Below are 72,089 nucleotides of genomic sequence, written 5' to 3' on the forward strand. Positions count from 1 at the left end.
TTCAGAAATTAAAAGCAGAGAATTGAAATTTAGATAGATTAAGATGGTGTAGGGATCTGGAATCCCCTTCGATGATATTATTTTCAACAATTAAATTCTGCGATTCTTGATTAAAGATCAATCAGATAGGATAGTTCTAATCATGGAGTATACAATTTGAAAACATGAATTCAAGATCTAAGTATTTATCGTGCCGATTACGTCTACGACAAATCAAACATCGAAACAATCCATGAATCAAGAAATATAAACCATAAAAGATCTATCTCATAAATGAACATGCAAGAATCAAAAACATATTAATAGATGTAAAGCAAAGAGATCAATGTCCAGAATTTACTTGAAAAAAAATAAGACATCAAAGGTTCCTCCATCACCCTTCACCTAAGAAATCAGCCCTCCATTAACATAAAAGAAAACTCCCCTCTTTTCTTTTCTTTTTTCTATTCTTTTTGGAAACAGAGCATGCTCTGTTTCCCCTTTTTTTTTTCTTTCTTTGAATAGCCGGCTGAGGCCGGCTCCTCTGTTTTTCTTTTATGAGATCTCCCTTCCCAGCCAAGAGAACCCTCCTATAGAATGCGATGAGTCCCTGATCTCCCGGAATACGTGGAGATGCCGAGTATCCCGGACGCGAGAAGCTCGGACGTGGATGGCAGGGCTTGGAATTCGGATGACACGCTGGGAGAAGCTGTGAATGCGGGTGAATCGCCACGGACGCTGTGGGACCTGGGGAAGGCTGATTCGCTTGCTTAATCCGGAAGAGGTGGATGGATCGCGATCTCTTCCACGCTGGAATCACGGACTCGGACGGTGGTTCTTTGCTGGGATGAGGTGTGGACGAGGCGTGCGCTCGAGAAAGCTGGGATGCAGTTGAATCACCACGGACAGCTGCGGATGCTCTCGAACAGAAGGATGACACGCCGGGAGAAGGATCCAGAAACGTGTGAGAGTGGATCTGGGACTCGTGGAAGAAGCTGGTAGAAGGGCCTTGGATGCGGGATCTTCGCGGGATGCACGCGGACGCTGGGAGCTGATCACAAAAGCTGGGATCTCGGGAGAGCTGGAACGAGGACGCTCGGTGGTAGCTTGGGAGATCTGAACCGTGGATGGCTCGCGGAAGAACGCGTGTGACCTTTGGTGGGAGCTGAGATGCAGATCTAGAAGACGCCCGGATGCTAGCTGATCAAAGATGCGGAAATCGCGGGATGCTGGGGCTTGGGAGATTCGCAAACGGATGCGGAATGGACTGGGAGAAGTTGGATCGCACGCGGACGCTTGGAGAAGCTGGATGCGGGAGATTAGATCACGCATGCTGGGACGCGATGCCTGAGATGCGGGTGGACGGCTGGTGATGTGATGTGAACGTAGATGGTGAAGATGGAAAACAACTGATGCTGGCGCTTGAGATGCATCGCGGAATATGGAAAGTTGCTCGGGTGCACGGAAGAAGAATCATGGACTCTGTTCTGCAGTTAGGAAGATGCATTCTTTTAAGATGAATTTATATAAAATAATGATAAAAATTATAATAAGTGCTAAGGATAAAATATTTAATCATGCAAATGTTAACACCCATTATTTATCATTATTTTGCTAGCATTAGGCTAAGTTAATTGGTACTTAGATCGCACTTTTGTGCTCTCATCACACCCCCCAACTAGCTTATTGCTAGTCTCTAGCAATTCAGAGTAAACAATAACATGAGAGTACAAAAAGTGTTGGTTGATCCTTTGATGTTTTATTAGAACTAATTGCATAAAATTAAGATAAGTACTCACTTTCGTAGGAATCATGATTGCACTTAGCACGTGCAACAAGCCGTTAAACCCCTAGGTTACCCTAGTGGACGAGTGTTGTCTCGTGAGGGTTTTCAGGGATGCTACCCACAAACATCATGAATGATATGACATGAGATTTTAATAAAAATATGAAATAAATCTTAAGCTAATACACATGTAATTAATTGATATATATTTTTAAGCATGGCAACTGTCAAGGCAAGAAAATATAAAAGTGTAGTGTGCATCAAATCGCATTACTTTCTCAGAGTACTAATACCTCCACCACAATAGGGCACCGCCTGAGTTTTAGGTGTTGGAATCCCTCGCACGCCGCAGAAAATTTCAGAAAAATTGTGCGCGCAGCGGAATACATGCGCGAGATTCCGTTCATCGCATGAACATATTTTAAAACCGTCGTTCGTAGATAGATTGGGATTAAATACTTTTACATAATATTAGGAAGATCAGATCTTCACCTTGTGCGGGTAGATATTCACCGCAATCTGATGATCGTGGTATTTGTTGAAAGGTTCACTTGAAGCCGCACACGCGTCCGGCCTCTACGGGTATCCACACGAGGCAGAGAACCAATCCAAACTCTCTAATCTCCCCGGGGTGCTAGCTCCCTTGCAGAGATATGTTTTGATGGCTGAAATCCTCTCTTGATTTATCAACTCTTTGATAGATCTCAAGAGGAAGAAGAAGGACTTGAAAGGGAGGAAGAAGATCCCATCTTGCTGCCTCCTTTTTCTTTTATTCTTGTGGATGGAAGAAGGGTGAAGAGAGAAAGCCATACACCACCCTATTTTTCTTTGATGCTCATGGCTGAAAACCCCAAGAGGAAGGAGGCTTGCCCATGGCACAAAAACCAAGAGGGGAGGAGGCACTCTCACGGCACAAAAACCAGAGAGAGGGGAGGAGCTCTCACGGGAAGAAAAATCCATGATTTGGGCCCCCCTTTTGTTTCCCCTTTTCTTCCTTTTTTTTTTTGTTTGTGTGCGGCTGAAAACCATCATGGGAGAGGGGGGCTGCCGTATCCTCTTTCTTTTATGAGAAGAGGGGGCCACATGCTCCCTTTTTTTTTTTTTGTTTGAACCCTAGGCGTGAGCTCCTACAAATTAGGAGCTCACGTCTATCTTTTGGCAAGAGGAGGGGCGTACGCCCCTCCCTCTAATCCTCTCATGTCCCACGCCCAAGCCTCATCTCATGAGGTGCGTGGGCCCCACTTTCAGCCCCTTTTAATCCCCTCACAATTGAGGTCTAATCTAATTAGATCTCAATCAATTTATGAATCAATTAGGACTTATCCATATGAGTCCTAATCCAATTATGACCCAATTGAATCTTGACTCATTTAAATTCTTCAATCCTAATCCAATTAGGAGTCATCTTAATTTATTAGATCAAAAATAATTAGGACTTTAGGAATCCTAATCCAATTAGGATTTATTTAATTTTAGTCCTAATCCAATTAGGACTCTAGGTATCCTACTCCAAGTAGGACTTTAATTAAATTTGAAGTCCTAATCTAATTAGGACTCTTGGAGTCCTACTCCAAGTAGGACTCTTATTTAATAAGATCAAGCCCAATTAATTAAGTCCAATTGATTCAATTGAATTGCAATCCAATTGCAATTACTCCTTCTTCAACTCACTAACTCTTAGTGGGTTAATTAATTATCAATCAAATTGATAATCATGAACTATTGTGATTCCAAATCACAACTCAACCATCGGATCGGTCAATACCTCTATTGTGTGTGACCCCATAGGTTCTATTCTGTCTGGTAGTGAGATATACTGCGATCTCTATCACAATATCATTGAAAACTCCTTTCAATGGGTTGGAACAATTCCAACTCAACTCACCGGGGATCATCAATCATCAAGATAGTCCCTGTGAGTCTCACCATCCACCAGTGACACCTAGCAGCATGTAGTGGCTACCCAGCAGAATGGAATGATGAACCTCTAGGTGCAGTTAGTATATAATATAGTCCTTCTATCGTGGATCCCTACAGGACGGAGGTCATGGATAACTCGTCAAACCCCATCGTCTGTCATATGTCAAGATTTATTCGACTTAAGTTCGAGAATGGAAAACTCCTTTTCCACTGTACATACTACCTCGGCCGAGGATTTACGAACTCAGTCTCATAAATCACATAGGATCTCTCTTAACCTATCAAGATCGATAGATTCCATCTAGATGCACCCCTACTCCTACAATGAACCTACTGCAGCCAATCTGCACCACAAGAACCCAATTGGCTAGGGCTCATGTTTATGTGCTCGTCAAACTACAGCAACCTCACTGTGAATAGCCGAGGCATCGCAGGTCAAAGGACCAGTCATATAACTACAGCATCAAGTAAGTCACTGACGAGTGGATAGACATCCAAGTGACTACTTGCTATGGTCACGCTCAGTACCCTTGTTCTCTAACAAGCACTTGCACAATTGCTCCAGTGTCGCCACACTGTGGACTCAAGACTCGTCCATCAAAGAAAGCGATCTGTGCACTAATCTCAGCGGATCGATCACCGTCCTCGTGATGATCCATCGATCAGGAGCAATTCAGAAATTAATCACCAATGACACATGCCTCAAATTCTCAACTCTTGAGAATATGCGTCATCATCTTATTAATTTCTTGGACGATTCATGGACACATAAGAACATGAATGAAAAGAATGCCCATTCTAATAAATTCATTATTAGGTCAAGTACAAATTTATGTCCCAGAATAAAATAATGCGTCAGCCAAATTGGCTTCTAGGGCATACTTCTAACATTAGGTGCACTACTCAAGTCCACAAGTGTTTTCTACAATTTATTAGAACCTGATCCATCAAATTTTCAGAATATCACATGTTGTCTAAATTTGTCAAGGATGGTTCGCATGTAAAGAAAAAGCTATCAATCCCAACTAAATAACTCGGGTACACAGAGGTCCAACATAATGGAGTCAAACCATTCATTACCACATGTCACTAGGTTCAGTACGACCAACCTTATTCATGCTTATTTTTATTTTTAAACACACATGAAGATTACAATAGTCCAACCCCATTAGGCTCTAGTAAGGTCCATGTAGCGAGCTTTCAGCCAATGACCCCCGATCCAGTTAGCTCAAGATATTAGGTGAAACACCCCTCAGGCTTAATTACTCGAACCAGACTACGCCAAGAGGCCAGACTTGTCATCATAAGTTTTTTTTTTTGAATAATAATTATGCAAGAAAAGAGATGGTAGACTGAACATATAAATATTTTTATTATATATGTGACTGCATCGTGACTATAGGTCAACCAAGGTCGGATCATAAGGTACCTAAGTAATCTAACTGGGATATTCAACCTCTATCTTTATGTGAAAACCAAATCATGAACCTTATGGTACGAACAAGGATACTCATACTTCTTTTACGGATAAGGCTAACAAAAATGCAGTTAACAAATATAAACTCCTGAGGCCTTCCTATTGTCATTACGTACACGTGTGGGGATCTAATAATAGGTCTCTGATCAATCATAGTATGCATGTGTTCCTTGCCTTAATAGTTGCACAAACTCAATATGAAAATACATGTGCATTTGCTCAGAAAAGAAAGTAATAAATCAAATGCAAAAACAAGTTTTTTTTTTTGATCAAAATATTTCCCTCCCCCCAACTTAAACATTGCATTGTCCTCAATGTAAAAAAAATGCAAGAAAACTATATATGAGAGACAATAGAGAAAATAATAGAGAGAAGAAGAATACCTTGAGCTGTTGATTTTCAGAAAAGAAGACCTACAAAATAAGAAGAAAACTAAAAATAAAAGAAAAAAATTTAATTCTAATTAATATACACATACCTTGGCCGTCATGCTCAGTCATAAAAAGGCTCCTCCAAGGAAAAGGAGTCATCTTCATCTGCAAAATTTTCAAAAAAAGGTTTTAATCTGTGTCCATTTACCTTAAAAATTTTGCCATCCTGTGGATTCTCAATTTCAACTGCCCCATGTGGAAAAATAGTTTTTACAATGAAAGGACCTGTCCATCTTGATCTTTGTTGCCCAAGGTGACAAGCCAAGAGGGGGGGTGAATTGGTTTCTCTTAATTTTTACTATCTTACTTATGTCAATTGATGAGTTAGTGAAATATAACAAAGCACAATACAAACACACAAGAAGTATAGTGGTTCGGTGCTCTCCCAAGCACCTACGTCCACTCCCCAAGCGACCCCTTGGAAATTCACTATAATCCTGCGAATTACAGTTGGATTGTTTTCCGGGCTCACAATCCAAAAACCTTTACACTTTGGTTTTTCGGGATCACCAAAAACCTATGTTGGTTTTACGGGCTCACCAATGAACCTATGTTGGTTTTACGGGCTCACCAACGAACCTTTACAATTAGTTTTACGGGTTCACCAATAAACCTACTCCGTTGGTTTTGCGGGCTCACCAACAAACCTTTACAAGGTGATTAATAAAAGAAGGAAGAAAGTTTAAGCTCCTAGATGAGCAAATATAACAATTATAATCTACAAAGAAGAGTTTAGAGAATAGTTATCGCTTGATGAGACTTCTCTCTTCTTTGTCAAGAATGCTTCACTCTTCAAGGGTGGATGGAGCTCTTAATATCTCTTGAAATCTGCTCAACTACTTTCTTTTCACTCTTGAATGAAGCACTTGGATGAAGAAGATTAGGACACTTGTTTTTCTTGTGTAATCTTTGATATTTTGTAAAAGAATATTTTCTCTGATGAATAGTGTCACTTTAAATAGTTTCCTTCATCCATTTGGACAAGTCCCAATGGTTAGAATTCAAAAACTAGCCGTTACTCACTGTTGGAAGGTCAAAAAGTACTTCTGCAGAACTAGCCGTTATGCTTCTGCCCGTGCTTGGGTCGACTCAACTTTTACTGGGGTCGACCCAACTTTCACTTGGGTCGACTCAACCTTTGCTAGGGTCGACCCTCTCAGAACCACAGAACCTTGCATTTCTGCCTTCCTTCACTTGGGTCGACTCAACATCTTTTTGGGTCGACTCAAGGTTCAGTTGGATCGACTCAACTTCCACTTGGGTCGACCCTCTCAGGGTTTCCAGAGAACCTATTTTTGAATGTCATTGCCTTTGAGTCGACTCATGTTAACTTAGGGTCGACTCAAGTTTGGGTCGACTCAAGTTTCATTTGGGTCGACCCTCTCAGTGTTTCCAGAGAACTGTTTTCTTGAGGCTTGAGAGGCTTGAGGTTTGGGTCGACTCATTCTTTGCTTGGGTCGACCCAACTACTGTTCATCCGTGCCATTTTTGCAGAAGTGTGCCAGATGCTTTCTTGATGTGCCGGGATCGACTCAATCAATCTTGCTGCAACTTAAGGTTAGATTCATCCATATAAACAATGAAATGCATCTTTATCTTATTATACTAATGTACTGAGAGTAACAGACTTATAAATGATGTATCGAATTAACTTGTAACATACTCTTGATTATTGTATTAATCATCAAAATACCACTATCATCCTCAATCTCCTCCTTTTTGATGATTACAAAATATAGAGTATGACCCTATTGATACTTATCTTAAAATTAGTTTTAAAAGGGCTCAAGTTGCTGAATTTCAGCTTTTCAAATTTGAGAGTGAAGTCTCCCCCTATTTCATCCAAATGTTTCCAATTTGACCTTTTGAATTACTCCCCCTTTCTTTTATATTTCATTAAAGATGAAACTTCAAAAATTTGAGATAAAGCATGAGTTTCAGATTATGTATCGAGGTGTGAAAGGTATGTGCCAAATTCTGAAATTGTATGTGCCAAATTCTAAAATTCGATTTAAATTTTAGACTTTAACATTTTCATTGTTACAAATTGCTCCCCCTTAAATGTATATGCTTTCCTATTATAATTTTCAACTTGTTTGTCAACTTATTTCTCTTTCCTTGCTCAACTTATTTCTCTTTCCTTACTCAACTTATTTCTCTTTCCTTGCTTCTCCCCCTTTTTGTTATCATCAAATAGGTGCATGGGAATAAACACAATAATTAACAAACATTTCAGTTTCATTGATCAAAATGGAACATTGTAGTACAATAATGCCAAAACAAAACAAATACAATGTTCCTCAATCAAAGTTCAAAGTACATGATCAACACAAAATACATATGAGAACTAGATACATATCCTAGGCTTTAATCAGAATGCTAATATCAGCCTAGGGGGTATCTAATGGCTGTGATCTAGTCCTCATCCTTCTAGCATAAGTGGCGAGGGGAGGTCGAGCCTAATGGGACTGAGTCTGGCGTGGAGCTCGGTGAGCTGGATGACTCTGTGCCGAAATCTCTGACTCAGCTGCCTGTGGCACAGATGGTCCATGAACCTCTCTCTCTCTCTCCATAGAGCTCCTATCTGCTCTCTAAGATCACTGATCTTAGCAGTCATAATATCCAGTCTGCTCGTCAGTCCATCAGTGATAGTCCTCGCCTGAGCTGACATAAGCTCAGTCATCCTACTCCAAAACTCATCTGTGTCTTCCGCAGGAACAGATGACGAAGGTCCAGCCTCTGAAGGTGCTGTAGGATGATCCGTAGGCTCCTCATCCTCAGGGATAGGGTCTCCAATCTCTGGTGCATCACCCTGAATCTCCGCTCCAGCACGTACCCACTGCCCATTCACCTTCTCATAACCCATGCGAATAAGGAATCGTGCAGTGTATGTGTCAGTGAAAAGTAGATGCCTGGAGATCTCTCCCTCTACAGATATATCTTGCTGTCGAAAGATCAGGGTGAGTATCATACCATAAGGCAGGGAGACTCTGGAGTTGCATATAACCTTTCTCATCTGCCTCAGTATCATAGCCGGGAGATTCAGGGGAATGCCCTGAATAATGTGCTCCATAACAACCAGATCTCGCTCAGAAATGAGATCAAATCTTCCGCTCTTCGGAAATAAAATCCGACCTATGAAGTTGTGCAACAACCTCATTTCAGCTGAAAGAGAGCTTGCTATTACATTTTCAGAATAATCGAAGTCTTAATTCTCAAGAATCAACTGCAAGGCTCTCAGTTTGTTTTCGGGCTTTTCTGGAGTTGCTCCTTCGCAGGGGAGATGAAGCAACTCACTCAAACTCTTTTCGAAAACTCTAACCCTAACTCCTCGAACTTCAGATATAAGCCCTCCCATTCCAGTTTTGAGGAAGGCATAGAACTCACGGACTAATCCTGGGTAGATCACCACATCTAGGGAGCAAAGATACTCCCATCCTTGCCTTCGGATCCATTCTCCCAAACGGAACCCTTCTTGATCCAAAAATTCGGAGTGGATCCTTCTCCCCGTGGTAACCGGTCTCCCCGCAAATTTTGCAAGTTGGACTGAAGGGGAGGGAGGAGGAGGAGGCTCTACACATGTCTCACCTTGTGGAGACACTGTAGACGGCTCTGTAGCAGCCCTATCCACACGGGTGATCTATGAAACTCTCCCGGATCGCTTGGCTACGGCTCTCTTGGGTCCCATTTCTTCAAGATCTTGATGTAATCTACTATTTAGAGATGATTGGGGGAGATTTGAGAGTGGAGAATAGGGTTTTCGGAAGAGGACAAAGTGAAAACAGTGCCCTAGATGGCTCACGGGTCCCCCTTTTAACGGTGGGGTCCCGTCGTTGGGTCGACCCTAGATTTTTCTTGGGTCGACTCAACGTTGGGTCGACCCTATTCTGGGTTGGGTCGACCCAAGTTCAGAAATTTTTCTTTCTCTCCCCTTTTCCCTTTTAAAAATTTTCGTTTCTTCTAATCCTTACAAATTCTTACTGGGACAATGATACATGAGTAAGGAATCTATAGATGACAAGTTTGACTAATGTTTCATGGGTTTTTAGAAATGGAAGGAGTGTATCATGAGACTGCTTGCTCCCTTTTATATCTCCTCAATAAAAAGGATCACATATGCCTAATTTCCTCCTAAGCGTGCAAAATCTATCTTCACTCAAAGGTTTTGTGAATATGTCAGCTAATTGTTTCTCAGTACATACATGCTCAATACATATGTTTCCATTTTGCACATGATCTCTAATAAAATGATATCTTATTTCAATGTGTTTGGCTTTAGAGTGCTGAACCGGATTTTTAGTAAGGTTGATGGCACTAGTATTATCACACTTTATAGAAATGTTAGCTAGTTTAACTCCATAGTCCTCTAGTTGTTGCTTAAGCCACAGTACTTGAGCACAACAACTGCCGGCAGCTATATATTCAGCTTCAGCCGTCGACAGTGCTACTGAATTCTGCTTTTTGCTAAACCATGATACTAAGTTATTTCCTAAAAATTGACATGTTTCACTAGTGCTCTTCCTATCTAATTTGCATCCAGCAAAATCAGCATCTGAGTAGGCAAGCAAATCTAGACAGGAGTCTCTTGAGTACCATAATCCTATATTTGTAGTTCCTCTTAAATATCTAAGGATTCTTTTAACAGCACTTAAATGTGACTCCTTAGGATCTGATTGGTATCTAGCACATATTCCTACACTAAACATGATGTCTGGTCTACTAGCAGTAAGGTAGAGCAAGGATCCAATTAATCCTCTATAAAGCTTAATATCAATACTCTTTTCTTTCTCATCTTTGTCTAGCTTACTAGTAGGATTCATTGGAGTGCCTACTCCCTTGTGATTTTCATTTCCAAACTTCTTTAATATTTCCTTTGTATACTTAGTTTGATGAATGAAGATACCTTCTTTAGTTTGTTTGATTTGTAATCCGAGAAAGAAACTTAGTTCTCCCATCAAACTCATCTCGAATTCTCCGTGCATTAAATTAGCAAACTCTTTGCAAAAATTATCATTTGTGGCACCAAAGATTATGTCATCTACATATATTTGTACCACTAGCAGATTTTCGTCTTTTCTTTTGAGAAAAAGTGTTTTATCTACATTTCCTCTACTGAAGTCATTATTTAGTAGAAATTTGCTTAATCGATCATACCAAGCCCTAGGTGCTTGCTTCAATCCATATAATGCCTTATGTAGTCTAAACACATGATTTGGCAATTCATGATTCTCAAAATCAGGAGGTTGCTCTACATATACTTCTTCCTCTATAAAACCGTTTAAGAATGCACTTTTTACATCCATTTGATACAATTTGAAATTCATGAAATATGCAAAAGCTAGAAGTAATCTAATAGCCTCTAATCTAGCTACGGGAGCAAATGTTTCATCAAAATCTATCCCTTCTTCTTGATTGTATCCCTTAGCTACAAGTCTAGCTTTATTTCTTATAACTACCCCATTTTCATCTAATTTATTTCTAAAGATCCATTTTGTTCCAATTACAGAGTTATGCTTTGGTCTCTCAGTTAATGTCCATACATTACTTCTTTTGAATTGATTTAATTCTTCTTGCATAGTATTTATCCAATTGGTATCTTTTTCAGCTTCTTCATAAGTCTTAGGTTCTAACTGTGAAACAAAAACAAGATAATCATTTAAATTTCTAAGAGAGGATCGAGTTCTTACCCCTTGAGATGGATCACCAATGATTAAGTCTTTAGGGTGTCCATATGCATACCTCCATTCCTTTGGCAAGTCTTGAGGTTGTGGTGGCACGCGATCATTTTCCTTATCTTGAATTGGCACGTCATCAAGATTTAATTTTTCAAAGTTAATAATTCCTGCATCATCATCAAGAATATTTTCTTTTCTAGCAGACTCACTATCAGACTCATCAAATATGATATTAACTGACTCTTCGACTACAAGAGTTCTTTTATTGAACACTCTGTATGCCCTGCTAGATGTGGAGTATCCTAAGAAGATACCTTCATCTGACTTGGCATCAAATTTACTTAGATCCTCCTTGCCATTGTTTAAAATGAAACATCTACATCCAAATGCTCTAAGATATTTAGCGGTTGGTTTCTTATTCTTCCAAAATTCATAAGGAGTTTTCTTGGTTATAGGTCGTATTAAAATCCGATTTAGAATATGGCAAGCAGTGCTTATAGCTTCAGCCCAAAAGTACTTTGGAAGATTTGACTCGCATAACATCGTGCGTGCCATTTCTGCCAAGGTCCTATTTTTTCTTTCAACAACCCCATTTTGTTGAGGCATTCTAGGTGCTGAAAATTAATGTGAGATACCGTTTTCATTACAAAATTCTTCAAAGTGTTGATTTTCAAACTCAGTTCCATGATCACTTCGAATTGCTATTAAGGTGAGCTTCTTTTCATTTATGATATAATTATAATATTTCAAGAATGCTGAAAATGCTTCATTCTTATGTGCCAAAAATGAAACTCATGTATATCTTGAAAAATCATCTACTATAACTAGTCCATACTTCTTCCCTCCTAGACTCGCAGTTCTAGTGGGTCCAAATAGATCCATATGTATGAGTTCAAAAGGCCTAGTTGTTGATACTATATTCTTTAATTTGAAGGATGATTTTGTTTGTTTTCCTAATGAGCATGGTCCACAAATTTTGTCCTTTTCAAAGATCAATTTTGGCACATCTTTTATTAATTCCTTCTTGATTAGTTTTGATATTAATTCCATACTAGCATGTCCTAGTCTACGATGCCAAAGCCAACTTGTTTCATTTTTCTTTTCTTCATTAGTAATTAAACATAATCCATTTTTCTTGCCTAATTCATGAAGATCTACCATGTAAATATTTCTTTGCCTTTGTCCTATAAGTACAATGCTATTATCTTTAGAATTTGTGATTATGCATACTGATGCTTCAAATGTGACTTTAAACCCTTTATCACAAAATTGACTTATGCTAAGTAGGTTATGTTTCAAACCGTTAACTAATAAGACATTTTCTATGAAGGTAGATGGAGTAATGAAAATTTTACCCTTTCCAATGATATACCCTTTTCCATTGTCTCCATAGGTTACTACTCCACCCTTCTTAGATTCCAAGATGACAAATTGGTCTACGTCACCGGTCATGTGTCTTGAACAGCCGCTATCTAGATACCATCGTTTATCCACTTTATTAGCTGCAAGACACCCCTGCAATCAAGATCAAGAATGAGCTTTAGATACCCAAACTATGTTGGGTCCTTTAGGGTTAGTACTTGATGTTTCTTTTGGAACCCAAACTTTCTTGAAATTAAGCTTATAATTATTACTTAATTTGTTTTGGCTGGACTTTCTATAGTTACATTCATATGCTTTATGTCCTAATTTATTGCAACAATGACAAGTAATATTTTCGTTTTTAGCTTTTACAAATATGTTCTTTAAGTATTTTTGTTTCCTATTTGTTTTATATCCTAATCCAGCCTTATCATATATAGCTCTTTGACTATCAAGAATCATATTTAATTTGGTTGAGCTAAGAGTAAACTTGTCTACTAAGGATTTATATTTTTCAGCATCTTCTTTTAACTTGACATTTTCAGCAATTAGATTTTTGGTTTCATTTGTGAGTCTCCTACTTAATGTTTCACAGTTATGAGATAGTTTCAGCTTATCTTTGATAAGAGATTGATTTTCTTCTTTTAGAACTTTATTTTTATTGATTAGTTTTTTGTGTTCTTCCATGAGTTCTAAAAATGCATAATGTAATTCATCAACAGTAAAATCACATTCAAGTTCGGAATCTACCTCATCGTCATTGGCCATATGACATATTTGAGCCGTCTCTTGATGATCTTCGTCTTTCGAACTTGACTCCTCACTTTCACTCCATTCAGCCATGAAGTTCTTCTTTTTAAGTTTTCTTGCCATCCACTTTAATTCCGGGCAATCTATCTTATAATGCCCGGGCTTGTTACACTCATAACAAATAGGTGTTTCCTTTTCCTTTTCTTTGTCCTTACCATTTTCTTTGCTTGAGCTACCTTTGAAGAAGGGTTTCTTTTTATGAAATCTCTTCTTACCTCTCATAAATTTTCTGAATTTTCTTCCAAGCATAGCCATTCCTTCTTCATCAAATTCATCATCATCATCAGATTCTTCCGACTCAGTTTCTTGTTTTGGAGTGGTAGACTTTAGGGCAATGGTCTTTCTTCTCTTGACCTCATCTTCTGAATTTTGCCTCATGGTCAACTCATGGGTCATGAGTGATCCTAGAAGTTCCTCCAATTGCAGTGTATTGAGGTCCTTTGCTTCCTGAATTGCTGTTACCTTGGCCTCCCAAACTCTTGGTAGAGATCTGAGAATTTTTCGCACCAATTCAGAGTTAGTATAAGACTTTCCTAAACTCTTTAGCCCATTTATGATTTCAGTAAAACGAGTAAACATATCAATTATGGACTCAGTGGATTCCATTTTAAACAATTCATACTTATGTACTAATATGTTTATTTTTGACTCCTTAACTTGATTAGTTCCTTCATGTGTGACCTCAAATTTATCCCAAATTTCTTTTGCAGAGATACATGTAGATATTCTATTGAATTCACTTACATCTAGTGAACAGTAAAGTACATTAATCGCTTTAGCATTTAATTGTGCTAGTCTTCTATCACTTTCATTCCAAACCATTTCTGGTTTGGGTATGATAGTGCCCTCTATACTAATTGTGGGTGTGTGAGGTCCTCTAGTTATAATATACCACAATTCATAGTCTAGAGCTTGAATGAATATCCTCATCCTAGCTTTTCAGTATGTGTAATTTGTGCCATTAAATAGAGGAGGTCTATTTGTGGATTGCCCCTCACTCATAGAACATCCCACTTGGGTTGTCATGATCTTTGACTCTTGATTGTGAGATCAACAAATACTATAGGAGCACCTTGCTCTGATACCACTTGTTGCCCAAGGTGATAAGCCAAGAGGGGGGGTGAATTGGTTTCTCTTAATTTTTACTATCTTACTTATGTCAATTGATGAGTTAGTGAAATATAACAAAGCACAATACAAACACACAAGAAGTATAGTGGTTCGGTGCTCTCCCAAGCACCTACGTCCACTCCCCAAGCGACCCCTTGGAAATTCACTATAATCCCGCGGATTACAGTTGGATTGTTTTTCGGGCTCACAATCCAAAAACCTTTACACTTTGGTTTTTCGGGATCACCAAAAACCTATGTTGGTTTTACGGGCTCACCAACGAACCTATGTTGGTTTTACGGGCTCACCAACGAACCTTTACAATTGGTTTTACGGGTTCACCAATAAACCTACTCCGTTGGTTTTGTGGGCTCACCAACAAACTTTTACAAGGTGATTAATAAAAGAAGGAAGAAAGTTTAAGCTCCTAGATGAGCAAATATAACAATTATAATCCACAAAGAAGAGTTTAGAGAATAGTTATCGCTTGATGAGACTTCTCTCTTCTTTGTCAAGAATGCTTCACTCTTCAAGGATGGATGGAGCTCTTAATGTCTCTTGGAATCTGCTCAACCACTTTCTTTTCACTCTTGAATGAAGCACTTGGATGAAGAAGATTAGGGCACTTGTCTTTCTTGTGTAATCTTTGATATTTTGCAAAAGGATGTTTTCTCTGATGAATAGTGTCACTTTAAATAGTTTCCTTCATCCATTGGACAAGCCCCAATGGTTAGAATTCAAAAACTAGCCGTTACTCACTATTGGAAGGTCAAAAAGTACTTCTGATGAACTAGCTGTTATGCTTCTGCCCGTGCTTGGGTCGACTCAACTTTTACTGGGGTCGACCCAACTTTCACTTGGGTCGACTCAACCTTTGCTAGGGTCGACCCTCTCAGAACTACAGAACCTTGCATTTCAGCCTTCCTTCACTTGGGTCGACTCAACATCTTTTTGGGTCGACTCAAGGTTCAGTTGGGTCGACTCAACTTCTACTTGGGTCGACCCTCTCAGGGTTTTCAGAGAACCTATTTTTGAATGTCATTGCCTTTGGGTCGACTCATGTTAACTTAGAGTCGACTCAAGTTTGGGTCGACTCAAGTTTCATTTGGGTCGACCCTCTCAGTGTTTCCAGAGAACTGTTTTCTTGAGACTTGAGAGGCTTGAGGTTTGGGTCGACTCATTCTTTGCTTGGGTCGACCCAACTACTGTTCATCCGTGCCATTTTTGCAGAAGTGTGCCAGATGCTTTCTTGATATGCCGGGGTCGACTCAATCAACCTTGCTGCAACTTAAGCTTAGATTCATCCATATAAGCAATGAAATGCATCTTTATCTTATTACACTAATGTACTGAGAGTAACAGACTTATAAATGATGTATCAAATTAACTTGTAACATACTCTTGATTATTGTATTAATCATCAAAATACCACTATCATCCTCAATCTTAACTTTCCAGGAAACAGATGTAAGCGAGAGTCATAACAAAGAACTTTTTGTGCAGGTTCAAAAAATTTTCTTAGAATTGATTTATCATGCCTAATTTTCATTCGTTCTTTACAAAGTCTAGCATTGTCATACGCATCCCTACGAATTTCATTCAATTCACTTAATTGTAATTTTCTAGCGAAACCAGCATCTGACAGTTCAAAGTTTAATTTTCTAATGGCCCAATACAATTTATGCTCTATTTCATCAGCTAGATGACATGCTTTTCCATAGACTAGCCGATACGGGGACATACCAAGAATAGTTTTATAAGCAATACGGTAAGCCCACAATGCGTCAGAAAGTTTTAAAGACCAGTCTTTGCGTGATGGATTCACCGTTTTCTCTAAAATTCCTTTAATCTCCCGATTGAATAACTCGACTTGGCCACTAGTCTGCGGGTGATAAGGAGTTGCAATTCTATGAGTGATACCGTACTTTCGTAATAGGATCTCAAAAAGTTTATTACAGAAATATTTTCCTCCATCACTAATTATAACCTTGGGCATCCCAAACCTAGAAAATATGTTTTCTTTAAGAAATTTTAAAACTGGTTTGTGGTCATTTGTTCGACAAGGCACAGCTTCTACCCATTTGGACACATACTCAACACCAACTAAAATGTACTCATATCCAAAAGATGGTGGGAATGGGCCCATGAAATCGATGCCCCACATGTCAAAAATTTCAATGGCAGTAATGGGCTGAAGAGGCATCATTTGCCTACGAGTTAGACTCCCAACATGTTGACATGGGTCACATGTCCTACAGAACTCGTGGGCATCTTTAAATAGTGTTGGCCAATAAAAACCACATTGTAACACCTTAGCTGCCGTTTTCTTAGATGCAAAGTGTCCTCTGCAAGCACTGGCATGACAAAAAGAGAGTACACTTTGTATCTCATGATCCGGTATGCATCTTCTAAAGATTTGATCATTGCAATACTTGAACAAATAGGAGGCATCATAATAATAACTCCTTACTTCACGCAAGAAATTATTCTTATCATTCGATCCCTAATGCTCCGGCATCCGGTTTGTGACAAGAAAGTTTACAATATCAGCATACCATGGCATAGTAGAAAGTGCAAACAATTGCTCTTCAGGGAATGAATCCTTGATGGGAAACTGTGGCACCGAATCATTAAAAACTAGCCGTGATAAATGGTCAGCAACCACATTCTCTACTCTCTTTTTATCTTTGATAGTGATGTCAAATTCTTGGAGTAGAAGTATCCATCGTATTAAGCGTGGTTTGGCCTCTTTCTTATCTAGCAAATATTTTAGCGCTGCATGATCCGTAAAGATAACAATCGGAGCACCAAGGATATAAGAGCAAAATTTGTCTAATGCAAATACTACTGCAAGCAATTTCCTCTCGGTGGTGGTGTAATTCATTTGAGCATCATTTAAGGTTTTGCTTGCATAGTAGATGACATATGGCTTATTATCCTTGCGTTGTCCCAGGACAGCTCCTATCGCATAGTTACTAGGATCGCACATGATCTCAAAAGGTAATGACCAATCAGGTGGTCGCACGATGGGTGCAGTGCTAAGCATAGACTTCAACTTTTCAAATGCCTCTTGACAGGTTTCAGTTCAATTGAATGGTGTATCAAGGGATAGGAGGTTACTAATGGTCGAGCTATGACACTAAAGTCCTTGATGAACCTCCTATAAAATCCTGCGTGACCCAAAAATGATCTAACATCTCTAACTGTCTTGGGTGCAGGTAGCTTGGCGATTAAATCAATCTTAGCTCTATCAACTTCCATGCCCTTCGATGAAACAATATGTCCTAGGACAATTTCCTTTGGCACCATGAAGTGGCATTTCTCCCAATTTAGTATCAGATTCTTTTCCACGCATCGAGCTAAGACTGCTTGTAAATGTAATAAACAATCATCAAAAGAATCGTCAAAAATAGAGAAATCATCCATAAACACTTCTAAAAATTTCTCGTTTATTTTTCAAAAATGCTGAGCATACACCTTTGGAATGTTGCAGGTGCATTACACAACCCGAATGGCATCCGACGGAAAGCGAATGTGCCAAAAGGACAAGTGAAGGTAGTCTTCTCTTGATCCTCAGGTGAAATTTCGATTTGGTAGTACCCGGAATAGCCATCGAGAAAACAATAGAATTTGTGTCCTACAACTCTTTCCAAAACTTGGTCTAGGAAGGGTAGAGGAAAGTGATCCTTCCTAGTGACCAAATTCAATTTTCGGTAGTCAACACACATGCGCCAACTCGTCGGAACACGAGTTGGAACTAGTTCACCCAGCTCATTTTTGACTACCGTCAGACCCGACTTCTTAGGAACGACTTGAGTAGGACTTACCCACTTGCTGTCGGAAATTGGGTAAATAATACCCATGTCAAGCAACTTGAGGACTTCTGCTTTAACCACATCTCTCATCGTAGGATTTAACCTGCGTTGCATTTGCCTTGTGGTTTTGGTATTGTCCTCCAAATATATTCGGTGCGTGCAAATTAAAGGGCTAATCCCCTTCAAGTCGGCAATAGACTACCCTAAAGCTCCTTTATGATTCTTTAGAACACCAAGTAATTTTTTTCTTGGGCATGATCCAGATCAGATGAGATGATTATAGGAAATGTGTCCTCGGGTCCAAGAAAGGCATACTTGAGTTCCTTCGGTAAAGGTTTCAACTCGAGCTTAGGTGTTTGTTCATGGGATGGTACTATCTTTGCTTTTCGAGATGGCAACTGTTCAAATTCCTCTATTGTCGGTCTCCACCCATTGACCATCATGACATCCGAGTTATCTAAAATTGGTGGGACCATATCATCAGCAGTACCTTCAGAACCACAATCTATCAAACCATTGTCGGCCGATTCAGTAAATGTTTCTTTTAACAAATATTCTTCCGCAATGATTTCAACCCATTCAACTTCTTTACTTTCTTCATGATCACTGGGTTGTTTACCTATACTAAAAACGTTCAATTCCAAGGTTATATTGCCAAAAGAAAGCTTCATGACACCATTCTTACAATTGATCAATGCATTAGAAGTTGCAAGGAATGGATGTCCTAAGATGACCGAAATCTGAGATGGTGAATTGGAAGCCGGATGTGTGTCCAGTACGATAAAGTCGACAGAAAAATAGAACTTGTCTACTTGGACCAACACATCTTCGATAATTCCTCTAGGAACCTTTACTGACATGTCAGCTAATTGTAAGGTGATAGTTGTTGGCTTCAACTCACCCAAACCGAGTTGCTCATATACCGTATATGGCAACAAGTTCACACTCGCTCCTAAATCTAGCAATGCTCGCTCAATCCTAAAATTGCAAATGATGCACGAGATAGTTGGGCAACCTGGATTCTTATATTTAGGAAGAATATTATGTTGTAAAATTGCACTCATATTTTCAGCCAAAAATGCCTTCTTCTTGACATTTAATCGACGCTTGACAGTGCATAAATCTTTCAAAAATTTTGCATATGAAGGCACTTGTTTGAGTGCATCAAGAAGAGGTACATTGATTTTTACTTGCTTAAAAAGCTCAAGAATTTCAGAGTTTGGTTTAAGCTTTTGCAAGGGCTTTAATCTTTGTGGAAATGGTGCAGGAAAAGGACATTTAATTTCTTCAGTTGATGTTGGTGCTTCAGTTTCTTCGTTATCCTTTTCTTTTGTCTTTAAAGGGTCAGAATCAGGTATGACTTGTATTTGTTCTGGGACTGGTCGGTCAATAACCTTTCCACTTCGCAAAGTTATTATACTCTTCGCTTGTTCTTTATGCGAAGTTGAAGATGATGCATTGCTACTGCCGTAGACTTGAGGGTTAGGTTGTGGTTGAGCTGGTAGCTTATCCTTCTCTTGAGCACTTAAAGCAGTGGTCAGCGTTGTCAGTTGATTTCTTAATTCATCATTGATTTTAGCTTGACCTTGCATGAAAGATTGCAAAGTTCCTTCGAGACTGGGTTTTTGAGGGGGTGCGTGTGCATAATGAGGTTGCGGAGGTGGAGGAGTTGGGTTATATACTTGTTGAGGTTGGTCATTCCTCCACCTGAAATTTGGATGGTTCTTCCATCCAGGGTTGTAAGTACCCAAAAAAGAATTATTGAAAGATTTTTGATAGGTATTTATAACATTGGCCTGATCGTGCAAGACTTCCTTGAATGCGGGTATTGTGGGGCAATCAGTGGTGAGATGGCCAGGCATCTCACAAATCCTACAACACTCGCTATTATGTTCTACGGTCTTAACGGGTTCAATCCTTCTAAGTTCAATTTCCTCTACCTTCCTAGTAAGGGCTGCCATTTTAGCCTGAATATCATCCTGAGTACTAAGGTTGTAAAGGCCCCCGTGTCCAACGCTAGTAGGCTTAGGTAAGGGTTTATTCACTCTATCCCCTGTATCCCATAATTGTGCAGTCTCTGCAAGAGAATCTAAATAGTCCCATGCCTCATCAGGTTGCTTTTCCAAAAATAGACCATTGCACATAGTCTCTATAAATTGTTTTAACTGTGGAGACAACCCTTCGTAAAAGAAACTAATGGTTCTCCATGTTTCAAACCCGTAATGAGGGCAAGAGAGAAGCAAATCTTTAAATCTCTTCCAGCATTCATAAAATGTTTCATGGTCTTTTTGTTGGAAGTTACTAATGTGCCTTTTCAAAAAGTTAGTCCTTTGTGCGGGAAACAATTTTTTCAGAAATTCTCTTTGCATATCATGCCATGTTCCTAACGATCTAGGTCTCAAGGAGTTCAGCCTTGTTTTGGCTTTATCCTTTAAGGAAAAAGAAAACAAAGTCAATTTAAGGACGTCTTCCGATACATTTGGCACTTTAAATGTGATGCTAATTTCCTCAAAATCCTTAAGATGAAGATAAGGGTTCTCAGATTCCATCCCATGATACTTGGGCAGCAATTGAATTACTCCTGGTTTGATTTCAAAGTGTCCTACGTTTTCAGGAATAATCATGCATGAAGGTTGACTAGTCCTAGTAGGGTGTAAGTATTGTCGAAGTGTCATAACTGGGGGTCTACCTTCATCACCATGGTGACTTCCTACATTATCATCAGCCATCTCACCAGATCTGAGATTTTGCGAAAGAGTTTCAATATTTTGATTTAAGGAACTGTCAAAAATTTGTCGATTCAGACGCCCAGTGTTGTCCCTATTCCAACCTAGCATACAAAATTTAATTAATTTTTTTTAATGTTTTTTTTAAAAAATAAATATAAATATAAGTACCAATTAAAGATACCCTAAAATGACATTCTAAAACAAAAATCTATTCACAATCAAACATGCAACAGAACATTACACCTCAATTTCTAATGTTTTTCTTAAATTTCTAGACAGCTCCTAACTGGTTTGAAGAGGGCACCTAAGCCTTCAATTCAGTCTAATGAACCGAGTTGACCAGGTAAGCTCCCAGGTAAGTGGAGGGGTCACGATGCATTCGCAAAGGTCCCACTTAAAACCCACTTGCCTCGAACAGATGAACTGTCTCCCTTATAAGGACAAAGCTTGCCTAGACATCAACTAAGCCACAGAGCGAAATTGGTGCAACTTTCGGTGGTCTTCGTCCTATTGAGCTCGAATGTCCTTAGGGGCCAACGTCTAGTTGATTTTAGTTAAGCTTAGGATATTTATGCAATGGGGTGATTTTTGGGCTAAGGACGAGTGATGAAATTCCGACCTTATCTTTTAAATGGGTTCAGCCCTTACAATATTTTATGCTGATGCCTTATACTATATGCAACAATAAAGAGATTTTTTTTTTAATGTTTCATGACATGACATTAAATTTCATTGAATAGGTGATCAAGCAAATTATTTATTTTTTTTTAAATTTTATGAGTTAAAGTTTGAAATTTGAATTCTGAAATTTGAAATTTTAGGTTTTTCCTCTCTTTTTTTCTTTTTTTTTATTTTTGAATAATCACCCTTGATATTTTCTTAAAGTTTTTTTCTTAAATTTTTACTTAGCAACAAGGGTTAATGAGATATGATAACAATAAAATTCTGATTCTAAAACAATTATATGCAGAAAATTCAAAACGGAAAGCAGCAAGGTTTCGTATTAATCTAATAGTCTTCAAAGTTTCAGAATGTCAATCCGACCGTTCAGATGAAAGAAACACAGGTCCTGCACCTGAAGACCAAATTTGAGTTCAATCAGACGGTTAATTACTTTGATATCAGAGTTTGATGCAGACTATGCAGGGAATAAAAAACAGCAGTAAAGAATTTTTTTTTTCGAAAGAAAAAGACTAACTACTAAAGTACTAATTAAATCTAAAATTATACTAATAAATCAGCCGTTCTCCGGCAATGGCGCCAAAAACTTGACGCATTCACAAAAATGTTTTCGTGAAACTAATCTCCCAAGTGTAGGAGAATCGCACAAATAGTATAACTCGAAAGTCCGAGGTCGAATCCTCAGGAAATGAAATATATATAAGATTATTTAGTATAATTTCAGATTAATTAATTCAATAAATTTGTGGATTAAGATGATATTTTGATTTTCAGAAATTAAAAGTAGAGAATTGAAATTTAGATAGATTAAGATGGTGTAGGGATCTGGAATCCCCTTCGATGATATTATTTTCAACAATTAAATTCTGCGATTCTTGATTAAAGATCAATCAGATAGGATAGTTCTAATCATGGAGTATACAATTTGAAAACATGAATTCAAGATCTAAGTATTTATTGTGCCGATTACGTCTACAACAAATCAAACATCGAAACAATCCATGAATCAAGAAATATAAACCATAAAAGATCTATCTCATAAATGAACATGCAAGAATCAAAAACATATTAATAGACGTAAAGCAAAGAGATCAATGTTCAGAATTTACTTTAAAAAAAATAAGACATCAAAGGTTCCTCCATCACCCTTCACTTAAGAAATCAGCCCTCCATTAACATAAAAGAAAACTCCCCTCTTTTCTTTTCTTTTTTCTATTCTTTTTGGAAACAGAGCATGCTCTATTTCCCCTTTTTTTTTCTTTCTTTGAATAGCCGGCTGAGGCTGGCTCCTCTATTTTCCTTTTATGAGATCTCCCTTCCCAGCCGAGAGAACCCTCCTATAAAATGCGATGAGTCCCTGATCTCCCGGAATACGTGGAGATGCCGAGTATCCCGGATGCGAGAAGCTCGGACGTGGATGGCAGGGCTTGGAATTCGGATGACACGCTGGGAGAAGCTGTGAATGCGGGTGAATCGCCACGGACGCTGTGGAATTTGGGGAAGGCTGATTCGCTTACTTAATCCGGAAGAGGTTGATGGATCACGATCTCTTCCACGCTGGAATCACGGACTCGGACGGTGGTTCTTTGCTGGGATGAGGTGCGGACGAGGCGTGCGCTCGAGAAAGCTGGGATGCGGTTGAATCACCACGGACAGCTGCGGATGCTCTCGAACAGAAGGATGACACGCCGGGAGAAGGATCCAGAAATGCGTGAGAGTGGATCTGGGACTCGTGGAAGAAGCTGGTAGAAGGGCCTTGGATGCAGGATCTTCGCGGGATGCACGCGGACGCTGGGAGCTGATCACAGAAGCTGGGATCTCGGGAGAGCTGGAACGAGGACGCTCGGTGGTAGCTTAGGAGATCTGAACCGTGGATGGCTCGTGGAAGAACGCGTGTGACCTTTGGTGGGAGCTAAGATGCAGATCTGGAAGACGCCCAAATGCTAGCTGATCAAAGATGCGGAAATCACGGGATGCTGGGGCCTGGGAGATTCGCAAACGGATGCAGAATGGACTGGGAGAAGTTGGATCGCACGCGGACGCTTGGAGAAGCTAGATGCGGGAGATTAGATCACGCACGCTGGGACGCGGTGCCTGAGATGCGGGTGGACGGCTGGTGATGTGATGTGAACGTAGACGGTGAAGATGGAAAACAACTGATGCTGGCGCTTGAGATGCATCGCGGAATATGGAAAGTTGCTCGGGTGCACGGAAGAAGAATCATGGACTCTGTTCTGCAGTTAGGAAGATGCATTCTTTTAAGATGAATTTATATAAAATAATGATAAAAATTATAATAAGTGCTAAGGATAAAATATTTAATCATGCAAATGTTAACACCCATTATTTATCATTATTTTGCTAGCATTAGGCTAAGTTAATTGGTACTTAGATCGCACTTTTGTGCTCTCATCACAGTGGACCAGATCCTTCATCTAAAGAGCGATCCAATGGTCCAGAAGTGAAGGCCCTATCAAACCCAATCCAATTGGGTTTAACCAACTTAAAGGAAACATTAAACCTAATCAAATCAGGTCTAATTAAAGTTAAATGGGTTCCAACTCTTGGCTAACCTATATTAGGTCATGATTTCATATTAGATCAACCTAATCTAAGAATCAGATTCAAATTTAATTTGAATCAGGAGTTAGGGTTTGCAACACGTGCTAGCATGTTCATCTTGCAAACATGATCTAATTCAATTAGACCCTTGATCAATTTCCTTGTGTGTGACCCATTGGGTTCCTTATCTTAGCCAGTGGTAGGTGCAGATGCAAATTGACCTAACCTGATTAGAACACCTCTAATCCAATTTAGGTTCAATTTAGTGTTAAACCTGACTTAGCAATCAGAACCTTTCTGATGCTTTGATCTAATCAAACCCTTTGATCCGATCAACCCACAAGATAAGATTGACGTCTAGCAACGTATCATGTCTACCCAGAAGATGAGGAATGTATTGGACAAATCCAAACATACCCTTCAGTGGCAAGTTACCGTGCAATTCAATCCCTCAGTCATACTACATCCTGAATAAGTGCATGAGTATGGATCAATATCAAACTCAATCACTTATTCATGTCTCTCTCAATCTTTTATATGATAATTCAAACAATGAAACATTAGAAACTCCTTCTAATATTCATTTTGCTTTGATCAAAGGCTTCTTGAATCATCATAAGATTAGAGTAAGTAGGATGTTACCTTCTCTTACTAGATGTGACTGATTCCTTGTTGACCTACTCACAACCATCGTACAAAATCCACCATATCCAGAATACCCCGTACACAATGCAATGTCGTGAATGAGGGTAAACCAAAATATAGGTTCAAGTGCACAAGGTACCATGGTGATCTCAGGTCTAAGGATCACTTGCACAACTACCACTATGAAAACCATCTTTTGACAATTAAGTAAGAATCGATAAGTTGTTCTCATGGCTGGTCATTTCAGTGAACTCATTCCTCTAATGTGCACCCACATCTTTGTATTAGTGTCTCACACAAGTGATTGTGAGATTAATCACCCTCTACATTGAGCATTCATAAGATGTGCCAGTCTTTCCAGTAATATTGATCTCCGACTCAATATACCAATTTGACTGGAAATATTCTAAATTAGGATTTTAGGATTTTAGGTCTCACTAGTATGATCTCATCATAACCCTAAAACCAATGTCCTAATTTATGGGGTTCATCATCCAATAATAAAATAGATAAGCAGCCAATGATGAAACATAATGCCTTTATTGATATATATTGAGTGTCAAAGTACATGATTTGGAGGATTACAAAGAGAAACCCATCAAATGATTGGCTTATAGGGCATCTACTCTTTCAATGTACTAGACCAGACGTGGCACACTCACTAGGAGTAATGAGCAGATACCAGTCTGATCCAGATAGCAACTACTGGAAGGTTGTAAAAATCATTCTTAAGTATTTGAGAAATACTAAAGACCAGTGGCTTGTCTATGGTGATTCTGACTTAAAACTTAAAGGATATACCGATTCAAGTTTTCAGTCAGATTAAGATGATAGCAAGAGCTTTTCGGGATATATCTTTACTCCTAAGGGTGGGGCCATCTGTTAGAAGAGTTCTAAGCAGCATATAGTGGCAGATTCTACATGTGAAGCAGAATACATCACAGCATCTGATGCAGCCAAGAAAGTCGTATGGTTGCGCAAGTTCATCACCGAGCTGGGAGTGGCACCTTCCATTGATGGTCCAGTTACTATATTTTGTGATAATACTGGAGCCATAGCTCAGGCAAAGGAACCTAAAGCACATCAGCGGACCAAGCATATTCTGCGACGCTATCACCTGGTTTGAGAGATTATAGAACGAGGTGTTATTGATCTTCAGAAGATTGATACAAAAAAAAAATCTAGCTGACCCATTTACCAAAGTCCTCGGCATTAAAGAGTTCAACGAACACAAGTCGAAGATGGGTATTAGATACTGTGCCTATTAGCTTTAGGCTAAGTGGGAGTTGTTGAGAATTGTATCCTAAATGTCAATTGTCAGCATATTGATGATTGAATTTTGTAAATGAATTGATAAATTAATAAAGTGTTATTTGGCATTATTCATCATTTCATCTTCAAATGAATTCTTATATGATGAAGTCCTTAGGACTTATGTTATGATAAAGGAGGATTTATCTTTGAGTCCTTAAACTTGTTCGCGACCAAATGATATGTTGTTGCTAGGACGACAACATTATCGAAATTAGGTCGTTGTGTGACATATACGTTGGTTGTCCTCTTAACCAAGGAGTGTGGAGACACTGGTATGCCACACAGGTGAAGTGTAGGAGTACATTTCACGGAACGTGACTAATTTCGGAACGCTCTACTGTCAAGAGATATTTCGAGTAGATATGGATATAAGTTTGGCCCTCTGATCTGAGACCGCAACCTATGACTAGCAAGCAACTCACTGTACTTTGGTACCAGACTACCTGAATTTCTAATTCAGTGACGGAAGGTCACTGATACAGTCAAGTACTTGCATAGTCAGTTGTGAGTCAAGATGGAATTGACCCCTCCTGGAAACAGGAGATAATGTCTTGTGTTCAATTTAGCAAAATCTTGGCCAGGGTAATCCTTGTGAGGAGTCACAGGATTTCTAAAGTTGAATCACATCATGGATGCACTTATTACAGAGTTGACAGAACTCTGAAGTCATCCTGGCATTTAGGAGTCATAGGAATTAATTATACGGTAACCATAGTTCAAGGGTTCTTGAATGTTGCTTTGCAATCATTCGGCCTATTCGGATATCGGGTACCATTGCTAGATGGTCATTTCGATTAGTACAAGAAGTTGTTCTTGTGCTACCGGCTTAGGTTCGAACCTATGGGGTTACACTAATAGAAATTTCTAGGTTGATCAAATGGCTGATTGATGATTAAGAATCATTCAGGGATAATTTGGTCAATTCGATTAACAAATTATCCTAAGCAAAAGTTTCATTAAAATAATTATTGAATTATTGGAGGATTAATTAGTAATTGGATTACTAATAAATTTAATTTGATTGAATTATTGGACTTTAATTAAGCCAATTGAATTAGATTCAATTTGGGCTAAATTCGATCAAGTTCGACCCGAGCCGATTGGGCATAACCTAATTGATCGGACTTGACCCAATTAGATTGAGATTGACTCAAGTCAATTAAGAGTCCTTATTTGATGAGGATTAAGAGTCCAAATTATCAGAATTTATTATGAAAAAGAATTCCTAAAATTTAGGACCCTAGCTTTCTTTCTTGGAGAAGAAAGACACCTCATCCTTATCCCTAAAAGCAGTGGTTCCTATCCTCTTTATTTTTGGCCAATTTTTGGCATGAGAAAAGAGGAGGCGTGGGGCAATTTTTTAGAAAAATATGGCACCTCAAAATTCATAAAAAGATAGGAAATCAAATCCCTAATTTGTAGAGACTGCATGACGCATCAAGCAGGGTGGCATGCAGCTGAAGTTTGGGGCGCAATAACCTCTAATTTTTAGGGATTATTGGCACAATATTAAAAGAGAATTTGTTCATCTCTTAGCTGCCGATTCATCAGAATTTTTTGAGAATTTTATCAGCCAAATTCGTTGGCCAAAAGAGGTGTGAGGTGTGGGGGGTCTTTTGGCTATAAAAGGACCCCCACACTTAGAGTTTGTTGAGATGGTCTTTAGAAAGGGTTCTAAATTCTAGAAAAATTTTGAGAGCCAGCCATCTTCTCTCCTCCTTCTTCTCCTTCATCTTCATTCTTCATCCTCTCAAAGAAGAATCAAAGTTGAGTGCTTCGATGGAGAAAATTTTAGCCACTGCAGCACCTCTAAACGAGCTAGCACTCCTGCAGTTGTGGAACTTCCTAGAGCATCGCGTGGACTATATCCAGAGAGGCCGAACACGTGTGAGGCTATACAAGGTGATCAAGGCATCATCAAAGTTCTCAAAACAAAAAGGTATGAGATCTAATCTCATTAAAAATTAAAATTAGAAATCAATTAGGTTGCTGAAATTCTGCATGACTATATGTTAGATATAGAATCATGCCTACTTGTTTAGGATAAATGTTTAAAGTTCTGGATCTATTGTTGTTGTAGAGATACGAATCTCTAGCATGCATAAGAATTAAATAGTTTAATTCATGCTTCCGCTGTAAAATTTTTAAAAATATATGCATGCGACCACCAGGGTTTCCAACACTTTTTAGTCTGACTTTGCTCAGCACAAGGCACTTTTTTCTTTTGATTTTTGTTTTTCTTCTTCCCTTTCTTAAAGGGACCACGACCCTTGGACGAACCTCCTACTAAATTCACCGACCCTTTTAGGAGTTGGTGATCCTTCTCAAAAGTTTATAGTAAACCCAACAATTAGTGATAATTTACTACTGGTTTCGTCATACGAAAGTTGGTGAGAAATTGGCGGTACGAACCAGAAAGAGAGTTCAGTATAGCATCTTTCCCCAATTGATAATGAAGGAAAAAACCGAGAGTGCTCAGGCGCTCGATCAATTCAATCATGTACAATACATGATCAGTCACCGATGCCCCATTTTTCATCCATGCGTTGAAAATAGCACAATTAGTCTTGTGCCTTTCAACTTTGTCGGGAGTGCCAAAAGATTCGTTCAACACTTGAACGATTTTTTCGGGCTAGGCGTTCTCAATCCGACGACTGAACTCATTGCTCATTGCAGCAAGCATAATGCATCGGACAGTGATATGGTTACTGAGCCACTTCTGATAAGTTTATCTGACTGCACCTCGTGCATTAGCAGCAAGCTGCTCAGGTGCTGGATCGGTTATCACATAAAGGATCCGTTCATACTCTAGCACAATCTTAAGTTTCCTAAGCCAGTTATTGAAATTGGGTCCAGTCAACTTGTTATTATCCAACAATGAATGAAGTGACAAACTAGTGGCCATTTCTACATAAAAAGAAAATCGGCTATCAGTATATAAATTGACAATACCCTAAAGACTTGGACTTTAGTCTAAAGGTCCTTCCACTATTTTATACAAATTTGTATCCTCTACCTCAAATTCGAAGAATTACACTTAACTCTTTAATGGACACTAGAACCCAATAGATCGCATATAGGCCCGAGTGTGGCTCGGCCAACCCATATGTACCTATTGGTAGGTTCTGAACCAATTAATTCACCAAATAATTTCTAGTGATAATTTTTGCCCCAGTCTTTTTGGTAGGCATGTGGCGCCTCCACCAAAAATTCTGGTTAGGTCCAACCATTAAATGATAGGGTTCTATGTAATCTACTAATAGATGACCAAATCCGAGTGTGGATCGGCCCACCTGATCACCTATTGAAGGTACACTCGACTTATCATATATTGAATGATAATTCTAATGCCTTATAAGCACCAAGCGTGTGGCGCCTCCAATGATTATTGAAACATTGGACTCATTATCACCCAACTTAATGGGAGGCTATGACCTAGTTATCCCCATAACTATTTCATTTTAGGAACCTAATAATTTTAGAGGTTTTGATTTAATTGAGAATAGATGAGAAGAACCGGTTAATCTAGATCCTCCCACTGATTTCATCAAGTCAAATTAATAAGAACTAGATTCAATCCGGTTAAGGAGACACCTAAATCAGTCATACTGATTTTTCTTAAGGCATGGGTCAACTCGAATCATTAAGTGATCCAATCAAAATGTGATTGACCATATCATCCAGATAAGTGAGATCGGTGGAAGGGATATGTCATTAACTCGACAAAGACGAATCAGTGCGAGTAGCTCCCAATTAAAAACCACCGATCAAAACTGCCAAACTTACCTTAAACACCGACTGGTTAGTCAATTTTGATTTGATTACTCAAATGACTCGGGCTCTATCTTTGAGCCTCAATCAAGTTCCATCTTGGTCTAATTAAAGACATGGAATTGATCAATCTACAACTATTGTATTTGACCTATAGTTTTCTTGACCTAATCTAGTTACTACTTAATTAGATTTGATCAATTAACTCTAATTGGACCATGTTTGATTCTGACCCTAGGTCTAACCCAATCTTAAGAACTTGATTTGAGCTAACCCAAATGCCCCATGAATTATGCAATGTTATTGAATTGAGTTACAATTCTAGATCTAGGTTTTCATATCACTTAATTCTCAATTAAGTGTAAGCTTATAAAAATTCAGATCATTGCATTATTCTTAATGACATATTAATTACAAAGTTTCATTTCTTAAAACTTATTTTTCAGATCTGAGATTTGTAATTAATCATGTTTAAAATTTAGATTTAATTTATGTTTAAATCTTAGATGATTTATGTTCATATATCACATATACAAACTAATATGAATTAACTTAAACAACATATATCATATGCATTTGTTTTCAGATTTGATTTATCATACAAAATTAGAAAATAAATGAATCATAAATTTTATTTAGATCTAATCTCAACAAGTTTATAATTTCAGATTTATTCATGTTCTTTATATCATATATACATCAATATGAATTTACCTAGATCTCATGCATCACATGCAACTAATTTTCATATCTGATTAATCATGTAAAAATAGCAATTAAATCAATCATAAATCTCTTTTAAATCTGATCTAAACATATCTATGATTTTAGATTTAATTATAAAGATTAAACTACTTTTAATCTTCTTTTTGTGGTTCATCTTCAAGGATTGAATCACAGTGGCACTCCTACACGCCATAAGAGATCCCATTGAATGGCAAAAGAGGGTTATGAACTCTTTTTTCTCCTATGATCGGATGGTCTAGTGATTATTCCAATCGGATTACTTGACTACTAGGATTAGAAAACTTGTTTTAGGCATAAATGTTTAAACAACTTTGAACCTATGGCTCTGATACCACTGTTGAAAATTCTGGTGGTCGCATGCATATATTTTTAAAATTTTTACAGCGAAAGCATGAATTAAACTATTTAATTTCTATGCATGCTAGAGATCATATCTCTACAACAAAAATAGATCCATAACTTTAAACATTTATCCTAAACAAGTAGGCATGATTCTATGTCTAACATGTAGTCATGCAGAATTTCAGCAACCTAATTGATTTGTAATCTTAATTTTTAATAAGATCAGATCTCATACCTTTTTACTTTGAAAACTTTGATGATGCCTTGATCACCTTGTATAGCCGCACACGCATCCGGCTTCTACAGATAGTCCATGCAAAGTTTTAGGAAGTTCTACAACTGCAGGAGTGCTAGCTCGTGCAGAGATGCTGCAGTGGCTGAACTTTTCTCTCTCGAAGCACTCAACTTTTGTTTCTTCTTCGAAAGCATGAAGAATGGAGATGAAGAAGAATAAGGAGGAGAGAAGGTGGCGATCTCTCAGAATTTTTTTAGAATTTAAAACCCTTTGTAAAGACCATCATTTGCAAACCCTAGGCGTGGGGGTCTTTTTATAGCCAAAAGACCCCCCACGCCTCACTCCTCTTTTGGCCAACGAATTTGGCTGATAAAATTCTCAAAAAATTATGGTGAATCGGAAGCTAAGAGATGAAAAAATTTACTTTCAATATTGTACCAAGAATCCCTAAATTAGGGGGTTATTGCACCCCAAACTTCAGCTGCATGCTACCCTGCTTGATGCACCATGCAGTCCCTACAAATTAAGGATTTGATTCCTATCTTAGGAAGATCTGAGGTGTAATATTTTTTTGAAAAATAGCCTCACGCCTCCTCTTTCCTCATACCAAAAATTGGCCAAAAATAAAGAGGATTGGCACCACTACTTTTAGGGACAAGAATAAGGTGTCTTTCTTCTCCAAGAAAGAAAGCTAGGATCCTAAATTTTAGAAATTCTTCTTCATAATAAATTCTAATTATTTGAACTCTTAATCCTCATCAAATAAGGACTCTTAGTTGACTTGAGTCAATCTCAATCGAATTGGGTCAAGTCTAATCAATTAGATTATGCCCAATCAGCTCGGGTCGAACCCGATCAAATTAGGTCAAACCCTAATTTAACCCAAATTGAATCTAATTCAATTTGACTTAATTAAAGTCCAATAATTCAATCAAATTGAATTTATTAGTAATCCAATTACTAATTAACCCTCCAATAATTCAATAATTATTTTAATGCAACTTTTGCTTAGGATAATTTGTCAATCGAATTGACCAAATTACCCCTGAATGATTCTTAATCATCAATCAACCATTTGATCAATCTAGAAACTTCTATGTGTGTGACCTCATAGGTTTGAACCTAAGCCGGTAGCACAAAAATAACTTCTTGTACTAATCGAAATGACCATCTAGCAATGGTACCTGACATCCGAATAGGCCGAATATATGCGAAGCAAATATTCTGGAACCCTAGACTATAGTTACTGTATAATTCATCCCTTTGATTCCTAATGCCAGGATGACTTCAGAGTTCTGTCAACTCTATAATAAGTACATCCTCTATGTGATCAACTTTAGAAATTTTGTGACTCCTCACAAGGATTACCCTGGCCAAGGTTTTGCTAAATTGAACATAAAGCATTATCTCCTATTTTCAGGAGGGGTCAATTCCATCTTGACTCACGTACTGATTTCGCAAGTACTTGAGTGCACCCAGTAACCTTCCATTCCAGAATTAGAAATTCTGCTAGTCTGGTATCAAAGTACAGTAAGTTGCTTGCTAGTCACTATAGTGATATCAGGTCTGAGGGATACTTATACCCATATCCACTCGAAACATCTCTCGATAGTAGAGTATTCCAGAATTAGTCATGTTCAATAAAATGTACTCCTACACTTCACCTGTACGACATATCAGTATCTTCACACTCCTTAATTAAGAGGACAACTAACGTATATGTCTCACAACGACCTAATTTTGACAATGCTATCGTCCTATTAACAGCAAATCATTTGGTCGTGAGCAGGTTTAAGAACTTGAAGATAATCCTTACTTATCATAAAATAAATCCTAAGGACTTCATCATATAAAAGTTCATTTGAAGATGTACAATGAAATGATGAATAATGCCAAATAACACTTTATTAATTTGTCAATTTATTTACAAAATTCAATCACCAGCACACTGACGATTGACTCTTAGGATACAATTCCCAACACAGTGAGCTCAGTCCGGATTTGATCCTGCAATCACTACCTAAATCATTCTCTCAATTTGTTGTGAATTTTCACATGAACAAGCTGAATATCTCTCTGCCTGAGCTGTTAAATATGTTAAAGACAGCTAAGACCCATATCAAGAAGAAAAAGGGTCCGATCCTTCTTGTTGATAGGAGCTCAAGGAAGAAATCAGAAAATAAGGGTTCTAAGAAAAAGTTGAACCCTAAGAGTAGCATCAAGAAGAAGAAAGAAAAAAAAATCTCCAGAACAAGTATCTGTTTCCACTGCGGCAAGGAAGGCCACTGGAAGAGAAATTATAAGAGTTTTTTTTGCAACTGTAAAGTCTGATGCAAGAGTTGCATCAAAAGGTATGTTTATGTTACATGCCAATTTGTCATTAAGTTCTTCAAATTTAAATTCATGGGTATTGGATACCAGCTGTGGTTCTCATATTTGCAAATCTTTGCATAGACTGCAGAAAATTTGAAGTTTAAGGAAAGGTGACTTCGAGCTTTATGGCGCTGAAGGAGAGTCTATCCAGGCTGAAGCTGTTGGAATCTACTACTTGGAATTGCCTTCGGGAGAGTTCCTGAAATTAGAAGATTGATATTATATGCCTAAGATTATTAGAAATGTAATTTCTATTCCTTTGTTGTTAAAGAAAAGATTTGAAATTAATGTAAAGAGCAATGGTTGCTCAATTTCTTTTTCTAATAAAGTCTATTGCAATGGTATTATGGAAAATGGTCTTCTTGTTCTATCTCTTAATGACAATGTATTTCATATTAATGAAAATAATAAAAGAAAAAGAGAAGAGGTGAATAATACCCTCCTTTGGCATTGCCAATTAGGTCATATTAGTGAGTCAAGAATACACAACTTATACAAAGGAGAGTTCTTTGATCCTTATGATTTTCAATCATTAGGAACTTATGAATCTTGTCTTATGCATAAAATGACCAAATCTCCATTCACTAGACATAGAGAAACGGCAAGTGAGTTGTTAGAACTTGTGCATACAGATGTATGCGGTCCTATGACAACTCCAGCTAGAGGTGGATACTCTTCATCACATTCACTGATGATTTATCAAGGTTCGGATATGTGTATCTTATGAAACATAAATCCAAAGCTTTTGATTAGTTTAAAGAGTATCAAAGAATGGTTGAAAAACAAACCAAAAAGTGTATTAAAATCCTTCGATCAAATCGAGGAGGTGAATACCTTTCTAGTGAGTTTTTTAATCATCTTAAGGAAAAGGATATTCTCTTTGAATGGACACCTCCGTATACGCCACAATTAAATGGTGTAGCCGAACGGAGGAATCGTACTCTATTAGATATGATACGGTCCATGATGTGCTTTACAGATCTTTCTATTTCATTTTGGGATTTTGCCCTAGAAACTGCTACACTTGTATTAGACAGGGTATCTTCTAAGTTTGTACCTAACACTCCATATGAGATATAGAGAGGAAAGAAGCCTAATCTTAAGTATCTTAAGATATGGGGCTGTCAAGTTTATGTCAAAAGAAATTTTGGACACAAGCTAAGTGCTAGATTAGATAAATATATTTTTGTAGGTTATCCTAAAGATAGTATAGGATACATCTTCTATCATCCTACCGAACAAAAGGTCTTTGTAGGTAGGCATGTCACTTTCATGGAGAAAGAGTTTTTCTTTGAAAAGTGCAAGGATAGAAGAATTGAACTTGAAGAAGTTCAAGATCTACAAATGGAAGCACAAGATATTCCTCAACCAAATGTACCCATGGATGAGGTACAACCACAACACACATCTTCTCTCCGAAGGTCAGATAGAGTGCGAAATGCACCTAAGAGGTATGGGTTTATCATTGAGAATGATGAAGTCCACATCGTTGAAAATGATGATCCTCTGACCTATTCAGAAGCTGTCATGAGTAGTGACTCTGATAAATGGCTAAGGGCCATGAAATTCGAAATAGACTCTATGTATACCAACCAAGTATGGATTTTGGTTGATGCACCAGAGGGTGTAAACCCTATATGTTGCCCAGAGGTGCAGCCCAAGAGGGGGGGGGGGGGGGGGGGGTGAATTGGGTCTCTTTAAAAATAATTAAAGTTAAAACGTATGAAGAGTATGAGTTACTATTATCTTATAGATTCAACGGCAAAAATGAGATTGCACAAATACAATAGTAAATAAAGTTAGGAAAGCAGTCAGGAATATGCAGAGGAAAGGAAAAGAAGAACCACAATCACAAACACCAAGGTTTATAGTGGTTTGGTGCACTCCCAACACCTACGTCCACTCCTCAAGCCTAGCTTGAGATTTCACTATAACCCAACAGATTACAGCCTGATTATTTTTTGGGCTCACAATCAAAACCCAGTTGGTTTTCCCAGGCAACCAACCGAAAACCTTTTGTTTTCCGGGATCACAAACAACCAAGTTGGTTTTTAGATAAACCAACCAAAAACTTTACACCGTTTGTTTTCTCAGGTTCACAAACAACCCAGTTGGTTTTTAGATAAACCAACCAGAAACTTTTCCCTTGCTAAATATTTCTGATTCAGTAACTTCCAATCGAGGCTTGGAAGAGCCGTTATAAGTTTCAAATTAATGAAACTGTTACCACAACAATTAATCCAACTAAAAGAATGCTGTAACTAGAAGATTTAAAGCTTCAGAGCATGTAAAAAATAAATCAATGAAAGTAAAAGCTTAAGCCGATGAAGAAGTTGGCTGTGGAAGGATGATCCAATGTCCGAACAGCAGCTCTTCACGATGCAGTGAGAAACTTTGACTGATCTCCTCACAAGAGAAAGTTTCATATTACAATGCTGGTGAGGATGATGAACTGTTAAGCTTTTTTTCCATCTTTTGCCGTTTCCATTATCACCAAAGGTAACCATTCCTCCATCTTTCTTTTTGAGGGACATGAATTGGGATTCATCCCCTGTCATGTGTCTAGAGCACCCACTATCCAAGTACCATTTTCTGTTTGATGCTTGGGATGCTAGACACACCTGCAAAACAGAAATTCAATTCTTTATCTTTGGTACCCAAGCTTTCTTAGGTCCTTGAATGTTAGCAATGATGGTTCCTTTCGGAACCCATATCTTTTTAATTGAAACATTATTCATAAAATTCTGACTTATAGGATTGTAAGTGGCATATTTCTGTTTCAGTTTGTCTAATTTGAATGGTACAGATTTCGGTGGAACATAAGCGGGTTTCACAAAAATATTTTTCAATGATTTCTATTTCTTCCAAGGATATTGTTCCGATCAAGTAATCCGTCGATGTGTCTCCGAATGCGAATTTCAAAGTATTCTTTCATTCTGCCATTCACAAGCTTGTGGGGGACATTTTGGGGGTACAAAAACTGCAGCAAAAGTTTTATAGAGTGGATTTTATTGGCCCACACTTTTCAAAGATGCCCATAACTTTTGCCAAACTTGTGAACGGTGCCAACGGATGGGTACCATCTCTCGTAGAGATATGATGCCTCTCAATCCTATTTTAATTGTAGAAATATTTGATGTCTGGGGTATTGACTTTATGGGCCCTTTTCCACCATCTTTTGGTTTCGAATACATTCTGGTAGGGGTTGATTATGTTTCAAAATGGGTATTTTTGGTATTTCCACCAAATTTCATATTTTTTAGGTAGACATGACACGGTGCTAGACGTCAATCTTGTCTTATAGGTTTGATCGAATTAAAGAGTTTAATTCGATCACCAATTAGAAAGGATTCTAATTGTTAAGTTCGAGTTCGCGCAGTTTGGACTTAAATCGATTAGAAGAGTTCTAATCAAGTTGGGTCAACTCGCACTCACACCTATTTTTGGCTAAGTATGGAACCCAATGGGTCACACACAAGAAAACTTATCAAGGGTCTAATTGGATTAGATCATGTTTGCAAGATAAACATCCTAGCAGGTGTTGCAAACCCTAGCTCCTGATTCAAATTAAATTTGAATCTGATTCTTAGACTAGGTTGATCTAATATGATTAAATCATGACCTAATATGGGTTAGCTAAGAGTTGGAACCCACTTGGCTTTAATTAGACCTGATTTGATTAGGTTTAATGTTTCCTTTAAGTTGGTTAAACCCAATTGGATTGGGTTTGATAGGTCCTTCACTTCTGGACCATTGGATCGCTCCCTATATGAAGGATCTGGTCCACTGGTTGGCGCCTTCATATGGACCATTGGATGGCTTCCTGGATGAAGGATCTGGTCCACTGGTTGGCGCCTTATTCTGGACTATTGGATGGCCCCCTGGATGAATAATCTGGACCATTGGTCAGCGCCTGAATCTGGATCACTGGATGGCTCCCTGGATGAAAGATCTGGACCATTGCTCAGCGCCTGAATGTGGACCGCTGGATGGCTCCCTGGATGAAAGATCTGGACCATTGCTCAGCGCCTGAATCTGGACCATTGGTGATGGCATCTTGCTTCTGGACCATTGGATGGCACCCTGAATGATGATGCCTTGATTTGGACCATTAGATGGCGCCTAGATTTGAACCATTGGCTTTGGTTCCATGCATTTGGGCCCTTGAATCATCAGGATTTAAGAGGAAGACGTGAGAAAGAAGCGTATCATTAGATACGGCTTTTTCTAAAGCTTGATACGCCTCCCTCTCTCTCTTGTTGGCACCCTCTTATCACACCCTTTGATGCATGAAGGGATGGCTAGGATGCATCCCTTCACATCTATAAATAGGGAGCCATTCCACCGTATTTTTCATTCCAACTCCACCGCATTCTCTCTCCCTTATCCCTTCTTTCTTACAAGCCTTTGTCTCTTTCTAGCATTGCTTCTAGAGTATCTTAAGCCAAGACAAAGAGGTCTTCTTTAGGACAAAAAGATTAGAAGTGATTTAGAAAGGTGAAAGAAAAATAAGAGAGGAGAGAAAGCAAGCCAATTTAAATCCTTTGAAAGGATTCAGCATTAAGGATCAAAAAATCTTTGGAGCTAAAGTCTTGATCGAGTTTCCGTGTGGATCACCATTGGAGTGCGGACACTTGAACGCCTCATGAAGATTCCACAAACTTGGATTTAGCGTTACAGGTATTTTTCTATTTCAGCATTTATATTTATATTGTTTGATTGTTACCATTAAAGTGATCTAGGCTTATAAGGGTTTCATGTTAAGGGACTTCATTAAGAAATTTTTAAAATTCCTACCTTCCGCTGCGCATTATGACATGATCGGAATCCTACAGTGGTATCAGAGCCGTCCTTAATTGGTTCAATCAAATGATTATGCATGATGTATGATTGTTAAATTACTATGAGATAGTAATATCATATGTTTAGAAGAATGTTGAATTATATGATTCATATATGATATGATATATAATAAAAGGTCATGATATGAATTTTTCATATGAAGATATATTGAAACATGTTAATTAATCCAATCAATTGGTAATAATTTATACATACTATGAGATAGCCATGATGTATATGTGCTATGAGATAGTATTATGACTATATGGAAATGAAGGGTTTGACTTAACTAAAACATTATAGTTTTTGTGCAACCATAAGGCTAGAAATATTTTAAGAGGACAGGATAAAGTTGAGAATTGCATGCGAAGCAATTGGAAAGAGTTTCCTGCCTCTGAACTCATAAGGGTTTGTTGTGTAACCACAAGGCTTTTATGAAGAATTAGGATCTCAATCAACCCTTCTAAGAAAAGTTAGGTTTTCTCATTTATCGTAGGAGAAGGCTATGATATTCGATAAAATAGTGGAAGTAATAATTAGATAAAGTCCTAGTCTAATTGTATATATGTCATCATGATTGGTCTGTTTATGTTAGTTTTGTTCTTTATATATGTAGAATAAAATTCTACATTAATGGCATCTTCACTATCACTAAGAGGCATCTTAGATGCCAACAAGTTGACCGGTCCGAACCATGTGGACTGGTTGAGGAATCTTAAAATTGTTCTCACTCAGGAGAAACTTTCTTACATCCTCAAAACCCCTGATCTTGGATCAATAGGGGATGATGCTACTAAAAGTAGTCAGATAAAGAGGAAGAAAGGAAAGAAAATCTTCGGATCAAGTGCCTGTTTCCATTGCGGCAAGGAAGGCCACTGAAAAAGGAATTACAAGAGTTTTCTTACAACTGCAAAGCCTGATGCAAGAGTTGCATCAGAAGGTATGTTTATGTTACATGCCAGTTTGTCATTAAGTTCTTCAAATTCAAATTCATGGGTATTGGATACCGGCTGTGGTTTTCATATATACAAGAGATTGCATGGACTACAGAGAATTAGAAGTTTGAAGAAAGGTGACTTCGAGCTTTATGGTGTTGGAGGAGAGTCCATCCAGGTTGAAGCTGTTGGAACCTACTTATTGAAGTTGCCGTCGGGCAAGCTACTGGAGTTAGAAGATTGTTATTACATGTCCAAAATTATTAGAAATATAATTTCCATTCCTTTGTTGTTAAAGAAAGAATTTGAGATTAATGAAAAGGGCAATGGTTGCTCTATTTCTTTTTCTAATAAGCATCTTTGCAATGGCATTATGGAAAATGGTCTTCTAGTTCTATCCCTTAATGACAATATTTATCATATTGATAAAAGTAATAAAAGAAAGGGAGAAGAGGTAAATAACACCCTCCTTTGGCATTGCCGTCTAGGACATATTAGTGAGTTAAGAATACACAAGTTATACAAAGGAGAGTTCTTTGATCCTTATGATTTTGAATCATTAGGAACTTGTGAATCTTGTCTTATGGGTAAAATGACCAAGTCTCCATTCACTGGACATGGAGAAAGGGCAAGTGAGTTATTAGGACTTGTGCATACAGATGTATGTGATCCTATGACAACTCCAGCTAGAGGTGGATACTCTTACTTCATCACATTCAATAATGATTTATCAAGGTTTGGATATGTGTATCTTATAAAACATAAATCTGAAGCCTTTGATAAGTTTAAAGAGTATCAAAATATGGTTGAAAAACAAACTGGAAAGTATATTATAATCCTTCGATCTGATCGAGGAGGTGAATACTTTTCTAGTGAGTTTTTAAATCATCTTAAAGAAAAGGACATTCTCTCTGAATGGACACCTCCGTATACGCCACAATTAAATGGTGTAGCCGAACGGAGAAAACGTACTTTATTAGATATGGTACGGTCCATGATGTGCTTTACAGATCTTCCTATTTTCTTCTGAGGTTTTGCCCAAGAAACTGCTGCACTTGTATTAAACAGAGTACCATCAAAATCTGTATCTAGTACTTCATATGAGATATGGAGAGGAAAAAAGCCTAATCTTAAGTATCTAAAAATATGGGGCTGTAAGGCTTATGTCAAAAGAAATTTTGGACACAAGCTAAGTGTTAGATCAGATAAATATATTTTTGTAGGTTATCCTAAGGATAGTATAGGATACATCTTCTATCATCCTACCAAACAAAAGGTCTTTGTAGGTAGGCATGCCATTTTCCTAGAGAAAGAGTTTATCTTAGAAAAAGGCAAGAATAGGAAAATTGAACTTGAAGAAGTTCAAGACCTACAAATGGAGACACAAGATATTCTTCAACCAAATGTACCCATTGATGAGGTACAACCACAATACACATCTCCACTCCGAAGGTCAGATAGAGTGCGAAATGCACCTAAGAGGTATGGTTTTGTCATTGAGAATGATGAAGCTCACATCATTCAGAACGATGATCCTCTGACCTATTCAGAAGCTGTCATGAGTAGTGACTCTGACAAATGGCTAGAGGCCATGAAATCCAAAATAGACTCTATGTATACCAACCAAGTATGGACTTTGGTTGATGCACCAGAGGGTGTAAACCCTATAGGTTGCAAATGGGTCTATAAGAAAAAGATTGGAGCAAATGGCCAAGTAGAAACCTACAAGGCTAGACTAGTGGCAAAAGGTTTCAGGCAAAAGCAAGAAATTGATTATGATGAAACTTTTTCACCAGTTGCCATGCTTAAATCTATTCGGATTTTGCTTGCAATAGCTGCATACTATGATTATGAAATCTGGCAGATGGATGTCAAAACTATCTTCCTTAATGGTTATCTTGAGAAAGAGGTTTACATGACACAGCCAAAAGGATTTGTCTCAAGTGGGAGAGCAAATCAAGTATGCAAGCTTAAGAGATCCATTTATGGATTAAAGCAAGCATCGAAGAGTTGGAACATCCGTTTTGATACAACAGTCAAAGAGTTTGGTTTTATCAAAAATGTGGATGAACCATGTGTGTACAAGAAGACTAGTGGGAGTGCCATTGTCTTCTTAATATTGTATGTAGATGACATACTAATCATTGGAAATGATATTCCAATGTTACAATCGGTCAAGACTTGGATATCAAAAAGCTTTTCCATGAAAGACTTGGAAGAAGCATCCTATATACTTGGTATAAAGATCTATAGGGATAGATCTAAAAGGATGCTAGGCTTGTCCCAGTCTAGATACATAGATCATGTGCTGAAAAGATTCAGCATGAAAGAAAGTAAAAGAGGTTACTTGCCTATGAGTCATGGCATACGCCTCTCTAAGAAGATGTCTCCTAAGACATCTAAAGAAAGGAATAGAATGAATTCTATTCCCTATGCTTCAGGAGTAGGATCAATTATGTATGCTATGCTATGTACCAGGCCTGATGTTGCTTATGCCTTAGGCATAACAAGCAGATTCCAGGCTGATCCAGGAGAGGATCATTGGATAGCTGTGAAAAATATTCTTAAGTACTTGAGAAGGACTAAAGATATTTTTCTAGTTTATGGAGGATCTGAGTTGAAACTAGAAGGATTTTCTGATTTTAGTTTTCAGTCAGACCCAGATGATAGCAAGTCCACTTCAAGGTATGTCTTTACCCTAAATGGTGGTGAAGTGAGCTAGAAGAGTTCTAAGCAGCAAACTGTAGCTGACTCAACTACTGAGGCAGAATACATTGCTATAAGTGAAGCCGCTAAGGAAGCTGTCTGGATGAAGAAATTTATTTCTGAGTTAGGAGTAGTTCCTGAGATTACTGGACCAGTCCCAGTTTATTGTGATAACACTGGAGCTGTTGCTCAAGCGAAGGAACCAAGGTCTCATCACAAATCCAAGCACATTCTAAGATGCTTCCACCTCGTTCGAGAGATCGTCGAGAGACAAGATATAGTGATTAAACGAGTAGATACAAAGAACAACCTAGCAGACCCGTTTACTAAAACTCTACCACAACAGCAATTCGATCGCCACCTCGATTGTATGGGGATAAAATATAAGGGCGATTGGCTTTAGTGCAAGTGAGAGATTGAAAGAATAGATGCCCTACAAGCCAATCGCAATATGTATTGCGAAGGATTTTCTTCTGGTTTTTCAAATCATGTACATGACATTTAAATATGAATAAAGGCATTGTGTTTTATTATATGCTGTTGATTATATTTGTGATAAACCCCTTAGATTAGGGCAATGGTTTTGAGGCTTTGATGAGATCATACTAGTGAGACCTAAAATTCTAAAATCCTAATCATAAATATTCGCAGTCATTGGTACATTGAGTCGGGGATCAATATTTACCGGAAAGACTGGCACATCTTATGTATGCTCGATACAGAGGGTGATTGATCTCACAATCACTTGTGTGGAGATACTAATACAAAGATGTGGGTGCTCATTAGAGGAATGAGTTCACTGAATTGACCTACAAAGAGAAATCTTATGAAGTCTTACTTACATGTCAAAAGATAATTCTCTTAGTGGGAGTTGTGCAACTGATCCTTTGACCTGAGATCACCAAAGTATCTTGTGCACATAAATTCATATTTTGGTTTTCACTCGTTCATGACAATAAGTTGTGTACGAGGTCTTTTGGATATGGTGGATTGTGTACGAAGGTTATGAGAAGGTCAACAAGGAATTAATCGCTTCTAGTAAGAGAAGATTGCATCCTATTTATTCTAATCATATGATAATTCAGGGAGCCTTTGATCAAAGCACAATAAAAATTAGAAAGAATTTCTAATGTTTTATTATTCAAATTATCATTAGAAGATTGAGAAATATATGAATATGAAATTGAGTTTGACATATATTCATACTCAAATACATATTCGGGGTGCAGTTTGATTAAATGATTGAATTGCACGATAACTTGCCACTGAAGGATATTTTTGGTATTTTCACCAAATTTCATATTTTCCAGATAGACATGACACGTTGCTAGGTGTCAATCTTGTCTTATAGGTTTGATCGAATTAAAGAGTTTAATTCGATCACCAATTAGAAAGGATTCTAATTGTTAAGTTCGAGTTTGCGCAGTTTGGACTTAAATCGATTAGAAAAGTTCTAATCAAGTTGGATCAACTCGAACTCACACCTATTGCTGGCTAAGTATGGAACCCAATGGGTCACACACAAGAAAACTTATCAAGGGTCTAATTGTATTAGATCATGTTTGCAAGATAAACATTCTAGGAGGTGTTGCAAACCCTAGCTCCTGATTCAAATTAAATTTGAATCTGATTCTTAGATTAGGTTGATCTAATATGATTAGATCATGACCTAATATGGGTTAGCCAAGAGTTCGAACCCATTTGGCTTTAATTAGACCTGATTTGATTAGGTTTAATGTTTTCTTTAAGTTGGTTAAACCCAATTGGATTGGGTTTGATAGGGCCTTCACTTCTGGACCATTGGATCGCTCCCTGTATGAAGGATCTGGTCCACTGGTTGGCGCCTTCATCTGAACTATTGGATGGCTTTCTGGATGAAGGATCTGGTCCACTGGTTGGCGCCTTATTCTGGACCATTGGATGGCTCCCTGGATGAATAATCTGGACCATTGGTCAGCGCCTGAATCTGGATCACTGGATGGCTCCCTGGATGAAAGATTTGGACCATTGCTCAGCGCCTGAATGTGGACCGCTGGATGGCTCCCTGGATGAAAGATCTGGACCATTGCTCAGCGCCTGAATCTGGACCATTGGTGATGGCATCTTGCTTCTTGACTATTGGATGGCACCCTGGATGATGAAGCCTTGATCTGGACCATTAGATGGCGCCTAGATCTGGACCATTGGCTTTGGTTTCCTGCATTTGGGCCCTTGGATCATCAGAATTTAAGAGGGAGACGTGAGAAAGAAGCCTATCATTAGATACGGCTTTTTCTAAAGCTTGATACGCCTCACTCTCTCTCTTGTTGGCACCCTCTTATCACACCCTTTGATGCATGAAGGGATGGCTAGGATGCATCCCTTCACATCTATAAATAGGGAGCCATTCCTCCGTATTTTTCATTCCAACTCCACCGCATTCTCTCTCCCTTATCCCTTCTTCCTTACAAGCCTTTGTCTATTTCTAGCATTGCTTCTAAAGTATCTTAAGCCAAGACAAGGAGGTCTTCTTTAGGACAAAAAGATTAGAAGTGAATTAGAAAGGTGAAAGAAAAATAAGAGAGGAGAGAAAGCAAGCCAATTTAAATCCTTTGGAAGGATTCAGCATTAAGGATAAAAAAATCTTTGGAGCTAAAGTCTTGATCGAGTTTCCGTGTGGATCTGTTAGATGTATGCCCTAGAAGCCAATCTGGCTGACACATTGTTAATTCTAGAGACATAATTTTGTACTTGACTATTTATTATTGAATAAATAAAAGGCATCTTTTTCATTCATATTATTTATGTGTCTATGAATCGTCCAAGAATTAATAAGTTGATGATGCGTATTCTTAAGAGTTAAAAATTTGAGCCATGCATCATTGGTGATTAATTTCTGAATGCTCCTGATCAATGGATCATCACGAGGACGGTGATCGATCCGATCAGTGCACACATTGCTTTTCTTATGGATGGACGAGACTCGAGTCCACAGTGTGGCGATACTTAAGTAATAGTGCAGGTGCTTGTTAAGAATAAGGGTACTGAGCGTGACCAAGATCCGGAAACACCCAGCCTCGACCTCCCGATTTGGACGCTTCACATCGATGGGTCGTCGAATCCCGAAGGTGGAGGGGCCGGGCTGGTCCTCACCAGCCCTGATGGAGTGATAGCCGAGTATGCCTTGAGGTTCGGATTTCCAGTGACCAACAACGAGGCGGAGTACGAGGCCCTAGTCACGGGACTCAAACTCACCAAGGAGCTCGGCATCCGGCGCCTGAAGGTCTTCACCGACTCCCAGCTGGTGGTCGGGCAGGTCCGTGGGGAGTTCGAAGCCCGGAACCCGACCATGCAGAATTACGTCCGGAAGGTGCAAGCACTCATTCCCGACCTCGGCAGTGTCGACATCCAGCAGGTCCCAAGAAGTGAAAATGCCAGGGCCGACAGGTTGTCCCGCTTAGTGAGCGCAAACGCGCACAACTTGTCGAGGGCGATCTACCTGGAGACCCTGGATGCCCCGAGCATCGGCGAGGCTGGAGCGGTGATGGCGATTGATCCGGAGCCGTCTTGGATGGACCCGCTTGTCGCCTACCTCGCCGAAGGGATCCTCCCTGAAGACGAAGATCAAGCTCGGCGACTTGTTATGAAGTCCGCCCACTACGTACTCTATGAAGGGAGGCTGTATCGGACCTCGTTCACCGCCCCCCTCTTAAAGTGCCTCCGCCCCTCGGAAGCGGCCTACGTCCTCGGCGAAGTCCACGAGGGCGTTTGCGGATCACACTTGGGGGCTAGGTCCTTGGCGCACAAGATCATGAGGCAAGGCTATTATTGGCCTACCTTGTTGGAGGACTCAAAGGATCATGTACGGAAATGCGACGCCTGCCAGCGCCACGCCAACGTCCAGAGAGTCCCTTCTGTCCCCTTGGCACCAATCACTGCACCCTGACCCTTCGCCCAGTGGGGAATGGATATCCTCGGACCATTCCCCGTCGCTTCAGCTCAGCGGAAATTTTTGATTGTTGCAATCGACTACTTCACCAAGTGGGTGGAGGCAGAGCCGCTGGCCACTATCACGGAGGCGCAAGTCCGAAAGTTCGTGAAGAAGAACATCATTGTCCGATTTGGGGTACCTCGGGTCCTCATCTCGGATAATGGCCGACAGTTCGACAACAAGCATTTCCGTGACTTCTGCGAGGAGTTCGGGATCGAGCATCGGTTCACATCTGTGTCGCATCCCCAAACCAACGGCGAGGCCGAGGTCACAAATCGGACAATCCTCCAAGGAATCAAAGCGCGAATCGGTCGGACGGGGCAAGCTTGGGTCGAAGAACTCGAGAATGTCCTTTGGGCGTATCGGACCACGCATCGGACCCCTACCGGGGAGACGCCTTTCAGCCTAACCTATGGCACAGAAGCCGTTGTCCCCGTGGAGCTCGGACTCCCCTCACCTCGGGTGGCCGCGCACCGACCCGAGGCCAATTCGGAGCAACTCCGAGGGAACCTGGATCTCTTGGAAGAAGCGAGGGAAATGGCGCAGGTTCGGATGGCGATGTATCAGCGGAGGGTGGCCCGATATTACAACTCCAAGGTCCGACCGAAGCTTTTCAGAATCGGAGATCTGGTGCTAAGGCGAGCTAAAGCGTCTCAACCTGCGGAAGGTGGGAAGCTAGCGCCAAATTGGGAAGGCCCGTATAGGGTTCGCTGGGTAAACCGACCTGGCTCCTACCAGTTGGAGGCCCTAGATGGTCGAGAAATTCCAAGGAGCTGGAATTCCGCTAACCTGCGGATGTATTACCAGTAGAACGACGATGCCAGAAAGATAGTTCAAAAATGTATAACACTTTTCATTTCAATAATTTCTGGTTACAACGGCGTGCTCGTGTGATTACAAGGAATTCCCAAAGGGGAATTAGGGTGTAAAGAAAGTAAAGAAGAGGTGGAGACTCCGAGGAGCTGGAGATCTGGGATCCCGAAACCTCCATCCGAAGCGGCTGCAATCCCACCGGAAGTGGGTGCCTCCAACCGGAGGCGCCATCGATGTCTCACGAAAAAGACGAAGAGCCAGCGCGGATGAAGAAGAAGCGGACGAAGGAGAAGTCCACACTGCTCCTACCCAGAGGCGCCATCCACGCCTCACGAAAAAGACGAGGAGCCGCCGCAGACGAAGCTCCCGCTGCCTCCAGGGGAACGCCACCTCCAAGGGATATTCCGGTCCTCCCCAGTGTTAGGGGAGAGAAGGAATACAAGGGAGAAGAGCATATGGAGGCGCGGTCCCGGATCAAGCGCCTGGTGCGGAGCTCAATCGGGAGGCCGAACTTCAAGGAGGGGAGACGTGATCCCGGATGAAACGCCTAGAGCGGAGTTCCGCCGGGGAGAACCTCCTTGGTGATCCCAGATGAAACGGCTAGTTGGCGGAAGTCGCGAAGGGCGCGCCTCCCGTTCCTTCGGTAGGGGTCTCTCAACCATGCGCCGGAGAGGAGGCCCACGATCCATGGCAACCTGAACAGCTCCGGCTTGGCAGGCTCCATCGCACCTGCACCTATATTTATAGCCAAACTGCGGCCCCCCGGTCGTTCCGATGCAGGTGGCTCCAATAAATGCGGGCGCATTGAATCCGGAGCCGATCCGGCTCTCGAGGCGTATCTTCCCGCGATTTCCTAAGCGTTATTCTCCTTAATCGCATTCTTTGTGCAGGACACTCCGGGTGGCCTGTACCCCTAGGTCCACATATCTCCGCTCGCGCCCAAGCCGCATCCGCCTCGAAGAACGCGCGTATCGCGGCCGCTTAACTGACACTCCTCGCAAGCAGCAACTGGCGATCCGATTTCCCAGGTAACCCCTCAATTAGCATTTAATGCCCATCTGGTGTTCCCCAGGCGACGCTTGGAGAGGAGGAGAAACACGATCGCAGCTGGCCACGGAGAAATCCCGTCGGGCGGCAAGCGACAGGCGCACGACCAGCGAGCGGAATTTCCCGAGGCTCGGCCCTCGGATGCCAGGCTACCCGATGATCATCCCGGGAGCAGACTAGCCTGAAGCCCCGACCGGTCGCCTCGGCTTGTGCCAGCCTTGGCCGACCAACGAGCGGAATTTTCCGAGGCTCGGTCCTCGGATGCCAGGCTAACCCGATGATCATCCCGGGAGCAGACTAGCCTGAAGCCCCGACCGGTCGCCTCGGCTTGCGCCAGCCTTGGCCGACCAACGAGCGGAATTTCCCGAGGCTCGGCCCTCGGATGCCAGGCTAACCCGATGATCATCCCGGGAGCAGACTAGCCTGAAGCCCCGACCGGTCGCCTCGGCTTGCGCCAGCCTTGGCCGACCAACGAGCGGAATTTCCCGAGGCTCGGCCCTCGGATGCCAGGCTAACCCGATGATCATCCCGGGAGCAGACTAGCCTGAAGCCCCGACCGGTCGCCTCGGCTTGCGCCAGCCTTGGCCGACCAACGAGCGAAATTTCCTGAGGCCTGACAACCCTCGGATGCCAGGCTAACCCGATGATCATCCCGGGAGCAGACTAGCCTGAAGCCCCGACCGGTCGCCTCGGCTTGCGCCAGCCTTGGCCGACCAACGAGCGGAATCTTCCGAGGCTCGGCCCTCGGATGCCAGGCTAACCCGATGGTCATCCCGGGAGCAGACTAGCCTGAAGCCCCGACCGGTCGCCTCGGCTTGCGCCAGCCTTGGCCGACCAACGAGCGAAATCTTCCGAGACTCAGCCCTCGGATGCCAGGCTAACCCGATGATCATCCCGGGAGCAGACTAGCCTGAAGCCCCGACCGGTCGCCTCGGCTTGCGCCAGCCTTGGCCGACCAACGAGCGGAATTTCCTGAGACCTAACCCTCGGATGCCTGGCTTAGCGCCGGAAGAAGTTTCTGAGGCCTAACCCTCGGATGCCTGGCCTAGCGCCGGAAGAGTTTCCTGAGGCCTAACCCTCGGATGCCTGGCTTAGCGCCGGAAGAAGTTCCTGAGGCCTAACCCTCGGATGCCTGGCTTAGCGCCGGAAGAAGTTCCTGAGGCCTAACCCTCGGATGCCTGGCTTAGCGCCGGAAGAAGTTCCTGAGGCCTAACCCTCGGATGCCTGGCTTAGCGCCGGAAGAAGTTCCTGAGGCCTAACCCTCGGATGCCTGGCTTAGCGCCGGAAGAAGTTCCTGAGGCCTAACCCTCGGATGCCTGGCTTAGCGCCGGAAGAAGTTCCTGAGGCCTAACCCTCGGATGACTGGCTTAGCGCCGGAAGAAGTTCTTGAGGCCTAACCCTCGGATGACTGGCGTAGCGCCGGAAGAAGTTCCTGAGGCCTAACCCTCGGATGCCTGGCCTAGCGCCGGAAGAAGTTCCTGAGGCCTAACCCTCGGATGCCTGGCTTAGCGCCGGAAGAAGTTCCTGAGGCCTAACCCTCGGATGCCTGGCTTAGCACCGGAAGAATTTCCTGAGGCCTAACCCTCAGATACCTGGCCTAGCGCCAGAAGAATTTCAAGAGTCGGGAGTCAGCGAGACGCTACCAAGAGTTAAAAAGAAGAAGGACGAAAGTGAAATGAAGAAACTCTATTTGCATTAACTTTCATTGTTTCAGGGCCGAGACCCATACAACTTGGCAAAACGCCAACATAAAGAAAAGAACAAAAATACAGAAGGTCAGCTTGGAGGAACCCCCGGGTCAGGAACGCCGGGCACGTCCGCAGGGGGTAGGGAGACGGTTGGAGAAGCAGCAGGCAATGGCGCCGGAGGGGAGTCGAGAAGGGAGATCCCACTCAGGTCAATTTCGGGGTACTTAGCCGACACCCTTGCCAGGCCTTCCTCGAAGCCTAAGACAAAGGAGTCGGACCCCGCGTCCGACATGTCACGGACGAACTCGTCAGACTGACGATAGGCCTGTACCGCCTCCGACATATCACGGGTGAACTCGGCGGACTGACGATAAGCCTGTACCGCCTGACGCCCGATCTCCGCACTCTTCTCGGCCAGCGCCGCCTCTGCCCGCTCCATAATCTGAGCCTTCGCCTCCAAGACCTTCGCCACAATCCGGTCATCCGCCTCGGAGGAGACCCTCAGCAGATCAGCCTGGGCCTCCTTGTGCTTCGCCTCGGCAGCAATGCGAGCAGCCTCAGCCTCCTCCAGGCGCGAATGAAGCTCCTGGTCGCTCGCGCGGGACTTCTCCAAGGCCGACTCCAATTCGCCCAGCTTGGCTTCAAGAGACCGGGTTCGGTTGCGGGCGTTGTCGGCTGACCGCTGGGCCTTCTCCCACCTCTCCCGGTAGTCGGCAGCCTTCCGGGACTGCTTCTCGGCCCGCTCCTCCGCCTTCTTGATCTCGCCCTCGAGACCCGAGGCAACCTTGAGTTGCTCCTGAGCCTCCAACAGTTGCTTCTTGAGGGTGACGAAGCCGAGTGCCCGCTCTTCGGCCACCTGGAGCCTCGTCTCGAGGTCCCTGGTCGTCCTCCCCGCCGCAGCCTGACCTCCCTCCTCTACTGCCTTCAGTTGGCTCTCGGCCCTCGCCAGAAGCCTCGCCTGTTCCTCGTAGCACTCCTCCAGGCGGATCATGTACTGGGCGAGCTAAGAGATAAGAAAAACGAGGGCGTCAGGCGGGGATCAACAGAGCCTATAAATGATGAAAGCGACCAAAAGAACACTCACCGACATGAGACAGACGCAGCTGGCAGCCCCAACGTCAGGGACCCTCATCTCCCGGACCTGCCTGCGGTCCTTCTCCAGCAGTACCGTCTCGATGAGGTTTCGGGCGCCGGCGAAAGTGAAGGCCGACCCCGACTTCTCCCCGGAGTCGGACGGTGGTTCTGCAGCCTTACCCTTACCCATCGCTTGGGGAAGAGTTATGCTGACCATGCTCGGGGCGGGGACCGCCCCTGGAATTGACAGGGTCCCGCTCGGCCGGGGCCTCGGCGCGTCCCTCCTCGTATCATCCGGAGCCAACCGAGTCGAAGGCTGGGTTGGGGACCGATCACGTCCGACCCGTCCATCTCGGGCGCGCCCGGGTGATGCCTCCGGAGAAACGGTAGTCTCGGCATCGGAGGGCTGATACAGCGTCAACTCCCGGTCCGCGCCCGCGGCGTCCCCCTGATCGGTGGGTCCGGACCCGTCTGTCGGCGTCGGAGTCGCCTGCCGGCGGGACTTCTTCGCCGGTGGGGCCCCGCTCGGAGGAGCTCGTTTCTTCCTCCGGACTGCTTCCAGTAGGGACGTCCTACCAACAGCCGTTGCCTTGTCCGACCGCATGACGTCGTCGATCTCTGCAAAAAGGACGAGGTGGTCGGAGGTTGAGAAACTGAAGGAAAGAACGAGACGAAAGAGGAGAAAAGAGCTAAAAAAGAAATGGTGGCGGGCTCACGGTCAGTGGGGACCGAGCTCAGACCAACGTTCACCAAGGTATCCTCGAAAATAAGGCAAGCCACCGGGGGGAGCCGGCCCTCGGCAACCAACCCCTTCAAGACGGCGACGCCATCGGATTCCTCCCTCGACAACCTCGATAGGCCAATCGGGGACTTCATCGGCGTCTCCTAGGTTGCCCTGATTCCCCAAGAGGGATCTACGTCAATGAAAAAGAAACGCTCCTTCCAGCCGTGAATGGAGGAAGGAGCCTCCTTGACGAGGCCGCACCCTCGCCGCGCCGCAAAGCACCACCACCCTTTGTCCTGGGGGTGGCCGCTCAGGCCGTAGCATTCCCAAAAGACATTCAGGGTGGCGGGAACCTCGTGCATGCGGCAGAGAACCTGGAAGGCCGTCAGGGCGCGCCATGAGTTCGGCACCAGTTGCGTCGGCGCCAGTCTTAAACCCCGAAGCACCTGCACAACTAAGTCCGAGGGGGGAAAGCGAAACCCGGCCTGAAGAATGCCCTCATTGATGGCGACCTTCCCTGGAGGAGGATGGGACATCCTCTCCTCAGGCCCCGGGAGCGTAACATTGCAGGCCTCGGGAAGGTGGTATCGAGCCACGAACCTATCTAGGTCTTCAGCGACCAGCTCCGACTTAATGCGGTCTGCTCTCACTTCGCCCATCCCTAATGGCCAATGAATCTACGGTCAGGACGGGGTCAAGAAGGGGGAAAGGACCGGAACGACTGGAGTACCCTAATACAAAAGGAGAAAGTATGGAGAGCCTTAAATTGAAGAATGGGGCAACTCACCGGAAGAAAAGGAAGAACGGCTCCGAGAGCGTCAAAGGAGGAGCAAGCGAGCAGTCCGACGGCAATGACGGCAGCGCAAAGGAGAAACTCGGAGATGTCTGTAAAGAGAGAGGCGGACGGAGGAGGGCCCCCGGTTAAATAGGTGGAAAGGTGGGTGACGCCACGGTGAGGACGCCTGGCTGCCGAAGGGTCGCTCGCGCCCCAAAGGCGAATCGAGGCCATTAAGGAGGGATGTCCGCCGAAATCCTCAGACTGCCAGGTCAGCAACAACCGCCATACGCCATAAAGAAGGCGGGGAGCTCGAAGCGCGCGCGCCTCTCCGAGGGATGGCGGCAATCACGAAGCATCACTCCCTTCACCCGTTCCCCTTCTGGTTCCAGGCTCGGAAGTGGAGGGCTACTGTTACGGGGGAACTTAGCCACCATGCCCCACGTGACCGGCACGCGCGCCCAGGAAAACTACGGCAGCCCCTTGATCCAGCAATCCGACCCCGAGTCGGACATCTTCGGCTCCGCAGCCCGACCCCGAGTCGACTGCCCCTTGATCCAGCAATCCGACCCCGAGTCGGACATCTTCGCCTCCGCAGCCCGACCCCGAGTCGGCAGCCCCTTGATCCAGCAATCCGACCCCGAGTCGGACATCTTCGTCTCCGCAGCCCGACCCCGAGTCGGACATCTCTCGACAACGACAGGCTATTCCCCAGAGGCACGCCGCAGCCTCCTGCTCCACTACTCCCTGCAACGGTTGTATCTGGCGCTGCTCCACGATCCCCTGTAACAGCCGTACAAGGCGGAGCTCCACTACGCCCTGTCACGGCCGTACCCAGCGCTGCCCCACGACGCCCTATAACGGCCGTGTCAGTGGCAGCTCCATCGTGCCCCACGATGACGAACCCCCCTGAAAGACCCCCCAGCCTGGTATATATGCGGCTGGGGGGAGAAGGGGGGGTAAGCAAGAACTTCCAGAGCATTCTCCTACTTGCTACTATTATCTTTCCTTCTCCTCCGATCTCCTCTGACTTGATCGTCGGAGGGCCCCCACTACCCCAGTGGTGGTGCGAGGCTTGCTTGCAGGTTTCCCGGTGGAAAGTGGAGCGCAATCAACACCAACCAAGGCAACCCAAACGGAACCCCGTTCACACCGCTGTGCCAATCGTTCTCGGTTTGGACCACCAGCAACAATATGCATATCCATACCGTGAGTAATCATCGGTAAATGAAGTAAAAATTACAACCCCTAGCCTGCACATCGAATGGGCCACACACATCAGTGTGTACTAGGGTAAGTATTTCAGTGGACCTCTCCTATGTCCTACAAAGGGTAATTTGGCTACCTTTCCTTGAAGGCAGGATTCACAAATCGGATATGACTCGGAAGTCAATGAGTCTAGAAGCCCATGTTTCTCCAATTTGTTTATTCTGTCTTCTCCTATATGACCAAGCCTGAGGTGCCACAAATACTTTAGATTTATCTCATCTCTAGATCTTTTGGATCTTATGGTACTCACTGTTTGCTCAGATACATTCACAGATACATCCAATGTATGTGATAGAAACCATCAATCATAAAACCACGTGCAACCAATTTATTTCTTAAATAAATGGAACAGTAGTCTTATAAAAATCTTCCTGTGCTAAACAAGATACAGAAATCAAATTTCTGCTAGCAATAAGTAACGGTCCCTAAGTATCCTTTTAATAATGAGCATATCTGACATACCTTCTGAAGGTCTGTCACCCTTCTTGCTCTTTATGCTTCCCATGTATGTAGGACAATTCCTCTTCAAATGGCCGTCTATGATGCAATGGAAATACTTTCCCTTGCAATCGGCCCTTTTCTTGGAACTTTCTTACTTGGCCTTTTTTTCGATCTTCTGCTTTTTCGTAGGCTTCTTCTTATTCCAGGTAGACTCTCTCTTGGAAGTAGAAACCAACTCGACAGCGAGAATGATGCTCCTTGAACTCTTCAAGGTCCCTACGGCAGTTACCAATTTATTTAACAATTTTGTTTTGGTGCATACAATCTTGTTCATATGGTAGTTTACTATAAACTATTCATATGAAGCTAGAAGGAATTGCGGGATCAAATCCATTTGCAATTCCTTGTGCATGGTCATGCCGAGCTTCTCAAGCTCCTCTAAGTCCTTTATCATGGTCAAACCATGATCATGGACAGACTGCCCATCATGCATCTTGGCCTTGAAGAGCCTCTTGGACACTTCAAAACATGCTGCGTGACTCTGTTCACCATACAACTCTTGTAAGTGATATAATATGTCCCTGGCAATCTTCATGTTCTCATGCTGGCATTAAAATTCATTGGACATGGATGCCTTTGTGCAGCACCTAACTTCATTGTCATTGTTCGTCCACTTAGCATGCGTCTTACGCTGATCAGTGATCGGACGGATTGGTAACACGGGAATTCCATGGTCTAGCACATACCCTAATTTCTCACAATTCAAAACTATTTTAAAAATTTGCTGAGCCAGTCTTTATAATTGGGTTTGGTCAAACGGTTGTTCTATAGGATATGAGTTAAGAGTCTAGAAGCTGAATTTCTAATCCTCAGAGAGTAAAGATTCTAATTAGAATTTTGTACTTGATCTCTATTTATTTTAGGGCATTTTAAAACAAATATACCTTCCACTATTTTCTCGAATCTCTCACACTCCTCTAGTAGAGAAACGGAAACCTTGCGACTCTAGGTTTCAAGTGGGGTGCTACGGTCCCACCAATTTACATACCACCTCACCTAACAGTTATTGGTGACAAATAAACGATGAGTGTACAACTCTTGTACAATGCTTCTCAAGCAAGTTGTAGCGCTATCCGGTCTCTAAGTAATGAAGACCTCACCTAACAGTTATTAGCCCCATTCCTTAGTTAAGTCGGACCCACCGTATAACCGCAGAAGCAAAGCCGTCATTGGGTCCCTCACCTAACAGTTATTGGGCCCAACCCCATCTTTACCCCTACAACATCTTATGCCTAATAGAGAGGTCCAGTCCCCCGATGCAACTTGCCCACTGTATCCAGCCGAGACAAATCAACGCCGGAAAGACCTTAGCAGCTCTACTACGGTGGAAGACCGCTAGACTTAATATTTTCGAGGAGATTTAATTTAGGTCTCTTTCATTTAATTATCTACATCTCATGCAAATAATTATCTACCCGCTATGCATAAACATAAACATCCAGTTATAATAACAAAAATTAAACTGGTGATGATCATGGATCCAGGATGGGGTCATAGTACAAGCACATGCACGTCAATTGGTTAGATCGTCTTCAACTCTTGATTCGATCTTGAGTACCCTAGGTCCAATTTCGATCAACTCCTTGATCCATCTTCAATCAACCCTTGATCTCGATCCGCGCAAATCGTGCTTGTAGAGGCATGCACCGATCAACCATTGACATGCAAACACATCACAGCTTACATCCCAGATAACTTTAAAAATAAATAAAATTAAATAATAGTTACAACCCTTTTTCATGAGACACGCAGGTCTCTAATACATCAATATAAGATGCACGCAGGCATCTGAAAATCTGATTTACATGCATCACATAACATCACAGAACATTGCAGAACATTTCAGCACATATATAAGGGTACATCCATGATCATCACCATACGCATCTCATGCATTAAATATAATTTACGGATCTGAATATTTAATAGATTATGTCATCTCATGAGTTGCTGATCATGCAAGATATGATTCTAAATACTTGTAATCACATTAACAAAGCAATAGAATTATTAATCTAATCACATAAAAATCAGCATGCAGAAAAATCAGCAAGCTGAAAATTCTGCATGCAGAAAAAATTCAGCAAGCATAATCTTTAAATTTTCAGATCTATTATGTCTTAATCATTTAATCCTAATCTTAATCTACGCAACCATGGCTCTGATACCACTGTTGGAATTCCTCGCACGCTGCAGAAAATTTCAGAAAAATTCTGCGCGCAGCGGAAGACATGCGCGAGATTCCGTTCATCGCATGAACATATTTAAAATCGTCATTCGTAGATAGATTAGGATTAAATACTTTTTATATGATTAAGAAGATCAGATCTTCACCTTGTGCGGGTAGATGATCACCGCAATCTGATGATCGTGGTATTTGTTGAAGGTTCGCTTAAAGCCGCACACGCGTCCGGCCTCTACAGGTATCCACACGAGGAGAGGACCGATCAAAGCTCTCGAATCTCCCCGGGGTGCTAGCTCCCTTGCAGAGATGTCTTTTGATGGTTGAAAACCTCCCTTTGAATCAACTCTTGATTGCCTTGGGGAGGAGGAAGAAGAATGATGGATCCAAGGAAGAAAAACAAAAGCCTTGCAGCCTTTTCTTTTCCCTTTGTCTTGGAACCAAAAATGGATGAAGGAAAGGATGCACGTCTCCCTATATTTTTCATTGTCTCACGGCTGAAAAAATAGATTGGAGAGGTGCTGTTCATGGCTCTTAAGGAGAGGAGAAATCCCCACGTACTTCCAAGGAGGGAGGTCCAGGGGGGGCCCGCATGCCCTCCTTTTTTTTTTTGTTGGCGGCTGAAAACCTGAGGAGAAGGGGGCTTCATCACGGCACAAAGGGAGGAGGAAATTGACCTAGTACGGCTGCCCCCTTGCCTTCATTTAATTTGGCATGTGGAGCTCCTAAAAAATAGGAGCTCCAAACCTATCCATAAGAAGAGAGGAGGGGCGTACGCCCCTCCTTCTTTTCCTCACGTAAAACCCAAGGAGAGGGGCGTACGCCCCTCCCTCTTATCCTCTCATGCCCCACGCCCAAGCCTCATCTCATGAGGTGCGTGGGCTCCACTTTCAGCCTCCTTAATTTTCTCATGTTTATCCATAAGATTAAATCAATTATGACTCTTAGAGTCCTAATCTAATTAGGACCCAATTGAATCATGACTCAATTGAACTCTTCAATCCTAATTCAATTAGGAGTCATCTTAATTTATTAGATCAAAATTAATTAGGACTTTAGGAATCCTAAACTAATTAGGACTCATATAATTTTAGTCCTAATCCAATTAGGACTTTAGGAACCTACTCCAAGTAGGACTCTAATTTAATTTGAAGTCCTAATCTAATTAGGACTCTAGGAGTCCTACTGCAAATAGGACTCTTATTAAATAAGATCAAGCCCAATTAATTAAGTCCAATTGATTTAATTAAATTGCAATCCAATTGCAATTATTCCTTCTTCTACTCACTAACTTTTAGTGAGTTAAAACAATTATCAATCAAATTGATAATTATAAATTATTTGTGATTGCAAATCACAATTCAACCATCAGATCGGTCAATACCTCTAATGTGTGTGATCCCATAGGTTCTATTCTGTCTGGTAGTGAGATATACTGCGATCTCTATCACAATATCATTAAAAACTCCTTTCAATGGGTTGGAACAATTCCAACTCAACTCACCAGGGATCATCAATCATCAAGATAGTCCCTATGAGTCTCACCATCCACCAGTGACACCTAGCAGCATGTAGTGGCTACCCAGCAGAATGGAATGATGAACCTCTAGGTGCAGTTAGTATATAATACAGTCCTTCTATCGTGGATCCCTACAGGACGGAGGTCATGGATAACTCGTCAAACTCCATCGTCTGTCATATGTCAAGATTTATTCGACTTAAGTTCGAGAATGGAAAACTCCTTTTCCACTGTACATACTACCCCGGCCAAGGATTTACGAACTCAGTCTCATAAATCACATAGGATCTCTCTTAACCTATCAAGATCGATAGATTCCATCTAGATGCACCCCTACTCCTACAATGAACCTACTGCAGCCAATCTGCACCACAAGAACCCAATTGGCTAGGGCTCATGTTTATGTGCTCGTCAAACTACAGCAACCTCACTGTGAATAGCCGAGGCATCGCAGGTCAAAGGACCAGTCATACAACTACAGCATCAAGTAAGTCACTGACGAGTGGATAGACATCCAAGTGACTACTTGCTATGGTCACGCTCAGTACCCTTGTTCTCTAACAAGCACTTGCACAATTGCTCCAGTGTCGCCACACTGTGGACTCAAGACTCGTCCATCAAAGAAAGCGATCTGTGCACTAATCTCAGCGGATCGATCACCGTCCTCGTGATGATCCATCGATCAGGAGCAATTCAGAAATTAATCACCAATGACACATGCCTCAAATTCTCAACTCTTGAGAATATGCGTCATCATCTTATTAATTTCTTGGACGATTCATGGACACATAAGAACATGAATGAAAAGAATGCCCATTCTAATAAATTCATTATTAGGTCAAGTACAAATTTATGTCCCAGAATAAAATAATGCGTCAGCCAAATTGGCTTCTAGGGCATACTTCTAACAGGTTCACTGTAGGAGTAGGGTATGCACCTGTAAGGAATCTATCAATCTTGATAGATAAGGAGAGATCCTATGTGATTTATAAGATTGAGTTCGTAAGACCTCGACCGGGGCAGATTGTATAGTGGAGAAAGAGTTTTCCACTCTCGAGCTTAAGTCGAATAAATCTTGACATATGACAGACGATGGGGTTTGACGAGTTGTCCATGACCTCTGTTCTGTAGGGATCCACGATAGTAGGACTGTATCATACGATAATTGCACCTAGAGGTTCATCATTCCATTCTGCTGGGTGGCCACTACATGCTGCTAGGTGTCACTGGTGGATGGTGAGACTCACAGGGAATATCTCGATGATTGATAAACCCTAATGAGTTGAGTTGGAATCGTTTTAACCCATTGAAAGGAATTTTCAATGATATTGGGATAGAGATCACAATATATCTCACTACCAGTCAGAATAGAACCTATGGGGTCACACACACTAGAAGTATTGACCGATCCGATGATTGAAAAGTGATTATGAATCACGAGTAATCAATTTGATTGATAGTCAATAGAAGAAGGAACAAAGGGGATTAATTAATTGGACTTAAATACAAATCCTACTTAGAGTAGGATTCCTGCAGTCCTAATTGGATTAGAACTGGGAGTCCTACTTGGAGTAGGACTGGGATTCCTACTTGGAGTAGGATTTCTACAATCCTAATTGAATTAGGATTTTGAATTCAATTTGGATTTCTACTTAGAATAGGATTCCTAGAAGTGCTAATCGGATTAGGACTTCGGATTCAAATTAGAGTCCTAATTGGATTAGGACTAAAATTAAATAAGTCCTAATTGGATTAGGATTTCTTAAGTCCTAATTAATTATTAATCTAATAAATTAACAAGACTCCTAATTGGATTAGGATTGAAGAGTTCAATTGAGTCAAAATTGATTTAAGTTCTAATTGGATTAGAACTTACCTAGATTAAATCCAAAATTGGTTTACCCTTGGACTAAGCCTAATTAGATTAGAGCTTAGCCACATTAGGGCATCCCAATCCTCCTTAGAGGAGGATTAGGGCTAACCAAAAGGGAGGGGCGCTTTTTCCTCCTTGGTGCGGCAACACAAGAGGGGCCGGCGCCCCTCTTGGAAAGTGATCAAGGGCTCCTAATTTGTAGGAGCCCTTCATGCTTTAAAAGGGGGTGTGGGCGGCACCCTAGGGCTTTAAGTGAAGCCCTCTCCCCTCCAAGCTGTGGCCTCCCTCTCCTCTTCCTTGGTTCAGCCGCAAGCAAGGGAAAAGAAAAGAAAGGTGTTGGCTGCATCCCTCTTCTCCCTCTCTTGGTTTCCAACGCAAGCAAGGGAAAGGGCTGCAAGCAAGCATTGGATCTTCATCCATCTTCATCCTTCTTCTTCCTCCCCCCAAGCACAATCAAGAGTTGATTAAAAGGGAAGAAATCAGCCATCAAAGAAGTCTCTGCAAGGGAGCTAGCACCCCGGGGAGACAAGGAAGCCTTGATCGGTCCTCTACTTCGTGTGGATACCCGTAGAGGCCGGACGCTTGTGCGGCTTCAAGCGAACCTTCATCCTAAATCACGAACTTCAGTTTGCGGTGATCATCTACCCGCACAAGATGAAGATCTGATCTTCCTAATATTTCAAAAGTATTTAATCCTTATCTAACTACGAACGGTTTTTGAACAACGTTCATGCGATGAACGGTTGATCCCGCACATGCCTCTTCCCCTGCGTCTGAATTTTTTAAAAAATTTTTCTGCGGCATGGGCGGGTTCTAACAGGATCACCGTTGGAGTACGGACACTTGAACACCTCGTGGAGATTCTACAAACTTGGATTGAGCGTTACAAGTATTTTTCTATTTCAGCATTTATATTTATATTGTTTGATTGTTACCATTAAGGTGATCTAGGCTTATAAGGGTTTCATGTTAAGAAACTTTATTAAGAAATTTTTAAAATTCCTACCTTCCGCTGCGCATTATGACATGATCGGAATCCTACAGTGGTATCAGAGTCGTCCTTAATTGGTTCAATCAACTGATTATGCATGATGTATGATTGTTAAATTACTATGAGATAGTAATATCATATGTTTAGAAGAATGCTGAATTATATGATTCATATATGATATGATATATAATAAAAGGTCATGATATGAATTTTTCATATGAAGATATGTTGAAACATGTTAATTAATCCAATCAATTGGTAATAATTTGTACATACTATGAGATAGCCATGATGTATATGTGCTATGAGATAGTATTATGTTATAAATATCATATTAATTGATAATAATTTATACATGCAATGAGATAGCCATGATGCATGATAGTTGGTTATGATTTATATATGCTATGAGATAGATATATAATTTGTTACAGTATATACAAAGACATGTTCAATATGTTACAACTAAAGAATGTGTTAGAGACCAGTTAGCCCTCAATAAAAATTATATTAAGTCATAGTATTGAAAAATTTTAAGCTAACCCATTCTAGAACAATTAATCTAATTGGTGTCTAAGAAAAGCACTAAAGGCGGTTCTCTAATTAGGACCTTACTCTCTGAGTAAGGAGAGCCTCCCACCTGCTTACCTGGCCAATTGCTTGATTGCCTATTATGGATAAGTTTAATATTGATATAACACTATTAATAGCCTTCCTTCATGCCTCGATATTATTATATCAAGATCCATGCTAGTTTGTTGTGCAACCACAAGACTTGCAATAGGGACTGATGTTATACTGTCTTGGTGCATAGAGATGCTTATGGCATATTTTAATATGTTGCTTTGTTGTGCAACCACAAGAGTAATATTATTTGAATATGACTGTATGGAAATGAAGGGTTTGACTTAACTAAAACATTATAATTTGTTGTGCAACCACAAGGCTATAAATATTTTAAGAGGACAGGATAAAGTTGAGAATTGCATGAGATGCAATTGGAAAGAGTTTCCTACCTTTGAACTCATAAGGGTTTGTTGTGTAACCACAAGGCTTTTATGAAGAATTAGGATCTCAACCCTACTAAGAAAAGTTAGGTTTTCTCATTTATCGTAGGAGAGGGCTATGATATTCGATAAAATAGTGGGAGTAATAATTAGATAAAGTTTTGGTCTAATTGTATATATGTCATCATGATTGGTCTGTTTATGTTAGTTTTGTTCTTTATATATGTAGAATAAAATTCTGCATCAATGGCATCTTCACTATCACTAAGAGGCATCTTAGATGCCAACAAGTTGACCGGTCCGAACTATGTGGACTGGTTGAGGAATCTTAAAATTGTTCTCACTCAGGAGAAACTTTCTTACATCCTCAAAATCCCTGATCTTGGATCAATAGGGGATGATGCTACTAAAAGTAGTCAGATAAAGAGGAAGAAAAGAAAGAAAATCTCCGGATCAAGTGCCTGTTTTCATTGCGGCAAGGAAGGCCACTGGAAAAGAAATTGCAAGAGTTTTCTTACAATTGTAAAGCCTGATGCAAGAGTTGCATCAGAAGGTATGTTTATGTTACATGCCAGTTTGTCATTAAGTTCTTCAAATTCAAATTCATAAGGTATCGGATACCGGCTGTGGTTTTCATATATGCAAGAGATTGCATGGACTACAGAGAATTAGAAGTTTGAAGAAAGGTGACTTCGAGCTTTATGGCGCTGGAGGAGAGTCCATCCAGGTTGAAGCTGTTGGAACCTACTTATTGGAGTTGCCGTCGGGCAAGCTCCTGGAGTTAGAAGATTGTTATTACATGTCCAAAATTATTAGAAATGTAATTTCCATTCCTTTGTTGTTAAAGAAAGGATTTAAAATTAATGGAAAGGGCAATAGTTGCTCTATTTCTTTTTCTAATAAACATCTTTGCAATGGCATTATAGAAAATGATCTTCTAGTTCTATCCCTTAATGACAATATTTTTCATATTGATAAAAATAATAAAAGAAAGAGAGAAGAGGTAAATAACACCCTCCTTTGGCATTGCCGTCTAGGTCATATTAGTGAGTTAAGAATACACAAGTTATACAAAGGAGAGTTCTTTAATCCTTATGATTTTGAATCATTAGGAACTTGTGAATCTTATCTTATGGGTAAAATTGTTGGGTTGTGGAGCCTGATCCATTCCCTTTTTCAAGACCCCTATGTGCACTATGGTGGTGGAGGATCAAGGGAAGACAAGCCGGAAAGAGTTCGAAAAGATTCAGAGTTGAATCAGCAAAGAAAAAAAAATTTCAGCAAGGTCCGGAGTCGACTCCAGCAGACTTGGAGTCGACTCTGGCACGCAGGCAGACTTGGCACAGTCTTGGAGTCGACTCCAGATCCATAGGAGTCGACTCCCTAGTGTTGGAGTCGACTCGAGAACTCCAGGAGTCGACTCTCACAGGCAGACAGAGAGGCTTTTTCTGTGGACTGTGGCCGAGTCGACTCGCAGAATTGCGGGAGTCGACTCGAGCACGATTTTCACGCGAGGCTGAGTTATGAACCGGGTTCAAGCCAAGGTTTTTTGAAGCCCTAATCAAAGTAAGAGATTGGGAGGTATATATAGACTTCTTGTGGGACACGAGAGGGGTGTGGCAACCTTGAGAAACCCTAGAACTCATCAACGAGAAGTTTCCAAAAGGAGATCCTTTGTGTGCATCAGGAAGACGACGCGTTGCTCATCTTGAGAGAGATTGTTTTGTTGTAAGAAAGAGAGTTTGTTCTCTTCTCTTGAATCTCTGTAACTTTCTTTGATTATATAGTGAAGTATTGATCTGTGCGGCTGTGGACGTAGGAGCAAGGGACTCCGAACCACATAAACTTGGGTGTCTTGTGCGTTTGTTATTGTTTCTTGCCGTGTTCTTTTTTCTCCTACTATTTCTTATATTCCGCAATCGTAGGGTTGAATCCCTAACAACTGGTATCAGAGCCATCTGGTTCAAAGGAAAAAGTGGGAGCAATGGCGGCTGAAGAAGGCAAGGTCAAGATTGACAGATTTGACGGCAAAGACTTTGGTTTCTGGAAGATGCAGATCGAAGATTATTTATATCAGAAGAAACTTCATCTACCTCTTGAAGGTATGAAACCGACAGATATGTCACAGGCCGACTGGGATTTAATGGATCGTCAGGCTTTGGGAGTTGTTCGCTTGACGTTGGCTCGAAACGTTGCGTTCAACATTTTGGAAGAGAAGACAACAACAGGTTTGCTGAGAGCATTGTCGAATATGTATGAAAAACCCTCGGCCTCCAACAAGGTGTACCTGATGCGCCGTTTATTCAATCTGAAGATGAGTGAAGGTTCCTCTGTTACTGATCACATCAATGAGTTCAATCTGATTACGAGCCAGTTGAGTTCGGTGGAAATCAGTTTTAAAGATGAAGTTCGTGCCCTAATTCTTCTATCCTCCTTGCCAGAAAGTTGGGGTGCAACGGTGACAGCTGTAAGCAGTTCCTGCGGCTCAAACAAACTGAAGTTTGAGGAGGTCCGAAATCTGATACTCAGTGAAGATATCAGAAGGAGGGAGTCTGGTGTGAAATCTGGTTCGATTCTGAATACATCTGAAGGCAGAGGAAGAACTGTGCAACGCAGTGAAAACCGTGGCAGATCGAAGTCTAAGAGGAGGAGCAAGTCTAGATCGAAAGGCGATGGCTGCTGGCATTGTGGCAAGATGGGCCACACGAGGAAGAATTGTTGGCTTAGAAAGAAGAATCCAAGCAAGGGGCAGAACGAGGTGTCCGTGAATGCAACCACAGATGAAGCCAACGATGCTTTGATTCTCAGCGTGGACAGCCCTATGGAATCGTGGATACTAGACTCTGGAGCTTCGTTTCATTCTACCTCACGGAAGGAGTGTATGCTAAACTACACTGCAGGAGACTTTGGAAAGGTTTATCTCGCTGATGATGAGCCTTTAGATATTGTGGGGACAGGTGAAGTTCATATCAGGATGATGAATCAGTCAGTGTGGAAACTGAAGAATGTGAGGCATATCCCAGGCTTGAAGAGAAACTTGATTTCTGTTGGGCAGCTTGACAGCGAAGGGTATGTTACTACCTTCGTAGGTGGTTCATGGAAAATCACCAAAGGAGCTATGGTGATAGCACGTGGGAACAAGTTGGGGACTCTCTACATGACCAATGACACCAAGGATACGGTGGCATTAACAGAAACAGGTGCAGATAGTTGTCTTTGGCATCGCAGACTTGGACATATGAGTGAGAAAGGTATGAAGATGATGGTGAAGAAGAACAAGCTAGCAGATCTGAAAACTGTTGATGTAGGTCTCTGTGAAGACTGCATATTTGGGAAGCAGAAAAAGGTTAGTTTCTCAAAGGGTGGAAGAACACCGAAGACAGAAAAGCTAGAGCTTGTACACACAGATGTGTGGGGGCCTTCACCGGTTGCATCTCTTGGAGGCTCACACTATTATGTCACGTTCATTGACGACTCTACCAGAAAGGTTTGGATTTATTTCATGAAGCACAAATCAGAGGTATTTGTCACCTTCAAAAGGTGGAAAAGTCTGGTGGAGAATGAATCTGGTGCAAAGATAAAACGACTAAGGTCTGACAATGGCGGTGAGTATGACAGCAGTGAGTTCAAGGAATTCTGCGCAGTGAATGGAATCTGAATGGAGAAGACAATACCGAGCACACCGCAGCAAAATGGGGTGGCTGAGCGAATGAACAGAACCCTGAACGAGAGAGCCAATAGTATGAGGATCCATGCTGGTTTGCCCAAGATGTTTTGGGCTGAGGCAGTCAACACCGCAGCGTATCTAATAAACAGAGGCCCGTCGGTTCCCCTAGATTGCAAATTGCCTGAAGAAGAGTGGACAGGAAAAATAGTAAATTTGTCACACTTGAGGGTCTTTGGGTGTGTCTCCTTTGTGCACATTAATGCAGAGAAAAGGGACAAGCTAGATGCAAAGTCCAGAAAGTGTTTCTTCATTGGATATGGTACAGATGATTTTGGTTACAAGTTCTGGGATGCACAGAACCAGAAGGTCATCAGAAGCAAGGATGTGATATTCAATGAGCGAGTTCTCTATAAGGACAAGAATACTTCAGATCTTGAGAGTGCAGGGGAGCAAAGCAAGGAAAAACAGCAAGTTGAGCTGCAAGAGATTACAGAAGAAGATGTTGCCAAAAGTTTTCAGAAAAATCCTGAAAATTCAGAAACTGTTGTGGCACAACCTCAACCAAGTATACCACAGCTGAGAAGATCAACAAGAATCTCGAGACAACCGGATAGATATTCATCCTCTTTACATTATCTGCTATTGACAGATGGAGGTGAACCCGAGTGTTATGAAGAAGCCATGGAAAGTGAAGATTCGGTGAAGTGGGAGTTAGCCATGAAGGACGAGATGAAGTCCTTGGATAGAAATCAAACTTGGGAACTCAGCTCACTACCAGAAGGCAAGAAGGCTTTACAGAACAAGTGGGTCTACAAAGTTAAAGAGGAACATGATGGCAGCAAAAGGTACAAAGCAAGGTTGGTTGTGAAAGGCTTCCAATAGAAGGAAGGTATCGACTACACTGAGATTTTCTCTCCGGTAGTCAAATATTCAACAATCAGAGTGATTCTGAGTATTGTGGCAGCAGAAAATCTATATTTGGAGCAGTTGGATGTTACGACTGCATTTCTCCATGGAGAGATTGATGAAGACATCTACATGCAGCAACCTATCGGCTTTGCAGTCCCTAGCAAGGAGAACCTTGTATGCAAGCTGAAGAGAAGTTTGTATGGTTTGAAACAGGCCCCGAGGTTGTGGTACAAAAAGTTCGATGGATTCATGATCAACAATGGTTTTGTAAGATGTCAAGAAGATCATTGCTGTTATCTTAAGGTACTTGATGGCAGTTTTATCATCTTACTTTTGTATGTTGACGACATGTTGATAGCCGGACCGAACCTACAAGAGATTGAAAGATGGAAGAAAGAGCTATCAAGGAAGCTTGCAATGAAAGACATGGGTGCAGCAAAACAGATGCTTGGGCTGAGGATTGAAAGGGATAAGGTGGCTGGCACACTGAAGCTTTCTCAAGCTAACTACATTGATAAGGTGTTGAATAGATTCAATATGACAGATGCAGATTCTGTGAAGATACCTTTAGCGAGCCATTTCAAACTTTCAAAAGAGCAATCACCCAAGGATGATGAGGAGCTGAAGAAGATGTCAAGGGTACTATATGCTTCAGCTGTAGGCAGCTTGATGTATGCTATGATATGCACGAGACCCGACATTGCACATGCAGTGGGAGCTGTGAGCAGATACATGGCCAATCCGGGTAGACAACATTGGGAGGCTGTCAAGTGGATCCTAAGATATTTGAAAGGTACCAGAAATGTAGGCTTGTGTTATAGAAAAGGCAGTCAAACACTACAAAGTTTTGTGGATGCAGACCTGGGAGGTGATACTGACACTAGAAGAAGCACCACAGGGTATGTTTATACCATAGGCGGAACAGCAGTGAGCTGGTTCTCACAATTGCAAAAGATCGTTGCTCTTTCAACAACAGAGGCAGAATATGTTGCCATTACAGAAGCCAGTAAGGAGATGATTTGGCTACAAAACCTTCTGAAAGAGCTGGGCAGAGAACAGAACTGTAGTGTACTATTCTGCGACAGTCAGAGTGCTATTCACTTAGCTATAAACCCAATGTTTCATGCGAGAACGAAGCACATACAGCTGAGATATCACTTCATCAGGAAGTTGCTAGAAGATGGCAGTTTGTTACTTGAGAAGATTCAAGGAGCAAAGAATTCAGCGGATATGTTGACTAAGACAGTCACTACAGAGAAATTGAGGCTATGCATAGCCTCAATTGGCCTCCAAAGCTAGTTGAATGGAGGTGCCGCACAGAGAATACAGATCAAGATATAGAAGTTTGTTTATTTTTCAGATAGATGCACAATTGGATGTATCAGTCTCCAAGTGGGAGAGTTGTTGGGTTGTGGAGCCTGATCCATTCCCTTTTTCAAGACCCCTATGTGCACTATGGTGGTGGAGGATCAAGGGAAGACAAGCCGGAAAGAGTTCGAAAAGATTCAGAGTTGAATCAACAAAGAAAAAAAAATTTCAGCAAGGTCCGGAGTCGACTCCAGCAGACTTGGAGTCGACTCTGGCACGCAGGCAGACTTGGCACAGTCTTGGAGTCGACTCCAGATCCATAGGAGTCGACTCCCCAGTGTTGGAGTCGACTCGAGAACTCCAGGAGTCGACTCTCACAGGCAGACAGAGAGGCTTTTTCTGTGGACTGTGGCCGAGTCGACTCGCAGAATTGCGGGAGTCGACTCGAGCACGATTTTCACGCGAGGCTGAGTTATGAACCGGGTTCAAGCCAAGGTTTTTTGAAGCCCTAATCAAAGTAAGAGATTGGGAGGTATATATAGACTTCTTGTGGGACACGAGAGGGGTGTGGCAACCTTGAGAAACCCTAGAACTCATCAACGAGAAGTTTCCAAAAGGAGATCCTTTGTGTGCATCAGGAAGACGACGCGTTGCTCGTCTTGAGAGAGATTGTTTTGCTGTAAGAAAGAGAGTTTGTTCTCTTCTCTTGAATCTCTGTAACTTTCTTTGATTATATAGTGAAGTATTGATCTGTGCGGCTGTGGACGTAGGAGCAAGGGACTCCGAACCACATAAACTTGGGTGTCTTGTGCGTTTGTTATTGTTTCTTGCCGTGTTCTTTTTTCTCCTACTATTTCTTATATTCCGCAATCGTAGGGTTGAATCCCTAACAAAAATGACCAAGTCTCCATTCACTGAACATGGAGAAAGGGCAAGTGAGTTATTAGAATTTGTGCATACAGATATATGTGGTCCTATGACAACTCCAGCAAGAGGTGGATACTCTTACTTCATCACATTCACTGATGATTTATCAAGGTTCGGATATGTGTATCTTATGAAACATAAATCTGAAGCCTTTGATAAATTTAAAGAGTATCAAAGTATGGTTGAAAAACAAACTGGAAAGTATATTATAATCCTTCGATCTGATCGAGGAGGTGAATACCTTTCTAGTGAGCTTTTAAATCATCTTAAAGAAAAGGGCATTCTCTCTGAATGGACACCTCCGTATACGCCACAATTAAATGGTGTAGCCGAATGGAGAAATCGTACTTTATTAGATATGGTACGGTCCATGATGTGCTTTACAGATCTTCCTATTTTCTTCTGGAATTTTGCCCAAAAAACTGCTGCACTTGTATCAAACAGGGTACCATCAAAATCTGTATCTAGTACTTCATATGAGATATGGAGAGGAAAGAAGCCTAATCTTAAGTATCTTAAAATATGGGGTTGTAAAGCTTATGTTAAAAGAAATTTTGGACACAAGCTAAGTGTTAGATCAGATAAATGTATTTTTGTAGGTTATCCTAAAGATAGTATAGGATACATCTTCTATCATCCTACCGAACAAAAGGTCTTTGTAGGTAGGCATGCCATTTTCTTAGAGAAAGAGATTATATTAGAAAAAGGCAAGGATAGAAAAATTGAACTTGAAGAAGTTCAAAACCTACAAATGGAGACACAAGATATTCTTCAACCAGATGTACCCATTGATGAGGTACAACCACAACACACATCTCCACTCCGAAAGTTAGATAGAGTGCGAAATGCACCTAAGAGGTATGGTTTTGTCATTGAGAATGATGAAGCTCACATCATTCAGAATGATGATCCTCTGACCTATTTGGAAGCTGTCATGAGTAGTGACTCTGACAAATGGCTAGAGGCCATGAAATCCGAAATAGACTCTATGTATACCAACCAAGTATGGACTTTGGTTGATGCACCAGAGGGTGTAAACCCTATAGGTTGCAAACCCTATAGGTTGCAAATGGATTTATAAGAAAAAGATTGGAGCAGATGGCCAAGTAGAAACCTACAAGGCTAGACTAGTGGCAAAAGATTTCAGGCAAAAGTAAGGAATTGATTTTGATGAAACTTTTTCACCAGTTGCCATGCTTAAATCTATTCGGATTTTGCTTACAATAGCTGCATACTATGATTATGAAATCTGGCAGATGGATGTCAAAACTATCTTCCTTAATAGTTATCTTGAGGAAGAGGTTTACATGACACAGCCAGAAGGATTTGTCTCAAGTGGGAGAGCAAATCAAGTTTGCAAGCTTAAGAGATCCATTTATGGATTAAAGCAAGCATCGAGGAGTTGGAACATCCGTTTTGATACAACAGTCAAAGAGTTTGGTTTTATCAAAAATGTGGATGAACCATGTGTGTACAAGAAGACTAGTGGGAGTGCCATTGTCTTCTTAATATTGTTTGTAGATGACATACTGATCATTGGAAATGATATTCCAATGTTACAATCGGTCAAGACTTGGATATCAAAAAGCTTTTCCATGAAAGACTTGGGAGAAGCATCCTATATACTTGGTATAAAGATCTATAGGGATAGATCTAAAAGGATGCTAGGCTTGTCCCAGTCTAGATACATAGATCATGTGCTGAAAAGATTCAGCATGAAAGGAAATAAAAGAGGTTACCTGCCTATGAGTCATTGCATACGTCTCTCTAAGAAGATGTCTCCTAAGACATCTAAAGAAAGGAATAGAATGAATTCTATTCCCTATGCTTCGGCAGTAGGATCGATTATGTATGCTATGCTATGTACCATGCCTGATGTTGCTTATGCCTTAGGCATAACAAGCAGATTCCAGGCTGATCCAGGAGAGGATCATTGGATAGCTGTGAAAAATATTCTTAAGTACTTGAGAAGGACTAAAGATATTTTTCTAGTTTATGGAGGATCTAAGTTGAAACTTGAAGGACTTTCTGATTTTAGTTTTCAGTCAAATTCAGATGATAGCAAGTCTACTTCAGGGTATGTCTTTACCCTAAATGGTGGTGCAATGAGCTGGAAGAGTTCCAAGCAACAAACTGTAGCTGACTCAACTACTGAGGCAGAATACATTGCTGTATGTGAAGCCGCTAAGGAAGCTGTCTGGATGAAGAAGTTCATCTCTGAGTTAGGAGTAGTTTTTGAGATTGCTAGACCAGTCCCAGTTTATTGTGTTAACACTGGAGCTGTTGCTCAAGCGAAGGAACCAAGGTCTCATTACAAATCCAAGCACATTCTAAGATGCTTCCACCTCGTTCGAGAGATCGTCGAGAGACAAGATATAGTGATTGAACGAGTAGACACAAAGAACAACCTAGCAGACCCGTTCACTAAAACTCTACCACAATAGCAATTCGATCGCCACCTCGATTGTATGGGGATAAAATATAAGGGCGATTGGCTTTAGTGCAGTGGGAGATCGAAAGAATAGATGCCCTACAAGCCAATCGCAATATGTATTGCGAAGGATTTTCTTTTGATTTTCCAAATCATGTACATGATATTTAAATATGAATAAAGGCATTATGTTTTATCATATGTTGTTGATTATATTTGCGATAAATCTCTTAGATTAGGACAATGGTTTTGAGGCTATGATGAGATCATACTAGTGAGACCTAAAATCCTAAAACTCTAGTCTTAAATATTCAAAGTCATTGGTACATTGAGTCGGGGATCAATATTTACCGAAAAGACTGGCACATCTTATGTATGCTCGATGCAGAGGGTGATTGATCTCACAATCACTTGTGTGGAGACACTAATACAAAGATATGGGTGCTCATTTGAGGAATGAGTTCACTGAATTGACCTACAAAGAGAAATCTTATGAAGTCTTACTTACATGTCAAAAGATGATTCTCTTAGTGGGAGTTGTGCAACTGATCCTTTAATCAAATTGACCCAATCATGAACATAAATCAATTTGGGTCGAGCCCAATTTGATTTGACTCATTAAATCAGCCCAATTGCAATCCAGTTGCAATCAATTCCACTTAATTATTCTTCCATTAACTCACTAACACTTAGTGGGTTAATTCAATCACCAATCATATTGATTATTGATTTCTATTATGATTCCAAATCACAATTATGATAGTCTGACCAATTAAATCCTCTATGTGTGTGGCCCCGTAGGTTCTATTTTGACTGGTAGTTAGAAATATTGAGATCTCTATCTCAATATCACTAAAACTCCTTTCAGTGGACTGAAACGATTTCAGTTATACTCTTAGAGTTCACTAATCACCAAGTGAATGCCTTCGAGTCTCACAATCTACTAGTGACACCTAGCAGTATGTGGTGGCAACCCAGCAGAATGAAATATCTGAACCTCTTGGTGCAGTTAGCGTATGATACTGTCCCTCTATCATGGATCCCGACATGACGGAGGTTATGGATATCTCGTCAAACCCCATCGTCTGTCATATGTCAAATTTATACGACTTCCAGTTTGAGATATAGAAAACTCTTTTTCCAAAATACCTGGCCAGAAATTTATCG

At 41.3% G+C, this 72,089-nt stretch overlaps 1 pseudogene; it reads right to left on the reverse strand.

The window, feature by feature from the left end:
- Positions 1-4,885: 4,885 nt before the first annotated feature.
- LOC149751190 (uncharacterized) lies at positions 4,886-20,547 on the reverse strand (annotated as a pseudogene).
- Positions 20,548-72,089: the final 51,542 nt, after the last annotated feature.

The sequence above is a fragment of the Phoenix dactylifera genome, chromosome 15 (genome assembly GCF_051530095.1).
Source record: "Phoenix dactylifera cultivar Ajwa chromosome 15, Ajwa_hap1_PhDact_Kaust_v1.1, whole genome shotgun sequence".
NCBI classification, from domain to species: Eukaryota; Viridiplantae; Streptophyta; class Magnoliopsida; order Arecales; family Arecaceae; genus Phoenix; species Phoenix dactylifera.